Source organism: Microcaecilia unicolor, chromosome 2 (genome assembly GCF_901765095.1).
Source record: "Microcaecilia unicolor chromosome 2, aMicUni1.1, whole genome shotgun sequence".
Classification (NCBI taxonomy): domain Eukaryota; kingdom Metazoa; phylum Chordata; class Amphibia; order Gymnophiona; family Siphonopidae; genus Microcaecilia; species Microcaecilia unicolor.
The window spans coordinates 253,135,655-253,194,078 of NC_044032.1; the positions used below are offsets into that span (position 1 = coordinate 253,135,655).

General features: G+C 46.4%; 1 protein-coding gene across 2 annotated transcripts; it reads right to left on the minus strand.

Moving 5' to 3' along the window:
• Positions 1–3,494: 3,494 nt before the first annotated feature.
• Positions 3,495–57,069, minus strand: CDK20 (cyclin dependent kinase 20). Of its 2 annotated transcripts, none has more exons than XM_030192396.1 (9): positions 56,985–57,069; positions 56,336–56,450; positions 45,268–45,381; positions 44,975–45,163; positions 32,838–32,959; positions 20,253–20,315; positions 11,250–11,373; positions 5,493–5,648; positions 3,495–4,025 (listed from the first exon to the last, which is right to left on the minus strand). In XM_030192396.1, exons 2-9 carry the CDS (start codon positions 56,408–56,410, stop codon positions 3,840–3,842), a joined length of 1,029 nt encoding a protein of 342 aa, XP_030048256.1. In that variant the 5' UTR covers positions 56,411–56,450; positions 56,985–57,069; the 3' UTR covers positions 3,495–3,839. The 2 variants fall into 2 exon arrangements, with proteins under 2 accessions (XP_030048256.1, XP_030048257.1); XM_030192397.1 differs by lacking the exon at positions 56,985–57,069 and adding an exon at positions 56,853–56,971.
• Positions 57,070–58,424: the final 1,355 nt, after the last annotated feature.

Below are 58,424 nucleotides of genomic sequence, written 5' to 3' on the forward strand. Positions count from 1 at the left end.
ACAGGCTCTTTTTAACGTCTTTGTGAGCGATATTGCGGAAGGGCTGTCTGGTAAGGTTTGTCTCTTTGCGGATGATACTAAACTCTGCAACAGGGTGGACACTCTGGAGGGTGTGAATGACATGAGGAAGGACCTAGCGAAGCTAGAGGAATGGACCGATATTTGGCAACTAAGGTTTAATCCCAAAAAATGCAGGGTCATGCACTTGGGTCGCAAAAATCCGAGGGAACGGTACAGTATAGGGGGTGTAGTGCTTCAGTGTGTGAAGGAATAGCGGGACTTGGGGGTGATTGTGTCTGACGACCTTAAAGCTTTCAAACAGGTAGAAAAAGCAATGGCCAAAGCCAGAAGGATGCTTGGGTGCATAAAGAGAGGAATGACCAGCAGGAAAAAAGGAGGTGATAGTGCTGTTGTATAAGTCTCTGGTGAGGCCTCATTTGGAGTACTGCGTGCAGTTCTGGAGACAGCACCTACGGAAAGATATAAACAGGATGGAGTCGGTCCAGAGGGTGGCTACGAAATTAGCAAGCGGTCTTGAATGCAAAAATTATAGGGACAGGCTTATGAACCTCAACATGTATACACTGGAAGAGAGGAGGGAGAGAGGAGACATGATAGAGACATTTAAATATCTCACGAGCATTTATGTACAGGAAGAGAGCCTTTTTCAAATGAAGGCGAGCTCTGGAATGAGGGGGCATACGACAGAAGTTAAGATGGAACAGGCTTAGGAGTAACCTAAGAAAGTATTATTTCACAGAAAGGGTGGTGAAGGCGTGGAATGGCCTCCCGGTGGAGGTGGTGGAGTCAAGGACTGTTCCAGAATTTAAAAGGGCACGGGATAAGCATGTGGGATTGCTTAGGAACAGGAAGAATTAGGGGTTACAGAGGATGGGCAGACTGGATGGGTCATATGGCATTTATCTGCCGTCATGTTTCTATGTTTCACTGGATCAGTATAAACACTAACCATAGAGGATCTTCTTCAGATGGAACCCTCAACTACAAGAATGAGAAGTCATGCCCACAATCGGGAGTAGCACCATATCAGAGGGGCCCTTTCATTCAGCTGTGGTAAAATGTGGTCTCAGCATGTCCTTACACTGGTTTTTCCCGCAAGCTATGGCCATTTTTACTGCAGCCAAAAAATGTGTATTAATGGCCATACACTAATGTTGCCATTAGCATGTGTCCATTTAAAAAAATTACCATGGGAACACGTACCAGCACCTATTTTGTACGCAGTAAGAGCTCACTCGACAATCCTGCCCTAACCAGTTAGTGCACGGTCATGCGGACGTGCTTAGTGCAGGAATGCCTATTCTCTGCCTCCCAGACACCCTCTCCAACAAAAGTTAAATAGTATTTTTTTTTACCGCCGTCGCTACCGCTTCCCCCCCCCCCCCCAAGGTCGCCGCCGCCACCACTCCCCCCACCCGGAGTCGCCGCCACCACCCACCCTCCACCTGGGCCGGGCTCTCGCTCCGCTATAGAAACAGCATCAACGCAGCACACAGCTCAGCTGAGCTGCCGTCGGCCTTCCTTCCCTGCCTGTGTCCCGCCCTCGCCCACGAGGACGGGACAGGCAGAGAAGAAGGACGGCAGCTCATCTGAGCTGTGTGCTGCGTTCCCGTGCTGTTTCAAAGCGAAGCGAGGGCCCGGCCCGGGTGGAGGGGTGGCGGCGACTCCGGGGGGGGGGGGGGGGCCGTAGCGGTGACCTCGGAGGGGCAGCGGCGAGCTCAGCGGCGGGGGGCCTTGCAGCGGCGAGAAGGGGCCTTTCAAAACCCCCCCCCCCCCCGTCCTATACTAGCCCGTTTTTACAGGCTCAAAGGCTAGTAATGTATATAGAGGCTCATTTTCAATGAACATAGACTTATAAAGTTACAAAGGTTATTATGTAACTTTGTAAGTCTATGTGCTTTGAAAATGAGCCTCCAAATATTTCCACTAACAACAACAGTAGAAGAACAAGTGGCCAGGATATCACTAGGAATGAAAGGCTTAGGTTTCCAGTGCATCTCTGTTGTGTGACGATCAGGAGCGTAGCCAGACCTGTTATTTTGAGTGGACCCCAAGTTAATCCAGGTGGGCCCTTCCTACCCCCACCCCTATCCATACAGTTTTTTTGTTAAACTTTCCCTCTGTCCCTGCTATTGTCATGCTTCTCCTTCCCCCACCCCACTCAGCATCCGCTCCTCTTCCCCCCGCCATCCGTTCCTCTCTTTCCTTCCCACCTCCCCCCACAGGCATCTGCTCCTCTCTCCCTCCCCGGTCTACCTCTAAGCTGCTGCCGGCAGCAATTCCAGTAAGCAGCCTGCACCAGCCCTCTACCACGTCCCTGCCAGTGAAGAAACAGGAAATTATGTCATCAAGGGTGGGATGTGGTAGAGGGAAGCCTGGAAGGCTGGCGCAAGTTGATTACAGAAATTGCTGCCATCGATAGCTCAAAGGTAGATGAGGGCGGGAGTGGGGAATTTAGAGAGAGACGGGCAGCTGCCATGAGAGCGAGAGAGAGAGGCGTGGTTCACTGCCAATGAGGTGCTTTGGGGGCCACTAGACTGGTGGGCCTGAGGCAAGAATGGGTGTGCCTGTGCCCACCCAGGCCCATCTGTAGCTACACCACTGGTGGCAATAGATTCATCAGCCTGGACTGTGCTCACTATCCTCAAAACACTGGATAGTAAGTAGACCCAAAGTCTAAGGATGTCATGAACAGAAGAAAACGCAATCTGAACATCACCATCCAGTTTCTAGTAGGAATGCAAACTGCTTTGCTTAGGCAGAGAATTTGGATGGCTTATGCTCCTTGAACAGAATATACATTTGGTGATGCACACGCCCTCTCTCCCCCCCCCCCCCAACTCCTGCTTCAGTGATGGTCTCTAGGCTGCCTGGACCATGTAGATAAAGTTATCTCTGTCCTGTGAGCCTCACTGCCTGCCTGCCTAATTTCTTTTATTAACAATCCAGAATTACTGCTCCTCTAACCAATGCAGAAGGAAAGGAATATCAACCCTTGCAAACTGAGAAGCCTCATTCAAACACAGACCCTATTTATATACCTCTGTTTGCTCATCCACTCCATAAGATCTTTTACATTTGTTTCCCCAGCGTCCAATCAAAGGGCTATACTGGATAAAATGAAATTATTTGTCTTTTGTTATTCTAGACCAACAATGCCATACAAAGCTCAGTATATGTTCCTCCCTAAGCTGGATGCTAACACTTTAAAGACGATATTTAAACTGACTGGCAAATAGAAGCTGAACCCAGTAAGCCAGTTCAAAACATTTTTCAGTCTTAGAAACTTAAAGAAATAACCCCCACCCCCGGGTATGAAAAAGGCTAGCATCACTACTTAACTTTGGGCTTGTGTTGCATTAAAATGCAGTTAAAAAGAAAAAAAAGAAGCCAAATAGACTCCTCCCCTCTTAGGCAGTCACAGCCACTTCCTTAGGCTCAGGATTCATGTCAGATAAAGAAAAACAGAGGAGTCAGCTACCAGCACTGTTTATTACTGACTGCTAAAACAGAGCTCTGATAAACAAAAATATAAGGAAATAGAGGTTTCTTGTGAACACTTTACAGAGGAAGCTTGTTTCTATATATACCTCTCTCTCTCTCTCACACACACACGCATGCTTTTTCTCCTCCTCCTTTCTGGCTCTTTCCTCATCTACTTCTCTCTGTGTTTCTTTTTCTCATGGTTTCTCTCCATTCTGTCCTCCCCATCTTCCTCACCTCCTCTCATTAATTTTTTAACTCTCTTGCCCAAATCCAGATAAATTACACACACCACCACCTTCACTGGAGGGTGGACCAGGGTGGGGCTCTTCCCCTCATTGCATGACATATGGGGCAATCAATTCAGGGTCAACCACAGATTCCTCCAGGGGCTGATCAATACGGTATTCGTGCTGATGCTGCAGACGTTGCCGGGTTTTCTTTCCACTGCGCTGAGGGATGGGGAGCTCCGAGTGATGGGCAGGCAGTGGTTCTGTGAAGAAGTACGGGTGCAACAAGGCCTACGGTGAGAGGAACATATAAAAAACACTAAACCTATCTCTGCAAATCCCCAAGGACAGGTTTAAGGGATTAGAACAGAGATACATAGCCTGTCACTGGTCAATGGACTGGCTTAGGCATATAGAGCATATCACCTTGAGGTCACTGGTTTGGGCCTGGATGGGCTCACCTCTAGGTCACTGTAAAGATTACAGACCTGAGAAGTAACTTAACATGAATAGGGCAGAGCTAAGGTAATGTAGGTATGCAGTGCCACCTATAGGCAATGAACCAGTATATATCCAGTCAGAAAATTCAAAATAATGTCCTCAAACCAAAACAAATTAACCATAAACAAAAAATACATGTTACATAAATAACACTTTTGAGCCTATGTGATAACACTTGGGTAAAAAAAAAAATTACCATGGGAGTGGAAAAAAGCTTAACATGCACAGTTAAACACCAATTATAGTATGCAATAAGTTATATCATATGTTCAATACAGTTTTGCCATACTAACATGGCCACAACGGCATGGAAACAAAAATCCTATGCTGTGCATTCTAGTTGCCAGCCCAAAATAAAAGGCCTACTTAGTATGAGGGGGTTTCTCTTTCTCCACTCCCACAGCAGCCAGAACAAGGGTTCTGAAAGCCCAGATCCCTCTCCCCCATCAGCCAGATCAAGGGACCTCAGAGTCCCAAACCCTCTCCCCCAGCAGCCAGAACAAGGACCTCAAAGCCCCAATCCTTCTCCCCCGGTAGCAAGAAAAGGGACCTCAGAGCCCCAATCCCTCTGCCCCAGCAGCCAGGACATCAGAGCCCCGATCCCCCTCCACTCCCCCAGCAGCAAAAACAAGGGATCTCAGAGCCTCAATCCCTCTCCACTATCCCAGCAACAAGAACAAGGGACCTCAGAGTCCCAATCCTTTTCCATTCCCCCAGCAGCAAGAACGAGGAGCTTCCAGCTATACTCACTTAGCTGCATGTGCAGAGGGCTTTCATGTCTCAAGTCCCCACCTCCTCCATCACCATTATGGACCTAAGCAGAACAAGATTTCAAGCTCCAATCTGCTGGACTCAAGCACAAGGATTTTCATGGTCTTACTCTCCCCTTCTCCCCATGTCCCTGCCTTTTCCCAAAGATCATCCAAATGACATTAGCTGAACTCTTGAGGTACCTTGTTGCTTCTTCATGCTACCAGAAGGGCAACAGGAAAAATCAGGGCTTTGAGACCCCTTTTGCTTACTACCAAGAGGGTAGCCATAGAATGGTAGGGCAATGGAATTTGGGTGTGAGTGAGATATCCACCATGCTAATTGGCCCTTTCATTTTGGCATTCCACTCCAGCTCCACAACCCCAACTCTGTCATAAGGATAATCTTCTGTACTGGGATGGTGATAGTGTTGTTCTTCCCCTTGCCAAGTGCCCTCTGGTTCTGAAAAGCAGAGGTTGGCTGGAAATAGCATAGTGTTGCACTCACCTCGGTTGCTCGAATCCTCTGTTTGGATGGGTACACTAGGAAGCGTTTGAGTAGGTCCAGGGCTGGAGGCGATGCATCTGGTACAATATGTTCCAGTGGTATGGGTGGGTTCTCCTTGAAAGAGATCTTGTTGTAATCAGGGAGCTCTGTGATTTCCTGTCAAGGAGACATAGAAAATGACAGAAGAAGATCATGAGGGGCATAATCGAACAGGGCGCCCAAGTTTTCCTGAGGGCGTCCTCGCAGGACATCCCCGCGTATTATCAAAACAAGATGGGCGGCCATCTTTTGTTTCGATAATACGGTCGGGGACGCCCAAATCTCCACATTTAGGTCAACCTTAGAGATGGTCGTCCCCGATTTTCTGCGATAATGGAAACCGAGGACGCCCATCTCAGAAACGACCAAATCTAAGCCCTTTGGTCGTGGGAGGAGCCAGCATTTGTAATGCACTGGTCCCCCTCACATGCCAGCACACCAACCGGGCACCCTAGGGGGCACTAAAGTGGACTTCAGAAAAAGCTCCCAGGTGTATAGCTCCCTTACCTTGTGTGCTGAGCCCCAAACCCCCCCCCAAAACCCACTCCCCACAACTGTACACCACTACCATAGACCTTACGGGTGAAGGGGGCACATACATGTGGGTACAGTGGGTTTCTGGTGGGTTTTGGAGGGCTCACATTTACCACCACAAGTTTAACAGGTAGAGGGGGATGGGCCTGGGTCTGCCTGCCTGAAGTGCACTGCAGTACCCACTAAATCTGCTCCAGGGACCTGCATACTGCTGTCATGGAGCTGGGTATGATATTTGAGGCTGCCACAGAGGCTGGCAAAAAATATTTTTAAAGTTTTTTTAGGGTGGGAGGGGGTTAGTGACCACTGAGGGAGTAAGGGGAGGTCATCCCCGATTCCTTCCGGTGGTCATCTGGTCAGTTAGGGCACCTTTTTGAGCCTTGGTCGCAAGAAAAAATGGACCAAGTAAATTTGGCCAAGTGCTCGTCAGGGACGCACTTTTTTTCCCATTATCGGCCGAGGACGCCCATGTGTTAAGCACACCCCAGTCCCGCCTTCACTACGCTTCTGACATACCCCTGGGAACTTTGGTCGCCCCTTCGACGGAAAGCAGTTGAGGGCGCCCAAAATTGGCTTTCGATTATGCCGATTTGGGCAACCCTGGGAGAAGGACGCCCATCTCCCGATTTGTGTCGAAAGATGGGCGCCCTTCTCTTTTTAATATAAGCCTGCATATGGTCTATCCAGTCTGCCCACCCATACTGTTCTCTTTTGTAGAAATCCTTGCTTTATCCCATACTTTCTTCAATTCAGATAGTCTTCATCTCTACCACCTCCACCAGGAGGCCATTCTATGCACCACCATCCTTTCTGTAAAGCAGTATTTCCTTAGATTACTCCTGAGTCTATCCTCTTTCACCTTCATCCAATGCTCACCATTCCAGAGCTTCCTTTCAATTGAAAGAGAATTGTTTCTTGTGAATTTCTGCTATGTAGGTATTTAAATGTCTCTACCATATCTCCCCTCCCACCTTTCTTTCAAAGTATACATATTGAGGTTTTTAAATCTGTCTCCGTACCCTTTATGATGAAGGCGACCAAGCATTTTAGCAGCCCTCTGAATCAACTCCATCCTGTTTATGTGTTTTTGAAAATTACAGTAGTCTAAGGGTGATAAGAGAGTAGCATAAAGAAGAGTCATTTGTGAAAACTTATCTAGAAATGAACAAATGATGCAAAGTTGTCTTACAGCCAAAAAACAAGACCTAACTAAGGCAGAAATATGGGGTTCATATGAGAGTTCTTGATCAAGATATATACCAATGTAATGAAGCTTTGTGACCTGGATAAGAGGACAGATGTCAATTAGGAGAGAATGTAAGTGGAATTATATTTTCCCATGACTCACAGGGCCATAGACTTAGAATTGCTGAGGAACAGATGATTTCAACAGAAACAGGAAAAGATTATATCAAGTCCAGATTGCATCTAGAAGAATTCGGGAAAAGGGCGTCAGTATAGCGGATCAAAAGGATGTCGTCGGCATAAAAAAATGCTGTAAGACCTAAGTCTTGAATAAGGGTTGTCAGTGGATGAATGAAAACACTGAAGAGGAGGGGGGGGGGTTCAGTACTGAGCCTTGAGGGACTCCACATTCTAAAGGATGGATTAAGGAGGTTGAGATAGAGGTGGAAACTACAAATGTCCTGTCTTTCAGAAATGAAAAGAACCATTTAAGCACCTGACCAGATAGATCCTAAGGAGTCAGCAATAACTGCAAGGAGGTCAGACTTTCTGAATAAATGAACTACAGCAGGATCATCTCCTTTAGCTGGTAGAATTTCTCCCAATTGTTCCACTATGGAAGGCCATCTGAGGATGACCAACTATATGAGTATTGAAGGTTTTACTTTTCTTTAAAACCAGACTGAGAAAATCTAACAAAGAAATGACAGATTAAGAATGAGAATTATCCACAGCATCTAAGCAATCTTCTTTTAGCAGCTAGAAGGTAAAATAGAAGCTTTGAAGTTGAAAGCACTGCTTCTACACACTGAGCCCTCAGAGTATTTCAATAAGAAAGCCTGGTGCATAAGTGAAGAAGAAGTGGCTTATATAGCTGAATCTTTGAAGGACTAGAAAGATAACCAGACTGGCCTGAATGAAGCAACTGTATGATTGCAATGACACCTGAACCTGAATAGGCTGCCTATGTCTCTCCTCTGATGGTTGCACTGAAGAAGCTGTACTTGCCAGCTTAGCTTCCCATACTTCATATGAGAGCAATGGTGGTGATAAAACTTCTGAATCCTGAGGTAAAATTAACTTTCCACACCTGCAGGAGCATTAACATGGACCCCCAACTGCTATGAACCCACCCAGCAAGAGGCATAATGACCCGAAGACCGGTGGCTCCCACAGCATGAAAAGCATTTAGAACTCTCCCCTGGAACATCCATAGGGTAGTTGTGGTTACCACATGTGACACAGATGCTGCTGAAATGGGCCAATAATAAAACTTACACCCACTAATCCTGATCTCCCTCAGGTAGGCAGAACACCACCACCACCCTGATGAGCAGAAAATAGAAGTAAACAGTCCCATCTGGATGTTGGCTGTCTAAATGTAAATGTTACAGGAAAGAATCCTCTCCCACAAAGTTTATTCTTTTTTCTCTTCTCCTGTGCTGGCAACCATGGTAAACATTGCCTTTTTTTTCCAAAGGAGAATTTGTTTCAATAGAAAGGAAGAATCAGCTGACTGATGCCCAAAGTTTGTGGGGCGGGGGCATTATTCCTCAGGACTCCTCTGAGGAGCCCTCCTGCTCCAAAAAATATTCAATTTTTTTCTTCCTTTTTTCTTTTTTTTATGGATCAATAGTCTCTAAAAAGAAAGAGTCACCCTAAGCTCTACTAAGAATATAAGAATAGCATAGTAGGTCAAACAATGGTCCATTTAGCCCAGTATCCTGCCTCCAACAGTGGCCAATCCAGGTCACAAGTACCTGGCAGAAACCCAATTAGCAGCAAAATTCCATCCTACCAATCCCAGGGCAAGCAGTGTCATCCCCCATGTCAATCTCAATAACAGACTATGGACTTTTCCTTCAGAAACCTGTCCAAACCTTTTTTTTTAAACCAGATATGCTAACCACTGCTATCATATCTTCTAGCAACAAGTTCCAGAGCTTAACTATTCTTTGAGTGAAGAACTATTTCCTCCTATTTGTTTTAAAAGGATTTCCATGTAATTTCATTGAGTGTCCCCTGGTTTTGTACTTTCTGAAAGAGTGAAAAATTAATTCACTTTTACCCATTCTACACCATTCAGGATTTTGTAGACCTCAATCTTATCCTCCCTCAGCTGTCTCTTTTTCAAGCTGAAGAGCCCTAGAGGGGCATTTTCGATATGACGTCCAAGTCCAACTTTGGACGTTCTGCAAAAAAAATGTCCAAAATCTAAATAGGAAAGAAGATCATTTTCAAAAAAATAAAAAAGTCTTTTTTTATTTTTTTTTTTTAAATAATGTGGATGTTTTGTGATTTGGCCTTTTTTTTTTTTGGTCCATTTTTGAAAAAAAAAAAAAAAAAGTCCAAGTGCAAATAAAACAAAATCAAGCCATTGGGATGTAGGAGGAGCCAGCATTTTTAGTAGACTGGTCCCCCTGACATCCCAAGACAGCAATAGGGCACCCTAGGGGGCACTTTAGTGGACTTCATAAAAAGCTCCCAGGTACACTTCTCACCATTGCTCCCTTACCTTGTGTGCTGAGCCCCCCAAAACCCACTACCCCCAACTATACACCACTACCATAGCCCTTACGGGTGAAGGAGGCACCTATATGTGGGTACAGTGGATTTCTGGTGAGTTTTGGAGAGCTCACAGTTTCCTCCACAAGTGTAATAAGTAGGGGAGGTAGGAGCCTGGATCCACCTGTCTGCAATGCACTGCACCACTACTAGACTACTCCAGGGACCTGCATGCTATTCTAATGGACCTGAACATAACATCTGAGGTTGGCACAGAGGCTGGCATGTAATGTTTTTCATCACATTTTGGGGGGTGAGAGAGGGGATAGTAACCACTGGGGGAATAAGGGCAGGTCACCCCTGATTCCCTCCAGTGGTCATATGGTTATTTAGGGCACCTATTTGTTATAAAAACAGGTCTAGCTCAAAACTAAGTTTTAGCCATGGACATTTTTGTTTTGTTCCATTATGGCTGAAAAATGTGTAAGTGTTAGGAACGCCCAAGTTCCGCCCTGAAAATGTCCCTCCTTGAGATTTGGACGCATTTCTGACAGACTTCAGAGAAAAACGTCTAAAAATAGGTTTTGAAAATACTGATCTGGAGGTTTTTGTGAGAAAAAAACGTCCAAATGCTGCTTTATGCCACTTTTTAGACGTTTTTCTGTTTTGAAAATGAGCCCGCTAACCTCTTCAGTCTTTCCTCATATGGGAGGAGTTCCATCCCCTTTACCATTTTGGTTGCTCTTCTTTGAATCTTTTCTAATTCTGCTATATATTTTTTGAGATACAGCAACCAGAACTGAATGCAATACTCAAGGTGAAGTCACACCATGGAATGATACAGAGGCATTATAATATTCTTGATCTTATTTTGCATCCCTTTCCTAATAATTCCTAGCATCTGTTTGCTTTTTTGGCTGCCACCATACATTGGGCAGAAGATTTCAGCATATTTTCTACAACGACAAAAGATTTGTTTCTTGAATGCTGACTCCTAAGATGGACCCTATCATCAGGTAAGTATAATTCAGATTATTCTTCCCAATGTGCATCACTTTGCATTTGTCCACATTAAATTTCATCTGCCATTTGGATGCTCAGTCTTTCAGTTTTCAATGGTCTTCCTGCAAGTTTTCACAATCTGCATGTGTTTTGACAAGTTTGAATTGTTTTGTGTCATCTACAAATTTGATCACTCCACTCGTTATTCTGATTTCCAGATCAGTTCCTCCAAGTAGCTCAGCAGCATAAGAACAATCCAAAGGCTGCACAGTCAGAATGTCACCATCTGCTGGAGACAAGAAATACTGAGGAGCTAAGGCTGCATGGTGCCCTCGTAGAGCAGAACTCAAAGCTCTTGTTCTCTGCCTCCATCTGCTGGTTAAAGGGCATAACTCACAGGTTCTGGACTGGTCTGGTATGAATAATAAGGAAAAGCAGAATCTCTAAGAATCCTTCCCTTCTCCTGCTGGGATTGGTTCCTCACACACTCACCGGCCAGATCTTCTCATTGGGGGTGCCCAGGATCCGCAGCACACAGCAAAGTTGTTCAATGTCATTCTCGCCAGGGAAGAGGGGCGAATTATTGAGCAGTTCCCCAAAGATGCAACCTACTGCCCTACATATGGGGAGAGGAAGAGACCAGTGAAAAAAAAAACTCATTAAAGAACCAGCTGAGCAAAAAATACCAATATAGATAAAGGCTTCCAAGCCCATCCAAGCTCTGCTTCATTCCCCCTTCCTACTTGATCTCTAGTTTAAACCTTCACTCTTTACCAGTGATGATCCTATGTGCCAGGCATTAACCCCTCATTCCCCACCACTGTTGATCCTTTGTGCCTATTCCAGGCTAAACTCCTCATTTCCCCACTACTGGGAATCATCTGTTCCCTCCCCTAGGATTCATAGGAACCAATTTTTCAAACAAACTGAGGGTGCTGAACTTATGAAATAACACATATCTCCCCCCCATCCCATCCCCAAGAAGAAAAAGGAAAACCAAAGTATGGCTGGTTGTGAGTCTGAATGGACCAGTCCATATCTAAATACCAAGAGCATATATATATATATATATATATATATATATATATATATAATGCCCCAATCTATCCACCCTATCAGACTAACTGTTCACTCGTCCTCTAGATTGTTCACCTGTCTTTAGATTGTTCTCTTGTCTTTTAGATTGTAAGCTCTTTGAGCAGGGACTATCCTTCTATGTTTAAATTGTACAGCGCTGCGTAACCCTAGTAGCACTTTAGAAATGCTAGTTAGTAGTAGTAGTAGTGAATGGACCAGTCCATATCTAAATACCAAGAGCAGGGAAAGTAATAGTGCATGGGGAGACTCATGTGGTCAAATCAAAAGCTAGAGAAGTACTCAGAATTCTTGACAATCTCTGTCCCTCTCAACTCCTGCTGCTGAACCACACCATATTTTCTCACCCTCTTCAACCCATCCACACCACAACTTTCCTTCCAGTCAGTCCTCACCAATCTCCCTCCCCTCAGCCCATCTAAACCACATTCTCTTCCCCCATAGTCTCAGATTACACTAGTTTCTTCTTCCTTCTCTCTCATCATCCTCTTTCTCCCCCACCTTATCTCCTCTGCATTTTTTTATTCTTCCCTTACTGCACAAACATTGTGTGACTTTATATTTGGGGTCTTACAGCTCTCTGTCTGCTCCATTCCTTACACTAGTGGTTCCCAAACCTGATCCTGGAGGCAACCCAGCCAGTCAGGTTTTCGGGACATCCACAATGAATACTCATGAGAGAGATTTGCATGCAGTGGAAGCAGTGCATACAAAAATATCTTATGAATATTCATTGTGGATATCCCAAAAACCTGATTGGCTGGGGTGCCTCCAGGACCAGGTTTGGGAACCACTGCCTTACACCCTCTTAGCCTACTCTGCTACTCACTTCCCCTGACCCAGCCTTCTGTTTCCCTCTACTCCGCAACAGATTCCAAAGCACCCCTAACTAGCCGACTCTCCTGCCATACAGGTAGCTCACTGCTCCTCATTCTTCACTATATGTAGCCTTCTATACCAGTTTTTCTTGAGAAATCCATCTTTTTTACAGATTAACTGGCTGTGCTGCAGCTCTGTCTGTACATTTTAGACTTAGATCCCCCCCACCCACCCCTCTACCCACCCACCCCTAGGGTGATAGTTCTTATATACCCTCCCAAGCAACCTAATCTGCCTGCAGATAAGTGCTCTGTCTCTGTGTTCAGGCTCTTCACCTCCTTTCCTCCCACATTTTTCAAACATAGTGGGTGTGACTTGTTCTTACTGGCAGTGCCTACCTGCCTGCTGCCTACCATTCCAGTTTAAGCCTCTAATCCAGCTCTGCCGTTCTATCTATCACTTAACACCTCAGTCACTACATATATACCCATAACACCTCAGTTACTACTTATGGCCCCTTTACACATTCTCTTCCTTGCCCTGTCCCTTCCTAATCTTTTTCCCCTCCCCCTACCGCTGTCTACCACTGGAACTCACTGCCCACCCATGTCCTCTCCCATCTTGCTCACTACTGCAATACCCTACTCACCCCCGTCCCTCACCACCTCACCATCTCTCCTGTCCCCCTCCTCCTTCCTAGCTCTCAACCTTCAACACTTCCTTCCTGCCATTAACCCATCCCCATTCCTCCTAAGCGCATCCCGTCTTCGTCGCCTTCGTCGCCCTACCTCCCCCACCCTCCTCCGCACTCTCTTGCTCCTCCTCCTGCTATCCGCAGGAGACATCAATCCCAATCCAGGTCCCCCACACCTGTCTTCGTCCTATCCATGCAAACGTTTCCGGGATGTCTCCAATCTCATATCTATTCCCCTCCTCCCCCCCTCTTCCCTCCCCTTCTCATGTGCACTGTGGAATGCCCACTCGGTCTGCAACAAACTTCCCTTCACCCACGATCTCTTCATCTCTCATTCCCTTCACCTGCTTGCCCTAACTGAAACCTGGCTCTCCCCTGACGACTCTGCCTCAGTTGCGGCTCTATGCCATGGAGGCTATCTCTTCTCCCATACTCCCCGCCTAGTTGGCCGTGGAGGAGGTGTCGGGTTACTACTCTCGCCCTCCTGTAGCTTCCAACCCCTCCTCCTACCACAGTCTCACTGCTTCTCATCCTTTGAAGTCCACTCCATCCGTCTATTCTACCCGTTGCCACTCAGAGTGGCAGTCATTTACCGCCCCCCTGATAAATCCCTCCCTTCCTTCCTCACCGACTTTGATGCCTGGCTTTCTGTTTTTCTTGAACCCTCATCTCCATCCCTCATTCTCGGAGACTTCAACATACACGTTGATGACCTGTCCAACTCTCACGCTTCTCAGTTCCTCACTCTAACATCCTCCTTCAACCTCCAGCTTTGTTCCACCACCCCTACTCACCGTGATGGCCATTGCCTTGACCTCGGTCCTCTCCTCTTCCGGCTCACCCTCCAATTTCCACACCTCAGCTCTTCCTGTCTCTGATCATCACCTGATCACCTTCACACTTCTTCACCCTCCCCCTCAGCCCCGCCCAACATTAACCACTACTTCCAGGAATCTCCAGATTATTGACCCTCCCACCTTATCATCTAGTATTTCTAATCTCCTCCCCTCCATCATGTCCTCCGAGTCTGTTGACGAGGCTGTCTCCGCTTACAATGCCACTCTCCTCCTCTGCTCTGGACACCCTTGCACCATCCACCTCCCGTCCCACAAGGCGTACTAATCCCCAGCCCTGGCTGACCCCTTGCATCCGTTACCTTCGCTCCTGCGCCCGATCTGCTGAACGCCTCTGGAGGAAATCTCGCACCCATTCAGATTTCCTTCACTACAAATTCATGCTATCCTCCTTCCAGTCCTCACTATTCCTTGCCAACAGGACTATTACACCCAATTGACTAATTCTCTCAGCTCTAACCCTCGTCGTCTCTTCGCCACCCTTAACTCCCTCCTCAAAGTGCCCTCCGCTCCCACCCCCCCGTCACTCTCTCCTCAATCACTGGCTGACTACTTCCGCGACAAGGTGCAAAAGATCAACCTTGAGTTCACTACCAAGCCACCTCCTCCTCTTCACACTTCAACCCTCTCCCTCAACAACCAACCCAGACCTCCTTCTCCTCCTTTCCTGATATCTCCGAGGAGGAAACCGCCCGCCTTCTTTCCTCCTCAAAATGCACCACTTGTTCCTCTGATCCCATCCCCACCAACTTACTTAACACCATCTCTCCTACTATCACCCACCCCTCCATCTGTCATCTCCTCAACCTCTCTCTCTCCACTGCAACTGTCCCCGACACCTTCAAGCATGCTGTAGTCACGCCACTCCTCAAAAAACCATCACTAGACCCTACCTGTCCCTCCAACTACCCGCCCCATCTCCCTCCTACCCTTCCTCTCCAAGACACTTGAGCGCGCAGTCCACAGCCGCTGCCTTGATTTTCTCTCCTCTCATGCCATCCTTGATCCGCTTCAATCCGGTTTTCGCCCTCTTCACTCGACAGAAACAGCACTTTCTAAAGTCTGTAATGACCTGTTCCTTGCCAAATCCAGAGGCCACTACTCCATCCTCATCCTCCTGGATCTATCCGCCGCTTTTGACACTGTCAATCATGACTTACTTCTGCCACACTGTCCTCATTTGGGTTCCAGGGCTCTGTCCTCTCCTGGTTCTCCTCCTATCTCTCCCACCGCACCTTCAAAGTTCACTCTCATGGATCTTCCTCCACCCCCATCCCCTTATCTGTTGGTGTTCCCCAGGGATCGGTCCTTGGACCCCTTCTCTTCTCAATCTACACCTCTTCCCTGGGCTCCCTGATCTCATCTCATGGTTTCCAGTATCATCTCTATGCTGATGACACCCAACTGTATCTCTCCACACCAGACATCACCGCGGAGACCCAGGCAAAGGTATCGGCCTGCTTATCCGACATTGCTGCCTGGATGTCCAACCGCCACCTGAAACTGAACATGTCCAAGACCGAGCTTATCGTCTTTCCACCAAAACCCACTTCTCCTCTTCCTCCACTTTCTATCTCAGTTGATAACACCCTCATCCTCCCCGTCTCATCTGCCCGCAACCTCGGAGTCATCTTTGACTCCTCTCTTTCCTTCTCTGCGCATATCCAGCAGATAGCCAAGACCTGTCGCTTCTTCCTCTTTAACATCAGCAAAATTCGCCCTTTCCTCTCTGAACACACCACCCGAACTCTCGTCCACGCTCTCATTACCTCTCGCCTGGACTACTGCAACTTACTCCTCACCGGCCTCCCACTTAGCCATCTATCCCCCCTTCAGTCTGTTCAGAACTCTGCTGCACGTCTCATATTCCGCCAGAACCGATATACTCATATCACCCCTCTCCTCAGGTCACTTCACTGGCTTCCGATCAGATACCGCATTCAATTCAAGCTTCTCCTTCTTACCTACAAATGCACTCAGTCTGCTGCCCCTCACTACCTCTCTACCCTCATCTCCCCTTACGTTCCCGCCCGTAACCTCCGTTCACAGGATAAATCCCTCCTCTCAGTACCCTTCTCCACCACCGCCAACTCCAGGCTCCGCTCATTCTGCCTCGCCTCACCCTATGCTTGGAACAACCTTCCTGAACCCTTACGCCAAGCCCCCTCCCTGCCCATCTTCAAGTCTTTGCTTAAAGCCCACCTCTTCAATGCTGCGTTCGGCACCTAACCCTTACCGTTCAGTGAATCCAGACTGCCCCAATTTGACTGCCCCTATCGGACCGACCGTTCACTTGTCTATTAGATTGTAAGCTCTTTGAGCAGGGACTGTCTCTCTTTGTTAAATTGTACAGCGCTGCGTAACCCTAGTAGCGCTCTAGAAATGTTAAGTAGTAGTAGTAGTAGTATATGTAGCTGAGACTTCCTTTCTTTGACAAGCTTAACTCATTTGTCAATCTGTGACTCTCCATGTCACACAGACTCGGATCATTTTCCTGCTCCACTTTTTCTGACCTCAGGCACATGCCTGCAAGTGCTGGCTCAAGGGTTGAAGCGCTCTGAGCCAGCTTTTGCTGTGGCACCCCCTCCCCTCCCCCACCACCACCTGTAACGGCACCTCCCCTCCAGCTTGAACTGGAATATTGTTATGTGTAGAAATATGAGCCTCACTAACATTGTATGTGAACATTCATGCACAGATGTGTGTTGGCGCTTTCATTTTCTTCAGACACATGCACAGTGAAACCACCCTTACCACACAGAACCTTTGTGTGCATTCGTCCAGCAGGCTTTCCCTGATTAGCACACAAGTTAGGCGTACTTTGAATTTGCATCTCATTAGCCTACTGCATCAGTGCAAAATATTTTCTTGTTAATCTTGCAGTGTGTTTTGGGTGGGACTAGAGTGTGCCTAGAAGATGTATGTTTATTCCCCATTTCAGAAGAAGAACAAATATGGATGTCCTAACAGATCGACATTAGGATTTAGACTTGCAAACCAATCATGTTTAGGTTGCGGCAAACTCCAATGGAGCAGCCCTCCATTGGAAGGATAAGGGGAGATTGCCGCCTTAATCTGCCAGTGATTTTTGCACCCTCCTCCCCCCCCCCCCCCCGAAAAAAAAGTCCAAAGGGATACTGGTCTCTGTGACAGGGTTAGGAACATAAACATGGTTATGCCAAACATAGTCTGTGTATAAATATCAATTTCTGTTCTGAAATATCAGTGAAACTTGAGATGGCCTGAGTTGGACATCTCAGTTCTGACTTCTATGTCCTTACTTCAAGGTATATTTTTTCCAGCCATTCCAGTAAAGTGAAATGGCTTACCTGTAACAGAGATTCTCCATCAACAGCAGGGGTATGCAAACTTTCTATAAGGTGATTTCATCTGACAGCACATGTATGCTGAGCTCTTCTCAGCTCAGAGAAGTCTAATTTTAGACCCCTCTGAGCAGCGCTGGTGCTAGGGTTTCTGGCACCGCCCCCCCCCCCCCCCCCCCGCCAACCTATCAGTCAGCATGTCCCACCAGTACAGAATCTCCCCTCTCTCTTCCCTCCTCCAATCCCCCCACCCAGTCTAGTACCTTCTCTCTTCCCTCTTCACCGTTCCCCTCCCTAGGGGCAGCAGAATGTCTTTTTGATTGAGGGGACCCAAGCTCCATCCCCAGCTCCACCTTCATTTACCAATTTCCCACACCAATTTATATTAGGTTAATTCTATGTAAATCATATACCCCAGAATTCTATTTGTGCACATATGTTATAGAATACTAGCACTTACACGCATATCATGCACATTTACACCCCCCCCCCCCCCGAGATTTTATAAAGGTTGCCCAAATTTGGGCATGATCCTGAGTTCCACATGCACCTAAATTAGTTAATGAGTCATTGAATTGGCTGCTAGCAATCAATTATTAGCATTAACTGGCATTAATTTGGAGTTGTGCGTGCAACTACCTATGTATGATTCTATAAAGAACAGCATCTAAATCTTCTCACACGCAATCCAAAAGGGAGAATGGCCATGGGAGGAGCATTGTGGGTCAGGGATGTTCCAAAAAGTTATGCGGTGTTACTCAATTTGGAGGATGTGTGCCTAACTTGCATGCTGGGATTTACACCAGGTTTCAGTTGGTGTAAGCCCTCGTGTCCAAAGTTATGTGCGGGAATCCATGCTAAATTCTATAAACAGCGCTCAGCCCAGAGCTCTCTTTATAGAATAGCGCTGAGCGCAGATTTACTGAATCCGGCCCTTAACGTGTAAGTGCAAAAGTGCTAGTCTATAATTTACATGTACTAGTCATTTAGTGTGTACGTGCAAAGGGCATCCACGTAACTGTATGTTACATGCTAGAGTGTCACATTTAGCCATGAACAGTTACGTCTGCTATAGACCTGGTGTACTTGTTCATACCTACATTTAGGCATGTCATTGCCAACTTTGCTAGTATTCTCTAGTGGTGTTTTGGCATTCAACGTGATGCCCAGCTATTGAACTGCCCCCATAGAGTATAATTAGTTATTCACATGGAACATTCCCAAATCAACCAATCAAACTCCCAGCAACTGGTACAGAGCAGAAGTAGAATTACAAAGACATTCTGTTCAAACTCTGGTGTCACATCAATGACAGCAACACAAACTCCATTCATTGTCATTCATTGAAAATTAACACAAAACCTTGCAAACAGATCCTCAAACTGCACTAATCCCACCTATGAAAATCAGCACTGCAAATATTCTAAAATACCAGCACACCTCTAGTTGGAAAAAGTACTGTACATAGAATCTACATGTAAAAGAATCAGTCTCTGTGATTACAAAAGTTGAAAATACAGACCGTGACCTACTAAAAAAAAAAAAAAGAAAAAAAAAAGGGAACCTCAAAAAACCAGACTGTGAACAGCGGAACAGAAACACATTCCCTCCTGTACAGAACAAAATACAGAAATACACATTTTCAAAGCTCACATTTCTCTAAATATTAAAAATCAATTTTTTTTTGTTAGTTGTTTGACCATTTTGTTTTCTACTTGGTTGGTCCTGGTCTCTCTTTGCTACATCTTTTTGTTGGTTTTCTCCCGAGTCATTTTTCAGGATCTAATTTCTATTTTCTGCTTTTCACTGTCTTCTTCCCTCCTTCTCTTATTTCTAACTCTAACTCTGATCCTTCTGTCTCATTTTTTTCACCATTTCTCTCATCTGCCTTTTTTTTTTTTTACCTACCCTGTAGCTAAGATTTTGTTCCTCCTCCTCTCCTTACCCCCAAACCTCAATCTCTGTTGTTCACCTATTTACCAGCTTTTTTTTTTTTTTTACTTTCTGTGCTTAAATCCCTCGTTCTGCCATTCTTACACTTCCTATGGTCTCTGACACCAAGGCAAGAGGAGTGAGGCACTGAGGAAACTGTCAGCAAGTTTGCGGACATGACACGGCTGACAGAAAGTGATCTGTGTACTGACAAAAATAAGTTAACTTGGTTGGAGATTAAAATTGAGAGAAACAAGGCGGTATTGAGGAGAGCTGCTTGAAATGTCAAAGGATGAAAAAAAGACTAAGGCGAGAAAGAGCACTGAGGTAGCACAGGAACCCCCATGCTCAGAGAGGTCTAAAATTAAGCTGAGAAGAGCTCCACACACAAGAGCTGCTGGATGACATCACCTTAAAGTGTGACTGCATCCCCCTGCTTGTCTGCTTTTTACTACAATTTAATGTTGTCATCTGTGGTTACTACTTTTTATCCTGACAGGAAGAGGAGAGGCCTATAGTAGGTGTGCACATGACCATCAAGATCTTGCTCCATGAACTCCTATGTACTTGCCCCTAGTGTGAGAAAGAAATGGGGGGAGGGGCATGAACTGGTAGCTTCGAGAGATCCTATACCATAGCCACAGTTGGGGAATGAGGTCTTCCTATACAGTGAGCAGGGGTATCAATATGGAGGTCATGTAACAAAGGATAATAGCAGCACAGCAAACTAAAAAGCACAATTCTGGTGTGATAACAGGCCAGTGCAGATTGAACTCACCAAAGGTCCACACCTTCATCATACTTCCGAGCACCATACAGGAGCTCAGGGGCCCGGTACCATCTGTAAAGACATAAAAAGGGGCTTTTAATATGCACAGGACAATAGCTGAGCTAAGTAAAGGGACGGAAGCAGAGCTAGTGCCCACTCTCCCATCCTATTAGGTGAACTTGGGCAGTGTTATTTTGCTCATTGTCTCGGACTTCCCAACTCTGATGTACATCTGTACAACAGCTTTCTTCCCCAGGAAAGCAAAGGTGCTTACTTGTAATGGTGATCTCCAAGGACCACTGGAAAACCAGTCACACATGTAGATTATCTAACAGTCACAAAATACAGCACAAAATACAGGGAAGGCTTTTCTCAGCACAAGTGGAATTTCTGTGCATACACCATCCTCTTAGTCTTACATAATAGGATAAGACTCCAGAAGGGAAGGAGAGAAGGTATGTGTGAAGGGTTATTATGCTGTTCTCTATGAACAGCTGTTTTGTTTATATCTTGTAAACCACTTATTATAGATGTTTGGAAAATAAATACATAAGGGAATCCCTAGGGGAAAATAATCAATACAGACACTAGTAGGCCAAGAAGCTGAGTAAAGACCATTTTCCATTCTACACTTCTTTCTTTTAAAATTATGACAATCAAAATTAACATGGGCCCTAAGAGCAATGAAGTTGGATTCTGCCCCTCAAAACAACTCTGGGGAACAGATTCACCAAACTTGCTGTCGTGTATAGAATCACTGCCCAAAGGAAAATGGAAAGTAAATGTGTGGACTCAACTCCATGTTGCAGTTTTGCACATTCCTCAATGGCTACTAATCTCAGATGGGCTACCAAGACTGCCATGGCTTTAACATTATGAGCCTTGACATGCCCTTCTGGAATTAAGCCTGCCTAGGAACAGAAGGAGAAGCAATCTGCTAACCAATTACTTCTCTTCGGTGTTCATGGAAGAAAATCCCGGAGAAGGACTGTGGTCAGCTGCCGAGGAAATATCTGGGAATGGAATGGATATTGAACCGTTCACAGCGGAAAGTGCTTATAAACAACCAGGATGTGAGGTTTAGAGAACACTGCCCCTCACCCTTAAGAATAGTCCCTCAGATAGCCTGCGCCACTTTAAAAACCTTAGTCTCACCCCGGGAGGAAGTGAGCTACAAAGGGTGGAGTTGGAACCAGGAAGTATAAAGGACAGGGCCAGACTAAGGTTAAGGAGGCCTAGGGAGGGAAAAATCAAAAGCCCCAGCATATGCCACTACAACTTACGTTTAATGATTGAGACTTGTAAGCCTTGCTGTGAGGTCTGGCTGGAGCCACAAAGAGAAGAACTGAGGACTTACAGGCTGTGTTTAGGGCATGTCAACCCCACCAGCCACAAACTGCGTTCTGGGCCTGCAAGTCAGAGGCCTGCTTAAGACAGTGCTTCTTAAACTACAGAGGCATTTTACCTTGTGTTCCTGGCCCTGTGACGTAACTGGCCTCAGGATTCAATTAAAAACTTTTCATTTATATCCCTTTGTCTGGCTGTGTTATTTCACAGGCCCACCCTCAACCCTCGCTTGGGGTATCACACAGGGATACCCAAAGACACATATTCTAAATACTTTTTCAGAAGGAAGAGAGGAGGTTTTTGATGCTAGCCTGCTCAGATCCTCTCCTGAAACAAAAGGGAATGGGAAAGGGAATGTGACTTGATATACTGCCTTTCTGTGGTTACAATCAAAGCGATTTACATACTTTATACATGTACTTATTTTGTACCTGGGGCAATGGAGGGTTAAGTGACTTGCACAGAGTCACAAGGAGCTGCAGTGGGAATTGAACTCAGTTCCCCAGGATCAATGTCTGCTGCACCAACCACTATGCTACTCCTCCACAAGCATGAGGCATTCTTGTTCAGGGAAGTCAAAACAGATCTATCTTCAGTATTCCCCACTCAAGAAAAATCCCGTTTGCTATATTCTATTCTAGAACTACTCCTAGGAGTTTTGGTTTCAGCTGAGTACTATCTTTTTCCAGTCAGATATGTAGCTGTTAGGACTGTTCTTTGAAAGACAGCCCAGTTCTACACTTGATAGCTTCCCAACACAGGAGTGAATATAAAAAAAAGTTGGTTGTCTTAACCCATTAGTGCCCAATGTTCCCATAATAAAATCTCATATGGGAACGTTGGGCACTAATGGGTTAATAAAACTTTGGTGGCCATCCAATCTCTCAAAGCCTTTACAATGTTCACTATTGCTCAAAGATCTAGGAAACTGACATGGCTTTTTTTTTAACCAACCAGAGTCCTTGAGTATGAAGCCCCTGCATGGGAGGTTCCCAGCCCAAGGCATCTATTGTCAGATCAATTTGATAGTTATGTTTATTGAGAACTTGACATACCGACTTTCAGAATCAAAGTAGTTTGCAATCAAAAAGGAAAAGAACTACAATTAAATCGATAGGACAGATGAAAATTAGAATAGAAAGACAAAGATCAGGGTGGAAGGGGGGGGGGGGGGGGGGGGGGAAAGAGTCAAGCTGCAAACTAAAGGCTTCTTTTACAAAGCTCCACTAGCAATTCCTGTGTGGCAAACAAGAGGACGCCCATTCAATTCCTATGGGCTCCCAGCGCGGCTTTGTAAATGAAGTCCTAAACCATCAACACCAGTCCCACATGCCTTAGTTAAAGGTCAGGGTAAAGATGAGGAGAGTTTTGAAAAGGTGGTAAGAGCGTGCTGCCCTAATATCTATGGAGTGGGAATTCCATAATGATCGAACAATATAGAAGAAAGAGCGACATGTTGATTCTAAGCACAAGCAGAAAAATGGAAGGACAAACAGACTGTTTGGTCATAGAATGAAGGAGGCAAGAGGGTCTATAGGGAATAATAAGGGAGAAAGCTATGGTAGGTTACCAGTGTTAAAGATTTTATGAGCTAATATAAGAATCTTGTAGTGGATGCATTGAATAACAGTGAGCCAATGGTGATGAACCAGAAGGGGATTGACATGGTCATAGCAGCGGGCTTGTGAAAGTAAATTAATAGAAGTGTTCTGGACCAATATTTTTTTGAAGTATTATTGAAATACCAGCGTAGATGATGTTACAGTAGTCCATTTTAGATGCCACAAGATTGCAAAGAAGAGTGGCACATGCATCACTGTCTACATGAGGGCAAAGTGATTTAATGAGGCACATTAAAGCAAAGCAAGACTTAAGTATAGCAGATACATGAGTGTTGAAGGAGAGTTGAGAATCTAAAAGAACTCCTAAGTATTTCAGGGATTCAGCTAAGGTTAATGGTAAGCCATGAAATGTGGGCATAACTGTAGGACAAACTGGAATGATTATGCACAGGCATGGGCATTTTTAAGCTGATCCATCATACATACACATTTGTTTTATTCGCCAAATGGCTTGAGTCTACGAAGCTTATCTCATCTGGCAGCATACCAGATAGGTAATATGAATTATTGCTGCCATTAGATCCAACATCTGCAGCATGTTCCAGGCTCATGTCTGCTGATCCTGAAAGACTCCCATGAACATGGACATTTCATTTGTGAACCTGCTGGTTTGAAGGAAAGTATTTGTTCAAACCATGTCTAGTAGAGCCTTGCTGAAGTCCATTTAGCGTAATGAGGGTCATGTGTGATTTTGGATAATTTATAATGAACCTTAACTTCAACATTTAGATGATGCTGACATGGATTTGTGGAAGAGAGACCAAGTGATTAGACCAGAAGTTCACAAACAAGGAACATCAGTGTTTAAAACGCGTTTCTTCTGACCACACTCCTTGTAATCCTGGGCAAGTCATTTTACCTTCCACTGCCTCAGGAGTGACTTAGATTGTAAGCCTTCTTGGATAGGGAAATAATTACAGCTAGTACCTTGATTTCAAATTTAGAAAAGCAACTAAATCTAAAAAATACAATCACGCTCTCAGATATGCTTTTGTTCAGTTAATTGACCAAATAGGTAAAACACATGAACCCCAGTCTCCAATTACTTGATACTTTGTGAAAAATGGTGCAGAGGTTTCTTTCTTTACCTACGATGGCTTCAGCTGTGAGCCTCTAGCCTCTGCTCCCAAGGGACATGGGTTCAATCCCTGGTGACTTTTACACTGGCCAACCAAAAACAAATGCTGTTTTGTGGGTACCATAAGACTATAATGCCCCAAAAACTAGGGTTGCACATTAATTGTAGTTAACACTGCAATTAACACATTAATTACTAGTCATGGTTGAAAAAAAGAATTATTATGACTAATAAAATTAATTACACTGCATCTCTCACCCCAACCCCTATGCGCTAACCTGCCAATTCTCCAGCTTCACTATACCATTGAGTTCCAGTTTATGGACTTTACCTTCTTTTGACCTTGAGCAAGTTACTTTATCTCCCATTGCCTCTGGTATTCAGTTAAATGATTAACTTTTTGGCACAGGAACAGACTGTACCTGGATACTTACTACTGTACAGCACCATGAATATTCAGTTACGGAATAAAAATCAGTATAATTTTTAGCAATTCCTACTAAGAAGAGAGCTAGAAGGACCCTTTTGGTGGGTAATTTGGTAGGTCTGTCAACAAATGTGATCTTCTGCCCTCCTTTATAGTCTGGATAATCTAGCTAAGATTATAAAGAGCCAGTAGTTTACAAAAATTATTTGTTTGGATTTAGTTCACACATTTTTCAGGAGTAGTTCAAGGAGAGTTATAATGTGCTCTGTATCTAATCAGAAACACATCTGTAGTTTTGACCGAGTGGTCCATTCTGATACTTTCTGGAAGTGAAGGTAAAATTATGTATCATACCTGATAATTTTCTTTCCATTAATCATAGCTGATCAATCCATAGACTGGTGGGTTGTGTCCATCTACCAGCAGGTGGAGATAGAGAGCAAACTTTTGCCTCCCTATATGTGGTCATGTGCTGCTGGAAACTCCTCAGTATGTCGATATCAAAGCTCCATCCGCAGGACTCAGCACTTAGAGAATTACACCCACAAAGGGACACTCTGCCCAGCTCACCACCGCCGAAACGGGGGAGGGGAATTAACCCAGCTCATCCCCACACAAGTGGGGGAGGGGAATCCGTCCAGCTCATCCCCGCGGAGCGGGGGAGGGACACCACCCCGCCGATGCGGGGGGATCTGGCTTACCCTGCAACCGCAACCGCGGGAGGAGCTGACTGACCCTAACACCGCCGAAGCGGGAGGGGTACAAAGCTGCCCTGCAGCCGCACGAAGCGGGAGGGAGTGCCAGCAGAATTTAAGTCTCAATCCAGCCCCGTAAAACGGAGGGGAGAGGAATGCAGCAGCTCACTGTAACACAAATTCGTCTCAACTCTTGAAGAATCCAAGTGAAAAAACTTGAACACGAAGTCCTCCTGAAGTAACTGAAGACTAAACTTGAACCTAAAATTCAACCAGAATATAAACAGTACCGATATCTGGGAGGGGCTATGGATTGATCAGCTATGATTAATGGAAAGAAAATTATCAGGTATGATACATAATTTTACCTTCCATATCATCATGCTGATCAATCCATAGACTGGTGGGATGTACCGAAGCAGTACTCACCCAGGGCGGGACATAGAAATCCCTGACCGCAACACTGAAGCTCCAAACCAGGCCTCTGCCCGAGCAGCCACAGTCAAGCGGTAATGCCTGGAAAAGGTATGGGCCGAAGCCCAAGTTGCCGCCTTGCAAATCTCTTCCAAGGAGACGGACCCGGCCTCTGCCATCGAGGCCGCCTGAGCTCTAGTGGAGTGAGCCTTCAGCTGGATAGGCGGCACCTTCCCCGCGGCCACATAAGCCGCTGCAATGGCTTCCTTGACCCATCTTGCCACTGTAGGCTTAGCAGCCTGCAGACCCTTACGAGGACCTGCAAACAGGACAAACAGATGATCCGATTTCCGGAAATCATTGGTCACTTCCAAGTATCTGATGATGACACGTCTCACATCCAGACATTTGAGAGCAGAGTATTCCTCTGGGTAGTCCTCCCTCCGAAAGGAAGGGAGACAGAGCTGCTGATTCACATGGAAGCGAGAAACAATCTTGGGCAGGAAGGAAGGCACTGTGCGAATAGTCACTCCTGCCTCAGTGAACTGCAGAAAAGGCTCTCGACATGAGAGTGCCTGGAGCTCGGAAACTCTTCTGGCTGAAGTGATAGCCACCAAAAAGACTGCTTTCAACGTCAGGTCTTTCAGAGATGCCCTCGACAAGGGTTCAAAAGGCGGCTTCTGCAATGCTCTTAGCACCAGGTTGAGATTCCACGCAGGCACCACTGAGTGCAGAGGAGGGCGCAGGTGATTAACTCCCTTGAGAAAGCGCACCACATCTGGCTGCGAAGCCAGGGAAGCACCCTTCAGGCGGCCCCTGAAGCAAGCCAGAGCCGCTACCTGGACTTTAAGGGAACTGAGCGACAGGCCTTTCTCCAGACCTTCTTGCAGGAATGCCAACACTGAAGAAATTGGAGCAGTGAAGGGAGAAAGTGAGCCTGCTTCACACCACGCTGCAAAGATACGCCAAACCCTGGCTTAAGCAGTAGAAGTAGAGCGCTTCCTCGCTCTCAGCATAGTGGCGATGACCTTGTCTGAGAAGCCCTTCTTTCTCAGACGCTGCCGTTCAATAGCCAGGCCGTAAGACCAAAGGGGGAGGGATCCTCCATCACCACGGGACCCTGATGTAACAGGCCCTGCTCCACTGGCAGCCGCAGAGGATCGTCGACTGAGAGCCTGATCAAGTCCGCATACCAGGGACGTCTGGGCCAATCCGGACCCACCAGGATTATCCGGCCTGGATGCTTTGCCACCCGGTCTAGCACCCTGCCCAACATGGGCCAGGGCGGGAACACATAGAGAAGCTCTTGTGTCGGCCACTGTTGGAGAAGAGCATCTACTCCCAGGGATCGAGGGTCCCGTCCTCTGCTGAAAAAGCGCGGCACTTGGCAATTGGCCGATGACGCCATCAGATCTAGGCTCGGCTGGCCCCAGCGCTTTGTGATGTCCAAGAACGCCTGAGCAGATAGCTGCCACTCTCCGGGCTCCAAGGTATGGCGACTGAGAAAGTCCGCCTTGACATTCATGACTCCGGCAATGTGGGCCGCTGACAGCTGTTCCAGGTTCGCTTCCGCCCACTGGCATAGATTCATAGCCTCCTTGGCTAGAGGGGCGCTCTTGGTACCTCCCTGGCGGCTGACATAGGCCACAGCCGTGGCATTGTCCGACAGGACCCATACTGGCTTCAACGCCAGTACCGGGATGAACTCCAAAAGCGCCAACCGAATGGCTCTGAGTTCCAGGAGGTTGATAGACCACTTTGCCTCTGCAGGAGACCAGAGCCCCTGCGCTGTCCTTCCCAAGCAGTGGGCTCCCCAGCCCGACAAAGAGGTGTCCGTCGTGACAACAATCCACTCCGGGTTCACCAGAGGCATACCTGCAGACAACTTGTCTGTCTGCGTCCACCAGCTCAGCGCCTTGCGCGCTGCTGGGTCCAAGGGAAGGCGCACAACATAATCCTCCGACATCGGAGAACAGCGCTGCAGCAGAGAGTGTTGTAGTGGTCTCATATGAGCCCTGGCCCAGGGCACTACTTCCATCGTGGCCGTCACAGAGCCCAACAGCTGCACATAGTCCCAAGCCCGAAGAGGAGAGGCTAGTAGGAACTGGTCCACCTGAGCCTGAAGCTTGACAATCCGATTGTCTGGCAGGAACACTCTGCCCACTTGGGTGTCGAATCGAACTCCCAGATACTCCAGGGACTGAGTTGGGCGCAGCTGGCTTTTCTCCCAGTTGATGATCCACCCCAGGGAGCTCAAAAGAGCAACCACCCGGTTCACAGCTTTGCCGCACTCTGCATAAGAGGGGGCTCGGATCAACCAGTCGTCCAGATAAGGATGGACTTGTACTCCTTCCTTCCTCAGGAAGGCCGCGATGACCATCATTACTTTGGAGAAGGTCCGCGGAGCAGTAGCCAACCCGAACGGGAGGGCTCTGAACTGGAAGTGTCGGCCCAGGACTGCAAAACGCAGAAAGCGTTGATGAGGAGGCCAGATGGGAATATGCAAGTACGCTTCCTTGATGTCCAAGGATGCCAGGTACTCCCCTGCCTTCACTGCCGCTATAACAGAGCGGAGAGTCTCCATGCGAAAGTGCCGAACTTTCAAGGCCCGATTGACCCCTTTGGTACCACAAAGTAAATGGAGTAACGCCCCTTGCCAAGCTGACTTTCTGGCACCGGAACGACCGCACCCAGGCGGATCAGATTGTCCAAGGTCTGCTGCACTGCCACAGCTTTGACCGGAGACTTGCAGGGAGAGAGTACAAACCCGTCTCTTAAGGGTCGGCAGAACTCTAGCTTGTAGCCGTCTCTGATGACTTCCAGCACCCAAGCGTCTGAAGTTATTGTGGTCCACTCGCCCAGAAACGAGGACAGCCGTCCTCCAATCTGCACTGGGGCGTGGACCAAGGCCCCGTCATTGGGTACGAGACCCTGGGGGAGGACCAGAGGGAGCACCTCCGGGACGGCAGTCTCTGCGAAAGGAATGCTGCTTGGGGGAGAAGTTCCTCTTGAAGGAAGAGGGGGCAGAGGAGCCCGACCTGCCCGGGCGGTACCGACGGGCTTCCTGAAACCGTCCTCTGGAGGTACCGGGGCGAGTACTAGCCCGAGCCCTGACCTCTGGTAACTTCTTGCCCTTAGACGTGCCGAGATCGGTCACGATTTTGTCCAGCTCGACCCCAAAGAGCAGCTTGCCTTTTAAAGGCAATCTAGCCAGGCGGGATTTAGAGGCGTGGTCAGCAGACCAATGCTTCAGCCAAAGCCACCGCCGCGCAGAGATTGTCTGAGCCATGCCTTTAGCTGAGGCCCTCAAGACATCATACAGCAAGTCTGCCAAATAGGCTAAGCCCGATTCCAGGGCCGGCCAATCAGCCCTCAAGGAATGATCCGAGGGGGAAGCCCGCTGCACCATAGTCAGGCACGCCCTGGCCACATAGGAGCCGCAAACTGAGGCCTGCAAACTTAAAGCAGCCGCCTCAAAGGACGACCTTAAGGCCGCCTCCAATCTTCTGTCTTGGGCGTCCTTTAGGGCCGTGCCACCTTCCATCGGCAACGCCGTTTTCTTAGTCACCGCAGTGATTAAAGAATCCATGGTAGGCCACAGATAGGCCTCACGTTCACTTTCAGGCAAAGGATAGAGGCGGGACATAGCCCTAGCCACTTTAAGGCTCGCTTCCGGGACATCCCATTGAGCTGAAATTAAGGTGTGCATGGCATCATGCACGTGGAAGGTTCTAGGCGGGCGCTTCGTCCCCAGCATAATGGCAGAGCCAACAGGGGCTGAGGGAGAGACGTCCTCCGGAGAGGAAATCTTCAAAATGCCCATGGCCTGCACCAACAGGTGGGGCAAATCCTCTGAGCTAAAAAGCCGCGCTGCAGAGGGGTCATCCGCTCCATCCGAGCGGGGATCCGTCTCCTCCAAGGAATCCGCAAAGGACTGTTGGGAGAACTCAGATACGCTGCCCTCATCTACATCGGAGGAGACAAAGTCCTCCAAGGCCTGGGAATCAACCCGAGGGCGTTTACCTCCGGGGGCCTCAACCTCTTTACCAGACGAGGGAGCAGGGGCAGCGTTTTGCATAAGGAAGGCCTGATGCAGCAGCAAAACAAACTCGGGGGAGAAACCCCCCAGACTGTGCACTTCCGCAGCCTGGGCTACAGCCCTAGACGCACCCTCAACTGGCGCTCGCAAGAGCGGGGGAGAGACATGCTGCGCATCCAAGATGGCGTCCGGCGCGACATTCCGCGAAGGAGCCGCGCGGGAAGAACGGCGCTTAACTTTAGCCGCTTTTGTGCCGTCGCCCAAATTAAGGGCGTTCATGGCATTAATGTCTCCTACCTCAAGGGCGGCCCAAGAAGAAGCCATCCGAGCCGCGTGGCCGGCCAAGATGGCGGAAGCGAGCAGCGGGGGATGGGCGTTTATGGCGGGAAAAACCGCCACACCGGAGGAAGGACCGGGACACTCATCGGTCACGAAACTGTCACCCAACAAGGGCGAATCAGACTTTAAGACCCCTGCATCCCCTCTAGAAGCGCCCAAGCGATCCGGGGAGCGACTCTTTGCGCCCTCGCCCTCCGACGCCATATGCCACGTGGAGATCAATCGGGGAACCCCCTGCCCGCTATAAAAAGGTAAAAATTACCTGCTTTCCGCTCCGAGCTGTAACGACCTGGTGTCCCAGTGAGTAGCTGCAATAAACGTTTAAATAAACGTCGAAATAAACGCCTTTAAGGACGTTCAAAAATTTTTTTTTTTTTTCTTAACGGAGCCAGCGGGAGGGGGGAGAAAAGGAGGGACCTGGCGCCACCAGGTTTGCACTTGCTCAAGAAGAGCCCTCAACCCCAGGTACTCAACAAAACCTAAAAATTAGGCTTGGAGACCTAGCCAGAGCTGCTGCTGTGTGTGACCACCACCTGCTGAGATAGAGAACATACTGAGGAGTTTCCGGCAGCACATGACCACATATAGGGAGGCAAAAGTTTGCTCTCTTTCTCCACCTGCTGGTAGATGGACACAACCCACCAGTCTATGGATTGATCAGCATGATGATATGGAAGAGTGATTTGAAGGTAAGCACCTCTGCCGCTACCAAGTTTATTCACAAATTCACTGGGTGAACAAATTCTAAAATGGGATGTGGAAGCTAAATATACCATTTTTAAAGAACTTCTTCCCATAAAATTCCAGGGTCTGGAAAATATGACCTGAGGGCACAGGAAATAAGACTTCAAATTTCTGGTCCTTTTCAGGGAGGATTCAATGACAATAAACTGATATGGTAACTGAACTCTGCCGATTCCCTAAGCTGTCCAGACACGTTTGGTGTCTACTTTCTTTCCCACAGGAAGTATCAAGAGTCATTTATATTCTCTTCTTCCCACATGCAGAAGTTAGTGGATAGGCATTACGATGAACTCTGTAGATATATCGGGGCACACAAGGCTTGGAAGAAGTGCTGTGGATTCAGTCTTAACTTCTAAATTAAAGGGCATGACCTTAGCTATTCTCTGTATACAAAAAAATGGGAAAGGGTCCTCAGGAGGGGACTTATTTCTTACTTCTTCAGATCATGATTCTTCAGACCTATAAACAGGACTTAAGGACCCCTCAGTTTTGTACAAAAAAATGAACTGGACTCTATTCTGGGATAGCACAACCCTTGAGCCATAACTCAGCAGACTTATGTGATGGCTCTTAAGTCATCAGGACTGAGTGTTGCTATACAGCTGAAGAGTCTTCCATTTATGATACTGTAAAATGGCATCAATGCTAAGTCTCAGTACTGAAGTTAAAGTCTCAAGCACTAGTTCAATTGACATCACAACTGTGCTGAGGTGCTCAGAACAGACACCTCCATTTTTTTGAGGTGCAGATTGTCTCAAAGGTTATCCTGTACAACTTCCTCTCAAAAACAGAAGCCAAAACTGGAAAAAGGAATGGGTGGACCCTCCTGGAAGAGGATAGGGATGTACTGATAACTGTCATCCAGATCCTTGGAGTTTGTTCCAGCTGAACTCAACCTCTGACAAAGCCACTTGAGAGGATGAATAATTAAAGCTCCTGTATCTCTGTTTTCAGATTTGTGCACCTCAAGAAATCAGTGCCTTAGTGCCTTGACCTGACACATAGAGAGTAATTTTATAACGTCACCTACATGTGAAGGACAACTAGGCACCTATTTTATATAAAGGCACATACTGTAGGGGCCTATTTGTCTTTATAAAATACTAGGGACAAAGTGAAAGAAATTGCAGAAATGTATGTCTGCTCAGGAACAGGCAAAATTATATATGCACAAAATGGCAGCTCCAGCCATGCTCTAAAGAACTCCACCCTTGAGTACATCTTTAAGCAGGTTGCATAAAGTACACACCTTGTCATCACTACCCTAAAATATACAAAAAATCCATTAAAAAGTTACCCCCTTAGTGCCGATTCTCTGAGTCCACGTTTGACTTCATAGGAATCCATCAATGTTTCAAGTGGGGAAAAGCTGGAAGAATCCTTGCTTTCTCCTCTGGGCCCCTTGTGTAATCCTTCTCCAGGTGCACCTCTAAAGTTGGGGGAGGGCACTACTCAATACAGGGTTGATGGAAACCTGCAAACTCTGGGGTGGATTCCCCAGTGGAGGGAAGGACATTTAACTGCAAACAGTTCCAGTCTTTATAGGAAACCTTTTCAAAGTAAAACAAAGTGCAAATGTAATGTTCTTTGTTGCAAATTTCCAAAGTACAATTACAGACTGATTATGAGTTTCTGATCCTTGCTTTCTTACTCCTGGGACACCCTTGTTTCATTTCTGGACTTTAAATCAGGCTGATTGGTGATTTGTTTTAAGTTTTTTTTTTATTAGTTGTGTATATTTTGTAACTTCCCTGTCTAATTGACTGGTTCACTTTTATTGTAATCCACATAATCAGCAGAATATAAATGCAATTGCAATTGTGCTGGCTGGGTGGCAGTAAAGGGACAGAACTCAGCAGTCCTCATTCTCATCACAGGACCTAACTCACCTAGTAGCCACCTGATGACTATACAGACGGTCGCCTTCATTGGAGAATACTCTCGCAAGTCCAAAGTCTGCAATCTTCAGATGTCCTGTGGAGCTGATGAGAAGGTTGGCAGGTTTTAAGTCCTGGGGCACGAGAACAAGGCAGAGACAGAGAGAAAATTAAATAAAGAACAGGTTCAATGCAGAAAAAGAAGCATTAAAAACATGTTTAATAAATGTTTGTATCTTGTAGAATGAAATACTTCTGAAGTAAACAGCCAGACAGAAAAAGATTCAGTTTCAACAAACTTTACTAGCATAACCATCTATACATGTTTTACTGAAAAAAAGAAATTAAGAATCTGATTCAAAGACTTTCCTAGATAGAGGAGAAAAGCTTTAATAAATCAGATCCAAAAGTGGTAAACAGAAAGAATGCATAGTGCAGAAAATAAATTATTGTTTATTATTTTAATGTTCTAACATTGTCGCTTCTGCATAGACAGTGACACACAGTGTGTAGATTCTGTGTAGGAATCTACAGCAGTCTAGGTTATGCATTTCAACCTTTTGTTGTCTCTTTCTGGTGTCCTTCCTTTTCTTCTTTTCCATTTTTTATTTCTTTTCTTAAGCAGAAGATAATTTAAAACTTTCTCTTCCCTATTTTTCTCTCTTTCTCCTGCTTTTTTTTTACTCCCCCCCCCCCCCCCTTCCACCAATCTTCCTTCTTGTCTCCTCTTCCTATCTGTTCTCTTCACAATTTCTCCTATACCACTCTTACTGCCCCCTCCAATCCAGGGTCCTCACTTTCTCCGTTGCCTACTATTCCTGGCCCTCTCTCGCTCCACCTCACTCCCTTCTCTTCTGACTCCCTTCCTCCAGCTTGCTCTCTCGCCCACACTTTGTCCCTTTAAATTTGCCTCTTTCTCTTCTCAACCTTACTTCTATTTCACATGCACCCCTTTCTTGCTCCCCCTTTCACTACTCTACCCAACACACACTCTTGCTCTTTCCATTTCCTGCTCCCAAAATACTCTAAATCTTGTACCCCACTGCTTTTGATACCCCCTTCACATACACAATATCTTACTCTCTCCCCTCTGTACACCCCCCTGTTTTCACCTTCCCCTCACCCTCATGTAACACCATAAGATGTGTCATACTGGATCAGCCCAAAAGGTCCATTGAGCCCACTATTTTGCCTCCAACAATGGCTACACCAGGATACAAGTACCTATCAGGATATACCAAAAAGTAGTTCGAATTTTGGGTTTGGTTACAGTGCCAAAACTGGCCCCAAACCAGTTTCAGCTACAGCCATGGTTTTGGACAAAACCGTTTGGTGGAAGCCAAAAATGTGTGCTTTGTCCTGTTTCCCTCCCTCTCCCTCCCATCTGTAAAGGAGTTGCCTTCCCCCTATGCCCACCTGTAGGTGCCTCCCTCGGGCCTATCTTACAATCCTTGGCAGTCTAGGGTGTAGCAAGGGCAGGAGTGATCCCCAGTCACTCCTGCCCACACTGCTCAACTCTCAAAATGCATGTATACCAAGTCACATGCATTTGGCGTGTGACACACACAGAGGTGCTAAATGCATTGGGGGAGGGTGGAAGAAAGGAGAGAGGTGCTGTACAAGAGGTCAGGTAGGGAATAGAGAGATCCAATGAGGGGGTGGGGGGGACCTGTGGGAAAAGAAGAGAGAGAGTGGGGCTGGTCCTGCAAAAGAGAAACAGAACAGGAGTGAGGGGAGAGGAACACCTGCGGGGGGGTGGGGGGGGGCGGAAAGAGACAGAGAGAGAGCTGGCTAGGAGAGACAGGAGGGAAGGAACAGAGATGCTGGTGCATGGGTGGGGGGGGGCGGAATGGGGACACAGAGATGGGAGATACTCAACATGGCTGCAAGAGGGTGATGCTGGGTCAGATAGGTAGAGATGCAGACAGAAGATGGATGGATGGATGGTGGTCATGGACAAAAGAAGTGCCAACTGAACAAGGAGACTCTGGCAAGAAAGAAGAAAGCAGAAACCAGAGACTAGGACCAACACAATAAGAAAAATAAAATAACCAGACAACAAAGGTAGAAAAAATAATTTTATTTTATTTTTGATTGGAATATGTCCATTTTTGGAATGTGCATCTGCCAGAACTAGTTTTAAACATGACTGGGGTCCACGAGAAAAACCTCACTCATTGGCCTTCAAACTCCAGCATTGTGGTGGTAAATTTCCACCATTAGTGTCTCTGAAAATGGCTGCCATAACCACTTATAAGACTACCACAGCAGCCATTTTGAGAGGAGAGCTGACATGGGCAAGAGCGCCTGGGGATCACTCCTTCCCTGAATACATCACTAGGCAACAAGGGATTGTAAGGGGGAGGGGCACTAGTCTTTCCATTCTTTTTTTGTGTAATGCAATTGCAAATAATGCAGTTATGATCTCACATTGTAGCTTACATGGTAAACAGAGTGCTCCAAATAAATGCTTTTGATACAAACATTTAGCAGAAATTTAAGCCTGTAAATTTGGGATGATAAGTTTCTTAGGAATTAGCCTCTCCGTGGAAATAAGACATCAGCTGTCACTCCAAATGTTGCACAGTCACTCACTGTAAAAGCACTGTGGCTTTTAGTTTCAGTTTCCGTTAGATAAGGTCCTTGTGTGCGGAGACTATTTTGCTTGGAGGTAAAATGTAGTCTTTCATTATTACATTGATATATATATTCCAGCTTGGATACTATGAGTGATTTTAAAGAATTTCCAGGCTCTGTTGGATATGATGAAGATGCAGCGTTTTAACTTGTGAAGTGCAAAAGCTAGATTCTATGAGAAAGGAACCTGTAGTGATTGTTTCCACACTCAAGTACTGGTCAGTTTATAATGTTAGTATAGACATTACAATGAATGAAATTTATATATTAGAAAATAATTTAAATGTATTGCTCTTAATTGTAATTTTTGAAAGCATATAGTCCTCACATTCTGTAACATCAATGTGCTTTTTTTTTTATTCTGGTTTGTGCATCAGGCCGGTATAATGTTTGCAGTATAGACCAATGTCTGGACTCCTTAGGGTTACCATTTTGTGTCCTCTGAAAAAGAGGACACATGTCACGCCCCCTACCCCACCCCCGCCTCATGCCCAGCCCCACCATGCCCCCTTCGGGTCCTCGTTCCGCCCCTATTCCCCGCCCCCCATCACATAGTCCCCCCCCCCCCCCCCCGTCACATACCCCCCCCCCTCACTTACTATCTTGCCCTGGTGGTCTAGTAGTGTCTTCTCTTCGGGGCAGGAAAGAGCCCCCTCTTTCCTGCCCGGAGCACTGCCTGCCCTTGCCTGCTGCATCCTCCTCAGTCTGGCTGGAGATTCAAAATGGCCACCGAGAGTTGAAGCGGCCTCACGAGAGTTCAACTCTCGGCGGCCATTTTTAATCCCCAGCCAGACCGAGAAGGTTGATGGACAGGGGAGGCAGCGCTCCGGGCAGGAAAGAGGGGGCTCTTTCCTGCCCCGAAGACGTCACTAGACCACCAGGGAACATGGTAAGGAAGGGGAGGGGACGGGAGACCAGACCCACGGCGCCGATCGCCCGCCCACACGCCCACCGCACGCACGCGCCTGCCCGCACCCACGTTTGTCCAGAAATCCGGACAAACGTGGGCGCGGGCAAAATCCGCCGGATGCCCCGGACATGCCCTCAAAAAGAGGCCATGTCCGGGGAAATCCGGACGAATGGTAACCCTAGGACTCCTTTACACTATTTTAGTAAGAACCTATTTATTTATTTATTTGGATTTTGATCACACCTTTTCAGTAGTAGCTCAGTGCTACTTTCTCTTGTTAACTGTGCATAGTTTGGGTAAGCATAAAAAGCTGGTGTGACAGAACAATGTGTTTTAAACCTACAAAAAAACCGCCTTTCTTAAATCTTGAAGTGCATTTCTCTAGATTGGCCAGCAGGTGGTGCATGTTATGTTTTAAGCTGTTACAAAGAACTGACTTTTCCCTTCTTTAGTTAACACACATAAAGGAAATGCCTGTAGTGATGTAACCAACATTTTTTTAATGTCATTATTCTGGGCTCTGATTGGCCTGGAGTTTGAAATTACACAGCAGCTGCTGGCTGTAGCTTCAGTTTCAGCCCGGGAGAAGAGAGAGAGACAGAGAGAGAGAAAGCTCTTTGCTGAAGCCCTATAAAACAGTTATATGTGTATGTGATGACAGGTAAGCAGCTATATGTCGTGGATCTCCCCAGGTACTTTGTAGGAAGTAAACAAATGTTTACGTAGTGTTATAATTGATCCATATTTTAGTTACCTGTTATTGTTTGCTGACTGCACATTTTCTGTCCACTGTTCAAGTCCTGAGAATAAACACATTTGTTTATTCACCCTGCCTGTCTGGACTGGTAAAGAATCCTGGTGGTTTGTGTCTTGGGTCTGTGAGTGCTTTCTGGGAACTGTGGGAACACTGGGAGGGTGGCCCGAGTAACCTAGAAATCATTGGGATTAATTTGAGAGCGGGAGACTCGTCCAGAGGTGGCTGTGACCAGTCGGTGGGAGGAGGGTGCTAGTGTAGAGCACAAGCGGCAGGTGAAGGCAGACCTGAGTACTGTGCTGGAGATAGTCCCTCTAAGTGGCCGCGGGGTAACCCCAGGCAGGTGGCTAGGCGTTTCGTGACAGCTGGCAATCAAATTTATTTTTAACACATTCTCACAAAAGGTCGTGTCTCAGAGATATTTAACTACATCTGCACTGACTTGGGAACCTAAATGTGCAAGACTTGTTGAACGGTTCTCCTAGTTATCAGCCAATGATTGCAGTTCCTGAGATTGGAAAATAATAAAATCTCCTATGGGTTTAGCAGAGGGCTGCCAACTGCAAGTTTTAACAATCCCCAGTGGGCCTCATTGGTTCACATTCACACAAGCAAACTTTAGTTTTTGGTTTCAGCTGAAACCAGGTGATAAGTTTCAGCTGCAGTTTTGGGTTTGGCCAAAACTGAAAAAAGCAGTTTTGGTAGGCCTGTAAAATCCATTTCTTGTTGCTCACACTAACAAATAAGCTATAGCTTTCCGCAAGTCTACATTGGTTAATAGTGTCTTATGGACTTTTTCTCAAGGAACTTACTTAACTACTTTTAGAACCATACCAGAACCAAATTATGGTAACTGTTTTCGCTACACCTTCTAGCAACAAATTCCACAGCTTAACTGTGCATTGGGTGAAAAAATACTTTCTCCAATTTAAGTGTGCAACATATTAGTTTTGTGAAGAGACTCTTAGTATTATTTGAAAGGGTAACCAACCGCTTCCTATTTACTCATACCACCCCATTCATGGCTTTATAGGCCTCTATCATCTCTCCTCTCAGCTGTCTCTTTTTCAAGCCAAAAAGCCCTAAACTCTTGCTTTCTCCTGTGTCCATAACCCTTACTTGTTCTCTCTTCTTGCTGTCTCCCAACACAGCAGTCTCATGCACTTTCCTCCCTCCCCTTGCTCTCAGTATGACTCATTTCCGCTCTCTCTCTTGCTTTCTAATCTTTGACCCCATCCTTAGCCAATCTCTTCACCTTACTGCCCCCCAACACAATACTCTTACCCTTTCCCATCTCAGTCCTGCCTCCCCCCCCCCCCCACACATGACCTTCATACTCTTAATTCTCTCCATGTGTTCACATATATGCACAGACATACAATATTTCTTGCTCTCCTTTGTGTCCCCCAACTCTTGATTACATTCACTCTCTTACACACACAAAATCTCTCTGTGTCCCCAGCAACCCGGGTGTTTACCAACCAAGACCAACATTTGTTATACATCAACAAATGGGTTTCCTGAGTACTAATGACAAAGGCAAATTCCCCCTGTACCCTCAGAATCTTTGTGGAGACAAACAAAGCAGATCAATCAGTGATAGGGTTCAAAACTTTGTTTTCAGAGATTCGCCCGACACAGACTGTGTTTCGCCCACAAGGGCTGCGTCAGGGGCTTCTGCTTGACTGCTCAGCTGTTGTCAACAGCTGAGCAATCAAGCAGAAGCCCCTGACGCAGCCCTTGTGGGCGAAACACAGTCTGTGTCGGGCGAATCTCTGAAAACAAAGTTTTGAACCATATCACTGATTGATCTGCTTTGTTTGTCTCCACGTTGGATTTTGCAGATCGCTTGCCATCTTGTTTCTTAGGACCCTCAGAATCTTTTTCCTTATTTTAGCAAGAAAAATCAGGCCCTAAAATTGAATTTGTTTGAAATCTTCATCTGTTAAGACTCTTGTTACACATAAAAAATGTATATCCAGAATCAAACATTCACTCATTCCTGGCTTCAACAAGTGCTTGAAGGGGAGTATGATGATAGTATCTACCAGAATTGTCACTCCATTCCTAGGCACAATATTCACTGAGACTCAGAAGCGGGATAGTTCACTTCAATATCAAAACTTCTCTCTTCTTTCAGCCAAGAGCTCATTTCTGCCATTATCCATGGTAAGACAAAGCTGCAGGAGCACAAACTCCTACTGTTTGCAGTTAAACCACTAACAGGAAACGTAAAGCCGATCAAAGATTCTCAACTGGCTTAAGAGCAACATTTTGTGCTCTCAACTTCAAAAAACTAAAAGCTCTGTGCAGCCATGAGTGTCCCGTTCCTGAAGGAGATGTTGCACTACCAACTAATGTTCACCCTGTTACTCTCACCACCTTGAGAACTGCTATCCAACCAAAGGCCACTGGGCCTCATTTACCTAAATCAACGTAAGTGGTCAACTCAAAGACAAGAAGCATAGCCAGCCAGGCTTTATGTTGCTGATGTACAATCTGAGCAGATGTAGTCACTACATTGTTTTGCCCAGCTCAAAGGAATCTTATTTGGTACCATGATTGATTTTAAGATAAATTACATATTACTAACAGTAGTTCTGCAAGTTCATTTTTCAATTCTATCAGTACTCTGGGATGAACACCATCTGGTCCAAGCTATTTGCTACTCTTCAATTTGCGCCATTACATCTTCCAGGTTTATAGAGATTTCATTCAGTTTCTCTGACTCGTCAGCTTTGAATACCATTTCTGGCACCGGTATCTCTCCCAAATCTTCCTTGGTGAAAACCAAAACAAAGAATTGTTTTGGCCTTGTCTTCCCTGACTGCCCCTGTCATGAAACGCCTAACTACCCGCCTGGGGCTACCCCATTGCCATTTACAGAGTCTATCCCCAGCACAGTTCAGGTCCACCTGCACCTTGTGCTCTACACTAGCACCCTCTTCCCACCAACTGGGTCACAACCGCCTCTGGGCGAGTTTCCCACTCTCAAATTATCCACCGTGATTTCTGGGTTACTGGGGCCACACTCCCAGTGGTCCCACAGTTCCTAGAAAGCACCCACAGACCCAACATACAAAGCACCAGGATTTTTAGTCAGTCTAGACAAGCAGAGGCAATAAACTAAAAATGTTTATAGTCATGAAAAATTAGAACAATGAACAGAAAAAGTGCAATCAAAACAATAAAAGGTAACTGAAATATGGATCAATTATAACACATTTGTTTACTATCTAAATAGTATCTGGGGAGATCAGGAACATATGGCTGCTCACAGGTTATCAAATATAACTGTTTACAGGACCTCAGCAAAGAGATCCTTCTCTTTTTTCTCCCTGGCTAAGACTACAAAAAAACCAGTACATTCTAGATAAATTGAGCTCATGGGCCAATCAGAGCCCAGAACAACAGGTTTTCAAAAGTATACTGCATCTTACTTTCTATCTGTTTTTTTTTTCTCTTTAACACAAACAGTCATTTATCTGTAATAGCTTTAAAGTAAGGAAACACTACCTGCTGGCCAAACTAGATAAATACACTTCATAAAATATTCTTGTAATTCATATGCAGGAAAATTCACCACATTATCATAGCCTCTTTTACCCATCGATCATCTAGTGGTCCAGCTGATTCTTTTGCCAGCTTGTTGCTTCTAATATATCTAAAAATGTTTCTACTATGTGTTTTTGCCTCCAATGCAATCTTCTTTTCAATGTCTCTCTTTGCCTTCCTTATCAGTGCTTTGCATTGGACTTGCCATTTCTTATGCTTACTCCTCCAGTCGTCACTGACCCCTCCCACCCGCCAAAGCTGTGAAAGAAACAGTATGTACCGGTCCTCTATGACAGTTTCAGATGTTATTGCCAACTTTGAATAGTTTTATGTTATCTGCAAATGTAATCATCTCACTTGTTCCGATTTTCAGATCCGAGCTCTCTCTTCCCTCTCTCCCCACCATATCCCCGGTCTGACATCTCTCTCTTTCCCTTCCCCCTTGTGGTTTTGCATCTCTCTCCTTCACTTGCCCTTCTCTCCCCCCACAATGGTCTGTCAGCTCTTGGTGCAGCTCTGGAACTTGCCAATGTACTACTGACAAAGCTGTGATTGAAAATCTAAAGAAAAAAAATCAACTCTAAAGGTTTGTGGACCACTCAGGGGTTCAGTTAAAGAATGATTTAAAGGATTATCGGGGCATACCTTTGTAATTTCAACAGGCTCCTCTTAATCCTACTCAAAAAAATCTGTCATACAGCATACCACAGAGCTCTGCACTGTTTCCAGTACTATTTAATATATTTTTAAGGCCATTTGCTTCTGCCACTCAGAGCCTTGTGATTAGAGGATAATAAAATATCATTGGGATAAAAGTAATAGCTAAAGTATCAGCAGAAATGTTAGATCTTACTAGTTTTACACGTTTGCAAGGATGCCTAGATGAAATTTCCAAATAGCTCAAGGCCAATAGGCTAATGTTAAATCCCTCGAGGAGCACAGCATGCCAGATTACGCATTGATCAAATACTCCTGACGTAGTTCCAATTTTATTAGGTAATTGCGTAAAAGTATTGAATACATTTAAGTACTTAGGTATCCTAGTAGATTCCCAGCTTTCCTTTACAAAGCAGGTATGTAGTGTAATTCAGAAAGGCTTTTTTTGTGCTATGGCAGTTCAGATATGACGATAAGACTTTACATAACTTGGTGCATGTGCTATTGATCTTTCGTATAGATTACTGTAATGCAGTCTATGCTGGGACATCAGCTGCCAATTTAAACAGATTGAGATTTTACAAAATGCTGCTGTATGGTTCCTTGAAAAGGTATATGGACGTGATCACGTGACACTTTTACTTATTCATTATCATCTTCCTGTACAATACAGAATTTAGTTTAAATTGTTAATGACTGTGCATAATGCCTACTATGAGTAAATTCCATGTCTATGGCGATACCCTACATGCCTCGTAGATTGCTACCTTCCTTTTCTTCATGATCATCGGTTGGCAATTCCTTCACCATCATGCTTTTGCTGGGAGTTGACCCACAAGAACGCCTTTGTTTGGCTCCTAATCTTCGGAATGGACAGTTACGTGCTGAAGGATCCTCAAGAAAATTTAAAAACTACTACAAATCTACTTTTTTATTCAAGCTTTTGGACTCAGGTGACAGGGGTGGGGGGGTGGGGGGGAAAGAAATGTAGCAAGTGGATACCTACAGAATGTTTTTGCTGTTTGGATGTTGTACTGATTTACTGTGTTAGGAACTTTCCTATATGTTAGTGGAGTTCCTTCCTTTAAAGCAGATTATTATTGTAATTTTGTAAACCGCCATGACCTACATAGTCTGCTACTATAATAAATTTTAATAAACTATAAAACAGTCTTTAGAGCTAACCACCTATATCTATGTCAATGATATTCACTTATGCATTATTGATTTCTCTCTGCAAGATGCCATCTCAACACTGAATAAGAATCTTGCTACTATAGCTAACTGGCTAAATTCTCAGAAACTGATGATTAATCCTGATAAGTCAAAGACACTGATATTTTCACAGAAACTAGAATTTTTATTACAGGATCATACTTTAATAGCAGGCACGCAAGTCCAAGCTGTCCACTCTTTGCAGATACTACGCGCCTTCTGTCTCGCTGCACCCTACGCCTGGAATAAACTTCCTGAGCCCCTACGTCTTGCCCCATCCTTGGCCACCTTTAAATCTAGACTGAAAGCCCACCTCTTTAACATTGCTTTTGACTCGTAACCACTCGCCTCCACCTACCCTCCTCTCTTCCTTCCCGTACACATTAATTGATTTGATTTGCTTACTTTATTTTTGTCTATTAGATTGTAAGCTCTTTGAGCAGGGACTTTCTTCCTTCTATGTTTGTGCAGCACTGCGTACGCCTTGTAGCGCTATAGAAATGCTAAATAGTAGTAGTAGAGTTGTTATTAATGGTCCACTGGAATTTCAGCTTCATATGTCATCAATTGTCCAAAGGTATCTCTATAAAATGAAAAGGATTTGTTCTGTTCGATCTTTTTTTGATTCGTCAGCCTTTTGTACCTCACTTCATGCTCTTGTAGTAGGCCATCTAGATTACTGTAATGCCCTATTTTCAAGGCTTTCACTTGGCTGACATACGGAAATTGCAACTCATACAAAATACTGCTGTCAAGTTGATCTCAGAGGCTAAATGATGGATCAGGTTACTCCACTGCTTAAAGCAGAACTGCAGTTAAGGTAGAGGTCTATAAAATCCTTAATAGAGTAGAATAAGTAAATGCAAATCAATTTTTTACTATTTCAAAAAGTACGTAGACTATAGAACACTCCATGAGGTTATACAGTAGTACATTTAAAACAAATAGGAGAAAATATTTTTTCACTCAACTCTGGAACTCACTGCTGGCGCAAGTGGTAAAAGCAGTTAATGTAACTGGGTTTTAAAAAAGTTTGGACAAGTTCCTGGAGAAAAAGTCCATAAACCATTATTAGGATTGACCTGGAGAAAGCCACAGTTTATCCTTGGTGGTTGGTGGCATGCTACTCTTTGGGTTTCTGCCAGGTACTTGTGGCCTGGATTAGCCACTGTTGGAACACCATACTGGGTTAGATGGACCATTGGTCTGACCTAATAGGGCAGCTCTTTTTTCATCCCAAATTCCATCTTAAATTTCAACGCTTGTTTATAAAATTCATAACTCTGGTCACCCCCTATGTCTGTCATGTTTGCTTATATCATAGTCACATAATGGTTTCTTTGACATTTGGTCTGCAATTTTCAGAGTTACTGCACTTTAATTGTGGAACAACTTGCCAAACTATTTGCACCTTGCACTATCATTTGAGAAAAACTTAAATACAAATAAAAAAAAAATTCACTCTCTTTAACAACATGACAATGCATGCAAGATCTAGATCAGTACTCAACACAAGCAAATGAATGTACTTTACTCACAACTGGCTTCTTTCCTATCAAAGATTGTAGTTTCAATTTCATCACTCCTTTCCTTTTTATCTTTTATTCAATCTGTTTTTATATTGTGAACTGCACAGATGATAAATTCAATGATGTGGTATATCCAAAAAAATAATAATAAGTGAAGTGATTACTATGTGAAAGCATAATCCTTAGACTTGTACCGCCTCAGGAAAACACATCAAGATTTTGCCATCTTGCCCAGTATCAAAATGTGAATGTTATGCTCTTGGCAGATGGACTAGCAGCAAAGGAGAAATGTCCTAGTTCAGTTCTGTACCCACTGCTGGGGAAGGTCCTAGAAATGAACACTGTCTACAGAACCAGAGGTGTACTCTGGGTATTAATGATGGGTCCCAGGCTCTACTCCCACATAACAAAATTGGTTAAATGATACAATGTAATAGTAGTTACACTAGGGGGCTGAAACTCAACAGGGATTCCTTTAATGCCCAGAGGGCCATTACAGCTTTTTATCTGAGTATATTTATAGCCAAAAGCACAGACAATGTAGAAGAGAGACAGTGACAGCAAAGGAGAGCCAGAAAACCAGAAGCATATCAATGCTCACAAATACAATAAGCTTCACAATTTATTTCAGATCCTTACAATTCAGACAGAGGAACATATGCTAGTATTATATTTTAATTAAAGAGCATTCACACAGCATTTAAGAAGAGAATACAATTATAAGGCTGATGGATATAAAGAGACTCTCTAGGAGAAAGAGAAACAAACAGAATTACACTATATTGTGAATTTAACTAGCATTGCTTCCTTAAAAGAAATATTCTCTCAGCACCAATGACAGAGAACCGGTTTAGATTTTCTTTGCTGTTGCATGCTCCCCCTGCAGACTTACCCGGTGCATGATTGAGTTCTCATGGCAGAATGCCACACCCTTCAGCAGCATCTGCATGTATCCTTTGACCTGACACTCTGTCAGTGGCTGCTCTGAATTGCGCAGGACCTCTGAAAGGTCAGATAGCATGTACTCAAAGACCAGCACAAAGCCTGTGCCATGGGGGAACACCTCCTTCAGCTTTACCACCTGCAGGTAACACATAGGTAGGGTAAGTGCAGAATGCCATTAAGCTGGCAGCACAGACAACAGGTGATGTATAGGTAGGTGACAAAGAGGCCAGAGAGACTCACATACTGATTATCTTCTATCTCTTGAAGTGCTTTGATTTCTCGCAGGGCCTGATTAGGGATCCCATCTTCCAGTCTCCTCAAGGCTACTTTCTTGAGGGCTACAGTCTCCCCTGTCTATATAAGAATAACAAAAACCATGCAGTGAACTCTGAACTGAAGAAAGATGACCCACCATAATCACCCACATCAGCAAGGTCTTCCCTGCTTCTATAACTCCTCTAAGACCTATGACAATGTGATGTCTGAAAAGAACCACAAAGAGAAAGAGACTTAGGGGGCTCATTTTCAAAGCACTTTGACTTACAAAGTTCCATAGGTTACTATGAAACTTTGTAAGTCTAAGTGCTTTGAAAATATGCATTTTAGCCTGTTAAGTACTGTTATAAAGATGGATGCATGGTGGGGGGGGGGGGGGGGGGGGGGGGGGGGGGGGGGGGGGGAAGGAGTCCAGCACCATTCTTCAGAGTGGTTAAGTGGCATGCTACTGAAGTTGGGTTAAGCAACACTACATAGACGGGTGCAGAGAGATGGAAGGGGTTAAGTTCCATACTAGGGGTTTTGGGAAGGGGTAAATGCCATTCTGAAGATGAACAAAGAAGGGAACATTAAGCACTTTTATAGAATTATGAAGGAGTTAAGCACCACTAAGAAGACTGGGCAGAAGGGAGAATAGTCAAAGCACAGCTTCGGAGATAGCAGAGAAGTTAAGCGTCATACTAAGGGGAGAAAAGATAAGACAGTCTGAGCAGAGGCTCATGGTGGATACATTAAGAAGACACCACTTTGAAAAGTTGCATAGGGGTAACTTTACATAGCTTTTCCAACATGTAAAGCTTATTTTACAAACGGAAAAGGACCTTCACAAAATTGCACAACTGTGTGCATGCATAAGTATGTAGACAATGCTTTTACATGATCTATGGGTAGGTGTTCCTGTGGGTGTAGTTGTGATATACATATGGTGTAGTTGTGATATACATATGATTTTAAGTTTCCCCAGCAGGTTTAAATGTGCACAGTAGCAGTTGTGCGCTGTTGAGAGCCTGGACTTCTCAATCAGGCATCGTATAATAACAAGTTCCTAAAGTGTTGAATAACCGCAGGTCACAGGAGACAGGCTGCACAGATAAGAGGCTGATAGGAAGGCACAAGACAGAAGCTACGCATGATGGTTGCCTGATGAAAGCTGGATAACAAGAGAACAAAGGAAAGCAGGAACTGTGATTTTAATTTATTTAACTCAAAGTTAAAATTAAAAATAAAAAAAGGTAATTCTTAATCAGTCTCCCCAGATTCAATACATACATATCTATCTATATCTATCCGGAGTCTATTAACACCTCTCTGGTATCATGTAAGCCACATTAAGCCTGCAAATAGGTGAGAAAATGTGGGGTACAAATGTAACAAAGGTAAAATTATGTATAATCATACCTGATAATTTTCTTTCCATTAATCATAGCTGATCAATCCATAGACTGGTGGGTTGTGTCCATCTACCAGCAGGTGGAGATAGAGAGCAAACTTTTGCCTCCCTATATGTGGTCATGTGCTGCCGGAAACTCCTCAGTATGTCGATATCAAAGCTCCATCCGCAGGACTCAGCACTTAGAGAATTACACCCACGAAGGGACACTCTGCCCAGCTCACCACCGCCGAAACGGGGGAGGGGAATTAACCCAGCTCATCCCCACACAAGTGGGGGAGGGGAATCCGTCCAGCTCATCCCCGCGGAGCGGGGGAGGGACACCACACCCGCCGATGCGGGGGGATCTGGCTTATCCTGCAACCGCAACCGCGGGAGGAGCTGACTGACCCTAACACCGCCGAAGCAGGAGGGGTACAAAGCTGCCCTACAGCCGCACGAAGCGGGAGGGAGTGCCGGCAGAATTTATGTCTCAATCCAGCCCCGTAAAACGGAGGGGAGAGGAATGCAGCAGCTCACTGTAACACAAAGTCGTCTCAACTCTTGAAGAATCCAAGTGAAAGAAGAACTTGAACACGAAGTCCTCCTGAAGTAACTGAAGGCTAAACTTGAACCTAAAATTCAACCAGAATATAAACAGTACAGATATCTGGGAGGGGCTATGGATTGATCAGCTATGATTAATGGAAAGAAAATTATCAGGTATGATTATACATAATTTTACCTTCCATATCATCAAGCTGATCAATCCATAGACTGGTGGGATGTACCGAAGCAGTACTCACCCAGGGCGGGACATAGAAATCCCTGACCTCAACACTGAAGCTCCAAACCGGGCCTCCGCCCGTGCAGCCACAGTCAAACGGTAATGCTTGGAGAATGTATGAGCCGAAGCCCACGTTGCCGCCTTGCATAATCTCTTCCAAGGAGACGGATCCGGCCTCTGCATCGAGGCCGCCTGAGCTCTCGTGGAGTGAGCCTTCAGCTGGATAGGCGGCACCTTCCCCGCGGCCACATAAGCCGCTGCAATGGCTTCCTGGACCCATCTTGCCACTGTAGGCTTAGCAGCCTGCAGACCCTTACGAGGACCTGCAACAGGACAAACAGATGATCCGATTTCCGGAAATCATTGGTCACTTCCAAGTATCTGATGATGACTCGTCTCACATCCAGATATTCAAGAGCGGAGTACTCCTCTGGGTAGTCCTCCCTACGAAAGGAAGGGAGACAGAGCTGCTGATTCACATGGAAGCGAGAACCAATCTTGGGCAGGAAGGAAGGCACTGTGCGAATAGTCACTCCTGCCTCAGTGCACTGCAGAAAAGGCTCTCGACTTGAGAGCGCCTGGAGCTCGGAAACTCTTCTGTCTGAAGTGATAGCCACCAAAAAGACTGCTTTCAACGTCAGGTCTTTCAGAGATGCCCTCGACAAGGGTTCCAAAGGCGGCTTCTGCAATGCTCTTAGCACCAGGTTGAGATTCCACGCAGGCACCACTGAGTGCAGAGGAGGGCGCAGGTGATTAACTCCCTTGAGAAAGCGCACCACATCTGGCTGCGAAGCCAAGGAAGCACCCTTCAGGCGGCCCCTGAAGCAAGCCAGAGCCGCTACCTGGACTTTAAGGGAACTGAGCGACAGGCCTTTCTCCAGACCTTCTTGCAGGAACGCCAACACTGAAGAAATTGGAGCAGTGAAGGGAGAAAGTGAGCCTGCTTCACACCATGCTGCAAAGATACGCCAAACCCTGGCGTAAGCAGTAGAAGTAGAGCGCTTCCTCGCTCTCAGCATAGTGGCGATGACCTTGTCTGAGAAGCCCTTCTTCCTCAGACGCTGCCGCTCAATAGCCAGGCCGTAAGACCAAAGGGAGAGGGATCCTCCATCACCACGGGACCCTGATGTAACAGGCCCTGCTCCACTGACAGCCGCAGAGGATCGTCGACTGAGAGCCTGAACAAGTCCGCATACCAGGGACGTCTGGGCCAATCCGGACCCACCAGGATTACCCTGCCGGGATGCTTTGCCACCCGGTCGAAGCACCCTGCCCAACATGGGCCAGGGCGGGAACACATAGAGGAGCTCTTGTGTCGGCCACTGTTGGAGAAGAGCATCTACTCCCAGGGATCGAGGGTCCCGTCCTCTGCTGAAAAAGCGCGGCACTTGGCCATTGGCCGATGACGCCATCAGATCTAGGCTCGGCTGGCCCCAGCGCTTCGTGATGTCCAAGAACGCCTGAGCAGATAGTTGCCACTCTCCGGGCTCCAAGGTATGGCGACTGAGAAAGTCCGCCTTGACATTCATGACTCCGGCAATGTGGGCCGCTGAAAGCTGCTCCAGGTTCGCTTCCGCCCACTGGCAAAGACTCATAGCCTCCTTGGCTAGAGGGGCGCTCTGGTACCTCCCTGGCGGTTGATATAGGCCACAGCCGTGGCATTGTCCGACAGGACCCGTACAGGCTTCAACACGAGTACCGGGATGAACTCCAATAACACCAAGCGAATGGCTCTGAGTTCCAGGAGGTTGATAGACCACTTGCCTCTGCAGGAGACTAGAGCCCCTGCGCTGTCCTTCCCAAGCAGTGGGCTCCCCAGCCCATCAAATAGGCGTCTGTCGTGACGACAATCCACTCCGGGGTCACCAGAGGCAATCCTGCAGACAACTTGTCTGTCTGCGTCCACCAGCTCAGCGCCTTGCGCACTGCTGGGTCCACGGGAAGGCGCACAGCATAATCCTCCGACATCGGAGTCCAGCGCAGCAGCAGAGATAGCTGTAGTGGTCTCATATGAGCCCTGGCCCAGGGCACTACTTCCATCGTGGCCGTCATAGAGCCCAACAGCTGCACGTAGTCCCAAGCCCGAATAGGAGAGGCTACTAGGAACTAGTCCACCTGAGCCTGAAGCTTGACAATCCGATTGTCTGGCAGGAACACTCTGCCCACTTGGGTGTCGAATCGAACTCCCAGATACACCAGGGACTGAGTCGGGCGCAGCTGGCTCTTCTTCCAGTTGATGATCCATCCCAGGGAGCTCAAAAGAGCAACTACCCGGTCCATAGCTTTGCCGCACTCTGCATAAGAGGGGGCTCGGATCAACCAGTCGTCCAGATAAGGATGGACTTGTACTCCTTCCTTTAGCAGGAAGGCCGCTATGACCCCCATTACTTTGGAAAAGGTCCGCGGAGCAGTAGCCAACCCGAAAGGGAGGGCTCTGAACTGGAAGTGTTGTCTCAGGACTGTAAAACGCAGAAAGCGTTGGAGAGGAGGCCAGATGGGAATATGCAGGTACGCTTCCTTGATGTCCAAGGAAGCCAAGAACTCTCCTGCCTTCACTGCCGCTATAACAGAGCGGAGAGTCTCCATGCGAAAGTGCCTCACTTTCCAGGCCCGATTGACCCCTTTGAGGTCGAGGATAGGCCGGACAGAACCTCCTTTCTTTGGAACCACAAAGTAAATGGGAGTAACGTCCCTTGCCAATCTGATTTTTTGGCACCGGAACGACCGCACCCAGGCGGATCAGGTTGTCCAAGGTCTGCTGCACTACCACAGCTTGACCGGAGACTTGCAGGGAGAGAGTACAAACCCGTCTCTTAAGGGTTGGCAGAACTCTAGCTTGTAGCCGTCTCTGATGACTTCCCAGCACCCACGCGTCTGAAGTTATAGTGGTCCACTCGCCCAGAAACGAGGACAGCCGTCCTCCAATCTGCACTGGGGCGTGGACCAAGGCCCCGTCATTGGGTACGAGACCCTGGGGGAGGACCGGAGGGAGCACCTCCGGGACGGCGGTCTCTGCGAAAGGAATGCTGCTTGGGGGAGAAATTCCTCTTGAAGGAAGAGGGGGCAGAGGAACCCGACTTGCCCGGGCGGTATGGAGGTATCGGGACGAGTACTAACCCGAGCCCTGACCTCTGGTAATTTCTTGCCCTTAGACGTGCCGAGATCGGTCACGATTTTGTCCAGCTCGACCCCAAAGAGCAGCTTGCCTTTAAAAGGCAATCTAGCCAGGCGGGATTCAGAGGCGTGGTCAGCAGACCAATGTTTCAGCCAAAGCCACCGCCGCGCAGAGACTGTCTGAGCCATGCCTTTAGCTGAGGCTCTCCAGACATCATACAGCAAGTCTGCCAAATAGGCTAAGCCCGATTCCAGGGCCGGCCAATCAGCCCTCAAGGAATGATCCAAGGGGGAAGCCCGCTGCACCATAGTCCGGCACGCCCTGGCCACATAGGAGCCGCAAACTGAGGCCTGCAAACTTAAAGCAGCTGCCTCCAAGGACGACCTTAAGGCCGCCTCCAATCTTCTGTCTTGGGCGTCCTTTAGGGCCGTGCCACCTTCCACCGGCAACGCCGTTTCTTAGTCACCGCAGTGATTAAAGAATCCACGGTAGGCCACAGATAGGCCTCACGTTCACTCACAGCCAAAGGATAGAGGCGGGACATAGCCCTAGCCACTTTAAGGCTCGTTTCCGGGACATCCCATTGAGCCGCAATTAAGGTGTGCATGGCATCATGCACGTGGAAGGTTCTAGGCGGGCGCTTCGTCCCCAGCATAATGGCAGAGCCAACAGGGGCTGAGGGAGAGACGTCCTCCGGAGAGGAAATCTTCAAAGTGTCCATGGCCTGTAACAACAGGTTGGGCAAATCCTCTGGGCTAAAAAGCCGCGCTGCAGAGGGGTCATCCGCTCCATCCGAGCGGGGATCTATCTCCTCCAAGGAATCCGCAAAGGATCGTTGGGAGACCTCAGACACGCTGCCCTCATCTACATCGGAGGAGACAAAAGTCCTCCAAGGCCTGGAAATCAACCCGAGGGCGTTTACCTCTGGGAACTCAACCTCTTTATCAGAAGAGGGAGCAGGGGCAGCGTTTTGCATGAGGAAAGCCTGATGCAGCAGCAAAACAAACTCGGGGGAGAAACCCCCCAGACTGTGCACTTCCGCAGCCTGGGCAACAGCCCTAGACGCACTCTCAACCGGCGCTCGCAATAGCGGGGGAGAGACATGCTGCGCATCCAAATGGTGTCCGGCGCGAAACTCCGTGAAGGAGCCACGCGGGAAGAACGGCGCTTAACTTTAGCCGCTTTTGGTGCCGTCGCCCAAATTAAGGGCGTTCATGGCATTAATGTCTCCAACCTCAAGGGCGGCCCCGAAGAAGCCGTCCGAGCCGCGTGGGCCGGCCAAGATGGCGGAGGCGAGGAGCGGGGGATGGGCGTTTATGGCGGGAAAAAACCGCCACGCCGGAGGAACGACCGGGACATTCATCGGTCACTAAACTATCACCCATCAAGGGCGAATCAGGTTGTAAAACCCCCGCATCCCCTCTAGAAGCGCTCCAGCGATCCGGGGAGCGACCCTTTGCGCCCTCGCCCTCCGACGCCATTGCACGAGGAGAAGAATCGGGGAACCCCCTGCCCGCTATAAAAAGGTAAATTACCTGCTTGCCGCTCCGAGCTGTAACGAACTGGTGTCCCAGTGAGTAGCTGCAATGAACGTTTAAAGAAACGTCGAATTAAACGCCTTTAAAGACGTTTAAAAATATATATTTTTTTTTTTTTTTTTTTTAAACGGAGCCAGCGGGAGGGGGGGAGAAAAGGAGGGACCTGGCACCACCAGGTTTGGCACTTGCTCAAAAGAGCCCTCAACCCCAGGCCTCAACAAAACCTAAGGATTAGGCTTGGAGGCCTAGCCAGAGCTGCTGCTGTGTGTGACCACCACCTGCTGAGATAGAGAACATACTGAGGAGTTTCCGGCAGCACATGACCACATATAGGGAGGCAAAAGTTTGCTCTCTATCTCCACCTGCTGGTAGATGGACACAACCCACCAGTCTATGGATTGATCAGCTTGATGATATGGAATCTCTCTCTCGAGTCGCTGGGCCCTTTAGCTGAGCTGTGTGCTGTACTCCACTGCTAAAGAGCACACGGCAATCCACAAGGTCAGACCATTATACTTTATTGTAATCCCTTGGTGTCAACTGCTCTCCAAAGGTAGTTCCCACCACAGCATTTCTCAAGAAATACAGCAGTTCAACAGCATATTCAAAACAAAAAACAACAAAAGGTTCCAAAATCTCAGCAGTTCATATAAAGCAGTTATGCAAAGCAATTCTTCAAACAAAGTAGCTAAAAAAGTGTTCAAACTCCCAGCAGTTCATGTATAGCAGTTATGCAAAGTAATTCTCCAAACACAGTAGATCAAAAAGGGTTCAAACTCCCCAGCACCTCATGTAAGCAGTTATGCAAAACAATTCCCCAAACACAGCAGTTCCAAAAGGGTTCAAACTCCCAGCAGTTCATGTACAGCAGTTATGCCCAAAACCACCACTCCTCCTCTCTCCCTTTCAAAAGAAATCAACCTAGGGAGAGTGGCAAGGGTCCCTCTCCATCCAGGCCAACATTATACCCTGACCACCACCCGCATAACCCTTCCATGGTTTACCTGTTCTCTCAGCTCCCCTCATGGGATAGACACCTTTTCCCTTCTTCTACCAGGCTCTCCTCCCAAGCAGCCCTCTGCTGTTTCACCGCCTTTCCTTCCACTTTAGTCAGAGCAGCAATCTCCATCGGCTCCTCTTGCTCTAGTTCCTCCCCCTTTTCTTCCACTTGCCAGTCCATAGGTTCCGCCCCACACCCCATTGCTCAGCTGCTCTTCATTTGCTTGACTGGGGAGGTTCAGAACTCCTTCCCTCATCCTGGCTCTCTGGGACAAGTTTTTCCAACTCCCTTCTATTGCTCTTCTCCTGACCTCCTCTGGGGGCTGTTAGGGATTGAAGTCCCTGTTTCTACCATGGGACCTACTCAGGAGCTGCTGCACTTATGCGGAGTCTTTCCTGCAGAGGAGCAGTCTTAAACCATGCATATAAGCGAATCTTGCACTTATCAGTGGTGCAGTAAACCGAAGTTTGTCCCCATAGAAATTGATGGGGCCAAAAACGAGACTGAAGTATGGCATGCAGTTAAACAGAGCATGCGCTTATCCGACGTGTACTGTGGAGGAGTGGCCTAGTGGTTAGGGTGGTGGACTTTGGTCCTAGGGAACTGAGTTCAATTCCCTGCACAGGCAGCTCCTTGTGACTCTGGGCAAGTCACTTAACCCTCCATTGCCCGCCGCATTGAGCCTGCCATGAGTGGGAAAGTGCGGGGTACAAATGTAAATTTAAAAAAAAAATGTATCATGCATATTCATTAGGGATATCCTGAAACCCTGACCTGTTGGCTGTCTTTGAGGGCTGGAAGTGGGAACCACTGACATATACATATATAGCACATAAAAGTTGTCAGACAGGGACAAACTAAAGGTCCATCAAGCCCAGTATCCTGTTTCCAACAGCAGTCAATCCAGGTCACAAGTACCTAGTAGGATCCCAAAAGAGTAAAATCGATTCCATGCTGCTTATCCTGCTTTTATCACATTCTCTGGCAAAGAATTCCAAAGCTTAATTGCATGTTGAGTGAAGAAATATTTTATCCAATTTGTTTTAAATGTACTACTTAGTAGTTTCACACTCCTACTTAACAAGATCTTCTTGCTTTGGCTTACTGATGAATTAAAGCATACTGCATCAGGAACAGCTGAACCACCTCTGCTCACACCCTGTGTGGGGGAGCACAAGTAAGTCCATAGCTGTCAGCTGCTCCTTCCGAAGCTAGGGGAAGGGGCTGAACAGCAGAAGGAAGGGACAGTATTCATTCTATGTCCTTGTTAGAACAAGCACAGTTTTTACTGCAGGATGACAATTTCTGAAGATCAGGTTATGATAAGGTCATGGTATAAGATCCTAGGTTTGATTAGGGGGAGGGATATAAACTCAGGAGCAACATCAGAAAACATTTTTTTCTTAGAAAGGATAGAGGAAATATGGAGTGACCTCCCACTAGAAGTAGTGGAAACAAAAACAGTAGCAGATTTCAAGAAAAGCCTGGAAGGAATCTATGAAGAATGATGAGAAACGCCAGAGATCAATTAGACACCAACTATATGGTCTTGCCATCAGGGCAGGATTAATGTACAGGCAAACTAGGCATATGCCTAGTGCCCAAAGTCAAGAAGCAGTAATGGGGATATCTGGGGCCAGGGTAAGATTCCCAAAAAGCAGGAAGATCAGTGACCAGCAGAGCTTTAAATCTCATTAATCTGCCTATCATCTGCATTCCAAGCAGTAGAGATGCACTACTTTCCCCTTCCCCTCTCCTGAACCCCTCCATATGACTGGTCCCTCTTCAGGGCCCCTGAATCCACATCTTTCATCTTGCCTGATTCTAGCCCCTTCCTTACCCTTGAATAGGCCTCTGTTTACTCCCCCCTCCTCCCCAAGCTTATTTCTTCAAAGTAGATTTGGGAAGCTGTAATGGTTGGCCCCGAGTATGGCAGCAGGTTGTGAATGTGTGCAAGGATTAAATCAATGAACACAAGATACACAGACACCCTTCCTACTTCTGGATTACAGGTGAGAGCCTGGGCCTATGAGCATATACTCGCTCTATGCCTGTGCCCACTTGTAACTTGCTGCTACTGTGCTACTTAGTTCCAGCCTCTGCAGCTTCCTACAAGCCACTTCAGGAGAGGTGATCTGGAAAGATGCAGCCTTGGTGAAGGAGAGACAGAGCATGAATGGAGATCTTAAGTGGGAAGGGGTATAGAAAGTACAAATGGAGGACCACACATTTATATTTGCCTAGGGCCCAATATATTATTAACATAGTAACATAGCAGAAAAAGACCTGCATGGTCCATCCAGTCTGCCCAACAAGATAAACTCATATGTGCTACTTTTTGTGTATACCTTACCTTGATTTGTATCTGTCATTTTCTGGGCACAGACCATATAAGTCTGCCCAGCACTATCCCCGCCTCCCAACCACCAGCCCCGCCTCCCACCACCGGTTCTGCCACCCAATCTCAGCTAAGCTTCTGAGGATCCATTCCCTCAGAACAGGATTCCTTTATGTTTATCCCATGCATGTTTGAATTCCGTTACCGTTTTCCTCTCAACCACTTCCCGTGGGAGAGCATTCCAAGCATCCACCACTCTCTCCGTGAAAAAATACTTCCTGACATTTTTCTTGAGTCTGACCCCCTTCAATCTCATATCATGCCCTCTAGTTCTACCGCCTTCCCATCTCCGGAAAAGGTTTGTTTGCGGGTTAATACCTTTCAGATATTTGAACGTCTGTATCATATCACCCCTGTTTCTCCCAGCTTTGTTTACAGTCCATATCTGCTGCCATATTCTGTCTTGAGGAAAAAGGCTAAATATATACCATAGACTCTATATAAGGTTCTCAAGGATTAGAGCCTAGGTGGGGGGGGGGGGGGGGATTTCTCTTACATATTACTGTACACTGTAGACCTAATTAGATTCACTTATATCGCAATATCCAAGTTGTAAGGGGTCTACAATGTATTTGCTGATAGATTAAGCATAGGCAATTTAACACGAGTCCCCAGGTTCAATGCACCCCAAAACTATGAAAGTTAGAAAAAAGCAGGATGGGATGAGGGTCAACAATTCTATACATGTTGTTTCTTATATGCTTTCTATAAGCACTTGCAAAAACATTGTGAAATGAGCCTTAGGTCTGATCTAGTGGTCAGTAGATAAAGCTGTTGAAAAAAAAAGAAAAAAAAAGCCCTAGCCAACACACAGGTCACAGTCACCTCAATATGCTTTGCCTTGAAGACAATTCCATGTGCTCCTTCACCAATCTGGCCCAAGATACTGTACTGGTCCATGAAGGATGAACCATCAGACACAGGTGATGCTGCCAGTCCACTAAGAGTATGGAAAGAACAACCACATGTTATTCATTACCCCACACTAGGGAAAAAAAAGAAAGGTTCTTCCTGTCACAATCCACTGATCCCATTCAGCCTTCTGATACAAGTTAACTTATCAGTGACAGGACTTGTATCCTTTTATCACTCTCTTGAGACAGTCCCTTGAAACCTTGCATGGTTTCGCTGCATGAACTCCGGTATCAGTTTTAACCCCAGCTACTCTGCAAACCTAAACTCCCTCCCTCCTGTTTATGACAGGATTACAGCTGAGAGCGTTATTTTAAGTGCTAAACAGATGGAGGAGAAATGGCTGGCGTCATCTAAACAGATTTAAAAGGGGCAGAAGCAAAACCTTAGCGAGGATTCCAGTTAACTCCATCACTGCACACGCATTTACCTGCACTCACACGCCGAGCACCCCCTTCGCACTCATTCAAGGACCAAGAAGCCTCTCCCTCCCGCCGTCCAGCATCTCCTTTTCAATCTCAGAACCCCTGCGCCCACGTCCCTATCAACAATTTGAGCTCACCAGGCGGCAGCAATTCAGTCTGGTTGCCTAACAACGGTGGCCACGCTTTCCTCCTTGAGTCTCGACCCCTCTGATGCGACTTCCTGTTTTCCCGTCAGAGAGGGTGGGAAGTCGAAGAAGGGCGCCGGACCCGCTGGGAAATCCCCAGCTGATTTAACGACAGAACACGGCATGAGTCTATCTGGACCATTGTGTGGGCTGAAGTCAGTGGGCGGAGCTTGCCGTCTTATTGGTCACAGCGAAACGTTCGCAGCCGCGACTGAAAACTATAGCAAACTTGTGCGGTTTCTATTGTTTTATTAAACGTCCTTGGTTTTGCATTCTTTATGTTAGGAGTGGGTGGGGGTGCTTGGGGAGTTTGCGAGGGGTCTGTGAAGGGGGGGGGGGGAGGGTTATATTCAAAATGTATTTGTTAGTGCTCGGTGCTCCTACTGCGCTTGTGTTATTTGCAATGTTGTGCGGCTTTCACCTTTATATTTGCTTATGATGACAATAAAGATATTTCTGTATAAAACCAATTCAAACGCATATGTGTTGTCTTTTTTTTATTTGACAGCTTTTTAATTTATTTGAAAGCTTACCATTTGTACATATATACCATGAAATAAAATTGGAAATCACTGTGGGGCTCTTTTTCTAAGCTGTGGTAAAGTTAACGAGCGGGTAGCAGGTGCCAGATCGACACTACCGCCCAGGTAGCATGGGCACCCAGCAGTAATTTTGAAGTTGGTGCAAGTTGTTTCCCGTGGCAGAAAATATTCTTCTATTATCTACCATTGGGGGGGGGGGGGGGGGGGGGGGGGGGGGGGGGGGGGGGGGGGGGGGGGGGAGAGGGTTCCCAGTGGTAATCAGCACTGCGGCCACGTTAGTGGTAGTGGTGCCGATTTTGCACGTGCTACCCGCAAGGTTGCCCTAGAGCGTGGCTTAGTAAAAGGGCCCCTAAATGGGCTATAAGCCCCTAATGCAGTTCATTGGTTTCCTTATATTTTTTTTCTTGTGATGACTAATACTGTGCCAAAACTGAAAACTCTTATCTTTTTTTTCTTGTGAGTAATAGAAGGTGCTCAATGTGAACACTATTCGCCCTAAAAGGTTGTTTTTTGGCTGTATATGAGGAATTGTGATATTGCTTAACTAAGTGTGTGTTTTTGTTCCTAGTCATGCATCCAAAGGCCACATAATCCTTTGAAGAAAGTCAGTTAATTGTTTAACTTATTAGTGGAACATAATGTGGTAATACTAGAGCCCAGCTAAGGAACAGGTTATTTTGAGTTAATCTTCACTGGACCAAACATTCTTTCCTTGTGCCATCACCATCCAGTTGGATAGAAAGTGCCTTCAAAGGTGGAGGATAAATGTTGTGGGGTTTTTTTTTTTTAATGGGCAGTGGCAGCATTGCCATATGGCAGCTGCTAGTATGGCTTAATAAACAAGGGGGTA

Bases quoted from the DNA above. Each gene is read 5' to 3' on its own strand.
- CDK20 (XM_030192396.1), bottom strand. From the start codon at position 56,410: ATGGACCAGTACAGTATCTTGGGCCAGATTGGTGAAGGAGCACATGGA. The intron at 45,164-45,267 runs GTGAGTCTCTCT...TGTTACCTGCAG, and splicing joins AGATAGAAGATAATCAGTAT to GTGGTAAAGCTGAAGGAGGT. The intron at 20,316-32,837 runs GTGAGTTAGGTC...ATGTCTTTACAG, and splicing joins AGTCATCAGGTGGCTACTAG to ATGGTACCGGGCCCCTGAGC.